The sequence below is a fragment of the Phragmites australis genome, chromosome 6, assembly GCF_958298935.1.
Source record: "Phragmites australis chromosome 6, lpPhrAust1.1, whole genome shotgun sequence".
NCBI lineage: Eukaryota > Viridiplantae > Streptophyta > Magnoliopsida > Poales > Poaceae > Phragmites > Phragmites australis.
In genome coordinates, this window is record NC_084926.1 from 6,708,373 (window position 1) to 6,770,833 (window position 62,461).

At 44.2% G+C, this 62,461-nt stretch overlaps 6 protein-coding genes, 1 non-coding gene and 2 pseudogenes across 7 annotated transcripts; 2 read left to right on the forward strand and 7 right to left on the reverse strand.

The window, feature by feature from the left end:
• Positions 1–4,718: 4,718 nt before the first annotated feature.
• Positions 4,719–5,133, reverse strand: LOC133920820 (outer envelope membrane protein 7-like; annotated as a pseudogene).
• A 2,323-nt stretch (positions 5,134–7,456) lies between these two features.
• Positions 7,457–8,826, reverse strand: LOC133921377 (uncharacterized). The gene has a single exon (XM_062366219.1). The coding sequence runs from the start codon at positions 8,373–8,375 to the stop codon at positions 7,821–7,823; it is 555 nt and encodes a 184-aa protein (XP_062222203.1). The 5' UTR covers positions 8,376–8,826; the 3' UTR covers positions 7,457–7,820.
• A 2,670-nt stretch (positions 8,827–11,496) lies between these two features.
• LOC133921376 (uncharacterized) lies at positions 11,497–15,855 on the reverse strand. The gene is made up of 5 exons (XM_062366218.1): positions 15,532–15,855; positions 14,741–15,083; positions 13,673–13,944; positions 12,879–13,078; positions 11,497–12,141 (listed from the first exon to the last, which is right to left on the reverse strand). Exons 1-5 carry the CDS (start codon positions 15,719–15,721, stop codon positions 11,707–11,709), a joined length of 1,440 nt encoding a protein of 479 aa, XP_062222202.1. The 5' UTR covers positions 15,722–15,855; the 3' UTR covers positions 11,497–11,706.
• An 854-nt stretch (positions 15,856–16,709) lies between these two features.
• On the reverse strand, positions 16,710–16,781 carry TRNAQ-CUG (transfer RNA glutamine (anticodon CUG)). The gene has a single exon. It is a non-coding gene; the product is annotated as a tRNA-Gln (tRNA).
• An 827-nt stretch (positions 16,782–17,608) lies between these two features.
• On the reverse strand, positions 17,609–19,323 carry LOC133921382 (cysteine protease XCP1-like; annotated as a pseudogene).
• An 831-nt stretch (positions 19,324–20,154) lies between these two features.
• On the reverse strand, positions 20,155–27,761 carry LOC133921384 (ribose-phosphate pyrophosphokinase 4). Its single transcript, XM_062366225.1, has 6 exons — positions 27,302–27,761; positions 26,817–27,228; positions 26,660–26,728; positions 26,386–26,514; positions 20,586–20,685; positions 20,155–20,511 (listed from the first exon to the last, which is right to left on the reverse strand). The coding sequence occupies exons 1-6, from the start codon at positions 27,430–27,432 to the stop codon at positions 20,378–20,380; spliced, it is 975 nt and encodes a 324-aa protein (XP_062222209.1). The 5' UTR covers positions 27,433–27,761; the 3' UTR covers positions 20,155–20,377.
• Positions 27,762–28,025: 264 nt separating this feature from the next.
• On the reverse strand, positions 28,026–34,112 carry LOC133921381 (uncharacterized). The gene is made up of 9 exons (XM_062366222.1): positions 33,545–34,112; positions 33,285–33,346; positions 33,033–33,147; positions 32,775–32,898; positions 32,525–32,605; positions 31,965–32,306; positions 31,702–31,868; positions 30,744–31,573; positions 28,026–29,818 (listed from the first exon to the last, which is right to left on the reverse strand). The coding sequence occupies exons 1-9, from the start codon at positions 33,889–33,891 to the stop codon at positions 28,353–28,355; spliced, it is 3,534 nt and encodes a 1,177-aa protein (XP_062222206.1). The 5' UTR covers positions 33,892–34,112; the 3' UTR covers positions 28,026–28,352.
• A 3,272-nt stretch (positions 34,113–37,384) lies between these two features.
• Positions 37,385–41,528, forward strand: LOC133921378 (AT-rich interactive domain-containing protein 6-like). Its single transcript, XM_062366220.1, has 13 exons — positions 37,385–38,105; positions 38,205–38,244; positions 38,453–38,505; positions 38,602–38,647; positions 39,160–39,252; positions 39,681–39,800; positions 39,875–39,926; positions 40,010–40,085; positions 40,332–40,398; positions 40,558–40,608; positions 40,737–40,829; positions 40,908–41,087; positions 41,172–41,528. Exons 1-12 carry the CDS (start codon positions 37,492–37,494, stop codon positions 41,010–41,012), a joined length of 1,410 nt encoding a protein of 469 aa, XP_062222204.1. The 5' UTR covers positions 37,385–37,491; the 3' UTR covers positions 41,013–41,087; positions 41,172–41,528.
• A 6,842-nt stretch (positions 41,529–48,370) lies between these two features.
• LOC133921379 (pyrophosphate--fructose 6-phosphate 1-phosphotransferase subunit alpha-like) lies at positions 48,371–53,799 on the forward strand. Its single transcript, XM_062366221.1, has 18 exons — positions 48,371–48,745; positions 49,426–49,598; positions 49,709–49,821; positions 50,387–50,575; positions 50,657–50,724; positions 50,840–50,923; positions 51,210–51,263; positions 51,466–51,546; positions 51,636–51,729; positions 51,833–51,906; positions 51,975–52,085; positions 52,166–52,210; positions 52,294–52,350; positions 52,477–52,581; positions 52,659–52,775; positions 52,885–52,988; positions 53,162–53,327; positions 53,429–53,799. Exons 1-18 carry the CDS (start codon positions 48,656–48,658, stop codon positions 53,552–53,554), a joined length of 1,851 nt encoding a protein of 616 aa, XP_062222205.1. The 5' UTR covers positions 48,371–48,655; the 3' UTR covers positions 53,555–53,799.
• The last annotated feature ends 8,662 nt before the right edge of the window (positions 53,800–62,461 follow it).

A 62,461-nucleotide genomic window follows, 5' to 3' on the forward strand; every position in this document is an offset into this window, starting at 1 on the left:
TGGAGAAGAAAATATGGAGCAAAGAGTTGTGTTCCTCAAAGCCTGGACGTCTCCAGGATTTATATGGAATTAGCTGCCCTCTTGGAGCCGTTTCCTCTCATAAATTGCCCACTAATTGGCTGCCTCCATAACTGACCAATTACTCTCAGGATTAAGGTATTGATCGTGATTAAAAGGACTGATTATGACATTGATCACAATTAAAAGGGAGAGCGGCAAAAAAGACTTGCTATTTTGTGCTGCCACGCCACGCCACGGTCGCGCGTCCAAGTCACAAGTCACGCGGATATTCACGTGAAAAATACGCGCATGCGCGTGCAAATATAGCAAAGTATACTCTCTCTTTCTCATTTTCTCTATTTCAAAGAGGGAAGAGAACTCTATTATTTAAATTGATCTACATCCACTAGTTTAGGTAATATAGGACTAAACCTTCTTGCTTTACATTCTCATGAATGGCCTTTATATGGGCCACATTCCAACATATAGCAATAGCATTGCTTAACATCATTTACAAGACTAACCATATCATCAGTATTCAGTTCACTTCACTACTTCAACGATTCAACAGCGTGCAAGCTTGTAAACAACAAACAAGCAAACAATGACAACATATACAGTCCTGCATCCAACATCTGATGGCTGGGTGTACCGTTCCATTCTCCAAAGAATCTCACTAATTTGACAGCAGGTGCATAAAATATGAATTATACAAGCTTGAAGAACCAAATAAGTATCTGCAACAATTTGTCCTTGCGATTGCTAACAAGTTTTCTGCTATACTACATGGAAATCACAAGATAAAATGAATCAACAAACTATATTTACGCTTGTAACCGTCTCTTATCCAACACAACTAAAATTAAGAACACATCGGTTATTGTAGGCAAGCAGTAATTAGCCACAAGACCGCTATTCATCTTCTATGAAATTGTATTACCATAACAGCAAGACAACAATGTGAAAATGAACATAGACAAGCACCAACAGTTTTGCTAGAAAACTACTACCCATTTTCTATGGAGCCGTACTACCTTATATGCATGTGCATATGCGTAGAACAGTAATAGCATGCTAGATAGAGGAATCACATATCACAAGCTGTCAATATATAATCAAAAGAATCCATCAGTAATCACAATATTGCAAACAGTCAATGATTAGATTTATAATAGTAATTCTACTTGAGTTTAAAAATGCTAGCATGATCTTGTACTTCATCATGACATGACATGTTTAACTGCTGAATAAATGCCAAAACCATCACCACTTTGTCAGGTCATAATACTACAGGTATTTTGATATAGACCGAATATAAATGAATTAGATATCCTGCAATGCAATCATGCTAGCAACTGACACTGTTGCATTATCATGTCACATGCACAACATTGCTGTGTGACAATTCAAGTGAAATTTCACAATTCAACCATATTGTTCTGCATCTAAAGTTTTGATCTAACTATCCATACAATTTTCTTAGTTAGATCCTTCAAGTCTGCAGTAGTTACGATTCTGAGATCAACATATGTTAACTATTGAGTCAAGAGCAACAGAGACAAGTCAAGTGAAGTAGAAATCACCAATTGCACTAAAACAAAATGCCAGTACTAGAAACTGAAACTGCTGAATGATAGTCCCCATATCAAACTGGGTAAGAGGATACCACCATTGGAATAACTATACTTAGTAGCAAATTTCTGTACCAATTGGAGTCTAAATCTTCTTGCTTAATCAAGTAACAAGATTGAGATTCCTCACTTAGTTTTACCTTACAATGCTACTTTACCTTTGAAAGTAAATATTTAGCATCTAACACAATTTCACCACATGTATAACAGAGTAAATGTAGAAATATTACAATCTCACAAAAATTGAGTAACAAAGTTGATTAATCCTAGAGACAAGGTAACTATGCATAGTGCATGAAGCTTGAAGCTATGAGCCTATGATGTAACCATGTTAATAACATAGGACATAGCCTTCCCTACGTTTCGACACCACAAACAACATAATTAAACGCATTACAGGATGATCTCAGGAGACCAATTATTAGTTTAATAAAATAACACCACTTATGTTTCAAAATTTAACGTCTAGCATCTAGTATCTATTGATTGGATGCAATGCAACTAAAATTCATTGCTTTGTCAAAACAGAAACGGTTGCAACTTTATCAAAATTTAGTGCTTACAGAAAATTTTAGTTCCAGATACGTCATTAATGAACTATGCATTATGCATGAAGTTATAACATAATCATGCAATGCAATGCAATACTAAACATAATCATGCAATGATCTAATATTACCTGTTTGGATGTCATATCAGACACAATTAAATATAGCATAATGGATCACAGGGACAAACTGAAGGTTACTATAATAGCGTTAGTTCCATTTCAAACTTCAACTTCAAGCGTGTGCTGCACCCCGATGACACTTGAAGCTTTGCCCTGGCACATATAATGAGTATGCAATGTTACCATATATGCACGAAACTATGCTCTGTGCACGAAACTATAGTTTAATGGTGCTAAAGTTACCTAGCATTACCCGCACTTCAATGTCACATGTATAACATTGCATTGCTAGCACCTTACATGAAATTTGACCATTCCATCATCTTCTCCATAATATTACCACATCCCTCCTAGCCTCTAGTAGGTGTATTTGCAAGAAAAAAAATTTAAGCCTAAGTCCTGTTACCCGATCAATTGAATTTATATCAAGAGCATCCAGTGATGCAACGAGTCTAGGTCAAAAAAGGATCAGTAACATATATAAACAAGAAGGATCACACTAATGACATGTACCGAACACTAATATAATGAGCAACCACAAGGGTGACCTGAGCTTAGTACTAGATATGGATAATGATATCTGAATTCGAACTTTGCATGATCCATGACACACATCAAAAGCAACAAAGCATAGAAACAGAGCTAGCAAGCAACAAAGTACCATTCAGAATAGAAGCTAGATAGGAGCCATAGGACTTCTGCTCCCGAAAAAGCGTCTATGTCACATAATGGATTTGAGCACAAACAAATGAAAGCTACACATCAGCTATATCCCTAGCATTCTTCTCATCGGATGGACATATCAAATCCGGAATTGTAAATAGCAAGTACTAAACAATCATTTTACACTAGCATGAAAATGATTTGAAATGCTGTTGCAAAAGATATAGCACCACTATTTTACTCCCAACTTTTTTCTGGCAATATCATAAACAAGCAGTCAAAAAAAACAAACCATCACATCAAGGGTATGGTTACTAAATGGTACTAGCAGAAACTAATGCATAGAAATAGAGCTAGCGATCAACAAAGACCTATTCAGAATAGAAGCCAGATAGGACTTCTGCTCCCAGAGGCGGCTATCTCACAGCTTGAATTACAGCACAAATAAATGAATGGCGCACACATACTAAATATCACCGAATGGACATATAAGATTGGGAATTATAAGCAGTAAGCACTAACACAATCATTTTACACTAGCATGAAAATGAGTTAAAATGCTGCTGCAAAAGATATATCACCACTATTTTACTCTCAATTTTTTAAGCAATATCAAAAGCAAGAAGTTACAAATACACAAACCATCTCATCAAGGATATGTGAACTAAGGGTGTGTTTGATTCCTGGGATGGGCATAGATAAAAGATGGCTATTCAAGTTTTTAAGATATTTGGTTGGATGGATAGTATGACCAGCAATAAGGAATATACCTTGAGGTCCTGGATGAGAGGATCTAGCGAAAACAGCCAAACCTAGCCATCCACATTCATGCTCCTCTCTCACGTGACTCACACATGATGTATGCGCTCACTGTTTCCTGACCTACCCACTCCATCGTACATCTCACCCCTCACCCGGTCTCACTCATCCAGTGGTGGTGGCCCTGCGACCCCTCCAACCCAGCTGACCCAGCTGCTTCCTCCGGTGACCCGACGGCCCCTCCGACCTAGCCATTTCCTCCGGCTACCCGGCGGTCCCTCGTACCCGACAGCCCCTCCGATGACCTCTCCGACCCGGCGAGCAGGCAGATCCTTCGACCCGATGAGCAGGTAGTTCCTCTGACCCGGCGAGCAGGCAGCCCCCTCCGGTGAGTAGGCAGATCCTCCATCCCGGCTCCCCCTCCTCCGACCAACGCCGCCACTCTGTCATCCTGCGACCTGGCGACTCCTCCGACCCGACCCTCTCATCCAGTGTGGAAGAGAAGATCCAGCTGCCAACCGAGGTGAACATCAAAGCTTTATTTGATTCAAGGTTTAAGGCTCTTCTTTTGGGTTTGTTGTTGGGTTAATTTTTTTCTCACCTCATCAGCTCTCCTAGGAGGAACAGAGATCCAAAGAAAATTCATTACCTTTAGAGATCTCCCATCATAATATGCCCATAGAGATTTTGACATTGCCGGCAAGCTCCCAATATCGATAATTGTAGGTTGAATTTAACTTAGTGGGTACTATAGTATGTATTTTCATATTTGATTGGTTATGCAAATTCGTAAAATGCCAAATGCATTGTAGTAGCAAAAACTAATGCAACCACGCTGGCAAACCGAGATGAGATGACTAACAGAGATGCAGGTAATGACATAAGAGTTCAAATTTTGCATCATCCATGACAGCGACAAGCTCCGAAATTATAGAACAGATTCACAGAACCAACAACATACTATTATAAGAGGAACCGGACGGTGCGCGCCCTCTTTACTCGACCTTGTCCGCTGCGGCGGCGGTGGCGTCCTCCACCTTCTCCTCCACGACTGGGACCGATGGCGCGGATGGCTCAACGGATGCGGGCGCCTTCTCCTCCTCCTCGGCGGTAGCTGCAGGGGCAGGAGGCGCGGGGACCTCCTCCTGGTCGGGGTCGCGAGCAGGATTGGTGGAGCGGAAGATGGCAGCGCGGAGGTGGTCGAGGAAGGGCCTGAAGGCTGTCTCCACGGTGACCCAGGCAAGCGCGAGCGCCCCCCGGCGACGATCACCGCCGTCTTCAGGACGTTGCCCTTGCGCTGGCCTCCCCCTCCTCCTTCTCCCTTCGCCATGGGCGCGGATTGCTGGTGATGGATGGGGATGGGAGGACGGGGTGGTGCGATGCGCGCGTGTGGATGACCGCGCGCTTGGGGTTTGGGGGGTTTTGTGAGTGTGTGAGCGCAGGGAACGGGAGGGTAGGGATAAAAATGAACAACCGTCGGAAAACCCTTTAATTGTTTTCGCTTTTATATTTTTTCACTGAACAGAAACGAAAATAGAAAAGTCAGAAATAAAAACGAACAAGACACTTCCGGTTATTTAAAAACGAACTAATCTAAATGAAAATATACCGGTAACGGTCGAAAACTGATAATTTATATTGAAAACACCAAAACATAAAAGAGCAAGTTTTGTAACAGTTCAATAATTCAGCACACTTGTAATACACAACTACAAGACACAGAAGAGCAGATTTTACATCCCTCTTTAATCCTGAGCGCATGGGTTTATCACTTCACCAGTAATCACGGATTCTATGGATACATGGGTGCGGATCCAGGATAAACACGGACGAATCCACCTGCGAGGAGCCGAGGAGCACGCAATCGAATCAAAGAGTTGAAGATGTACCTAAAGGCGGCGGCGGCGACAGGAGCATGCGGCCTAAGCCCAAAAATTTTCCGATGTCCTGGATCCCGAAGGGGCTTTTCCGGTGGGCGCTATCAGCATATCATCGTGGGCATGCGATGGCGCAGTCGCGCAGGAGCGGGCGAGCGGTGAACTGGCGACGGCAGGAGTGGGTGGGTGGTGGGCTGGCGATGGCACAAGCGGCGGCAGTGAGAGACTCCTGCAGTTGTGCAGGAGATGGCGACTTACCGAGTGGCGACGATAGACGACAAGAGTGGTGACGGCAGCCGGAAGGAGAGGTGGGCAGTGGCTAGGGTTGGGTTGGGTTGGCTCTTCATGGCCTTGCTTGGGCGTTGGGCCTTGGTAACAGGGTTTGGCACTTCGCCGGATGGGCTATTGTTATTGGGCCTCGGTCCCGAGGGCCAAAAAGGGAACAAAAATCGGAAGTATCTCACCTAAATACAAGATACCGCAAAAACGGTCGAGACGAGGCCAAAATCATTTTCGCTCCCGCTTCCCGACTACCTCATCCTGTTTTTGTCCCGTTCTCATGTGAATCCCATGAAAATGAAAACAGTCGGGAAAATATAGAAAATGATACCGAGACGGGACGGGATTTTCTCAGTTCGTTTCAATCCCTAGGGGAGGGGACCTCGAAAGCTTTTGTCTTGCTTTGTAGCTTGTATCGCACGGAAAGGGAAAGCCGGGGAGGGAAGAGGGCAAGCAGAAGGAGGCGTGACTCGTGCAGGGTTCACAGATTCGTCGAAAAACATTTGAAATTCGTGGTTTTTGACGAATTCAGTTCGCACCGTATTCAGAATGTGACTGCATTGTAGTCCGATTCAAAATTAAAATTGAAAAAATTGAAAATTGATAAAATCCCTCTAGTTTCTACCCTAGCCAGGTCGGCGATGCATTGGTGCCTGGCTGGGTCAGTGACGTTTGCGTGCAAAAGCTTTCTGTGATGGGATGGACCACCGGAAGCCCAAGAGATCGGAGAAATCGGACTATTTATTCATTGGCCCAATAGATAGGAGTGACCCCTCGCCAAAATTCATGTGCGGCACCGAGGAGTGGCAACTCGGTATAAGGTATGGTCACACAGGTTATCTTCGTTTATCTCCCTTAACTCGATATTTATCTATTTATTGATTCATTTATTTATCTTATAATTTATTTCAACTACTTCACTCCAAATCTTAAGGCAAATGAATCATCCTGCTATCCCCGTGCATCCGCGAGGCTAGTAGAATTTTATGTTGCAGACCTCATCGTGACATGCCGGACCATTCATTTCTCGTGGTGCACCGTGCACAAGCTGCAGGTCCATCCAACTCGTAGGTGACGGATTTGACCTTCCACCTGTTCACTCGTGACGCTTCACCTTTATGCTCTGCTTCCTTCTCCCGGTAGACAAGAGAATAGTATGATGTGTCGTTCTAGAAGCTAGAAATCGGAGATGGAAGCCATGTTTTAAAGACTGTGTTTACGCCCAAGTCAATTACTCTTCACGACGAGCAGTATTTTGTGTTTCACCGAGATGCCTAACTCATCGAGGATTGCCGCATGGTAGTAAGGCCAAGAATTTGCGCGTAACATAGAAAAAATGGGCGGTAATTCTCATTTGAATAGTCTCCTGAGCTGACACATTGACGGTTGAACAAATCACCGACATTTTATGAAATCATTGTCAGTTTTTCCAGCTGTTTTTGAGCTGCATTGACCATTTGCATTCATCAAACGTGCGCACCGACACCGGTAGATGGCAGAATGTTACTAGGTTGGTCGTTGGTAGCGAATGAAAAAGAGACATCAGATCTGAGCTGAAACTCTGAAAGGCATCTCAATTCTCAAGAACAGACGAGCACGATTTGCATTAGTTTTATTTACTGCAGGAGGCAAAAACATTACAAAATCAACCAAACATTTTACATTTACATCGTCAAATGAACCAAAAAGAATATAAAGAACGAGCATGCACTTCAACACTAGATCTACACAGAACAGAACAGAACAGTAATCCTACATTTCATTCATCAATTCACCGAGCTAGTTTCCACTTATAATCGTATAGCGGTATCTTCACCATCGATCTCACGCACCTGGAACCTGAATCTTCTTCTTGAGCCACTCATCATCTCCATTTGGATCTCATGGAGATCATCCACCTCCTTGTGATGCGAAAGACATCTGCAACTGCGCGCGATGCTCTTAGTGCGCCATGGCGCGGCCAGTATGGTGAAAGCTTTGCGTGTAGGCGAACGCCGCCGGCTTGCACTGGACCTTCTGCACCGCTGACGGCAGGTACTGCTTCTGCGTGGTAGGCAGCGAGTGCGTCGACATGACGAGCCGCCGGACGCTGGAGCGCACCTTGTAGAGGATGTGGCCCCAGCTGCCCCTGCTCTGGCGACCGAGCGCAGTGGCCTCCTCCTCGTTCATCTCGAGGTCGCCGGCGAAGCTGGGCTTCTTGGACATGAGCCAGCCGACTCCCCACTCCCACCACCCCCTCAGGGAGCCGCCGGCGCCGAACGCAGCGCCGAGCAACGGCGCCGACTTGGACCGCCGGAACGCCCACTCGGCCGACGCGGAGGAGATGGGCTGGATCTTGCCGGAGAAGGAGGACAGCCTCTTCCTCAGGCCCATGAGGTGGCTCTCCTTGCCCCCGCCGCGGCGGCTAACGCCGCCCTGGCAGGTGGGCAGCTCGTCCTCGAGCCGCCTGGTGGGCAGGAACCTCGCCTTCTGGATGTTCTCCAGGATGGTGGCCATGGCCGGCCCCCCTGACAAGAACTCGAGGCAAGCAAAGCAGAGCTAGAAGAGAGAGAGAGAGAGAGAGAGAGAGAGAGAGAGAGAGAGAGAGAGAGAGAGAGAGAGAGAGAGAGAGAGGAGAAGAGGACAGAGAAGTTCAAGCGCAATGGCCGTCTCCTCCTCCTCTCTTCTCCAGATCTCCTCTTGGTGTGGACAGAGGAAGGAGGAGGAAGGTATGTATATGTGATGGCGCGGTGTTTGTCTCGCAGCCACAACAGCTGCCTCCGCCGGGACAGGCGGGCTTTATTCATGCACGAGGGGGACACGAAGTGTGCAGTTGAAAGTCGGGTTAATTACATCGGTGTCATTATACTTTAATTTATCATTATATTTTACTAAATCAGTCTGATACTATTATAATTTTACATACCTCATAAACTTACCATTTTGTACACTCTATCCACTGCAGGCTGCCGTAGTTCTGTATTTTCCCAAAATGCCCCCGCCTTCATCCGTTCCATTTTTGTGCTCGTAGGCACAGAACAAGCCGGCCGAACCCGCTCCATGTTCATCTTCTTCCTTCCGGCGACATGCAGCACCATGGCCGCTCCGTCCCCATCCACCAGGTGCTCCACCTCCTCGACATACTGCGTCACCCCGTGTCCCAAGATCACAGGAGCAAAACCCCTAAAGTAATTTGTGCGTGCACGCAGTGCAGCGCTGCCGCCGAGCCACCTTCTCCTTCGCGGCCGGCAAGGAGCTCCGCCGCGGCTACGTGAGGAACTCCGCCGTCTCTTCACATTTCATCTTCTCCTCTCGCCTTGAGCATCTGCATACCCCCAGTAACCCTTCCCCTCAATCAATTTCAGGGAAGGAAGTCGGAGTACCGCTTCCGTCGTCGCCTCCGTCCGCTGCCGCCGGTCACCGTCGACCTCCCTCCGTGGTGAGGCGTTTCCTCCATAACCTTGCACTTCTAGCACCCCGTAGCCCACTGTAGCTCGTGCGCCCACTAGACCGTCGTCTCCGGCTACGGCCGAGCCCCGCCGCGCCGCCGTTGGAGCCCCCGCAAATGGACAGCCCACTAGGCTAGCTCCCACGCCTCCAAACCTCGACCAATGTGCTCCCCTAGTCTCACTGATGCTCGAGCGCCGCTCGCCTTGGCTTCCCCGGGCCCTGCCCCGCCGCCGCTGCGAGAACCCGAGCGCTGCCGTTGCCATTGGCGCCACCGCACACGTATCCGGTCGCCTCCTTTCAATTCCCTCCGCCCGTTCTGCGCACTGCCGCCGGCGAGCTCGGGGTGAGCCGCCATGGTGACTCCCCTGCTCTTCCCCTGCTCTGAGCCACGGATGAACTGGGGGCATTTTGGGATATACGGAACATATAGGTGGGTGGGCCTTGAGCTATAAAATGTTAAGTTTTGAACGTATGTAAAATTATAATGGTATCAGATCAATTTAGTAAAATATAATGGTAAATTTCTAAATATGAAAAGTGTAATGGTACCAATCTAATTAACCTTAAAAGTAGCTTTGCAAACATGTTAGAGACTTAGCGGTAGGCGACGTGAACTATTATACATTTTGGCTTTTTATTTTTATTTTTCCAAGTCAGGCAGCTCAGATATACTGGAGCCGTGTTGGCAAACGAAAGCTGCCGGTGCGGTGCGCGCAGCGTGCGTCTATACGGCCAGCCGGCCACATGGCACCTGCCTTGACATCCTCCCAAGTGGCGTGCTGTCCAGCCCTCCCTGACTCTGTTCAGCATCTGGCGTGCCAACTCATGTGAACTCGCAACGGCAGCAGTCTGATTAGTTTGGTAAGAAACCATGCTCATTGGGTTAACAGTAAGAAACTTGACACTTTTAGTGTCCTGTGATGAAATGGAATGCTAAGCTATTTTTCTTCTAAAAGAATACTTAGGAGATCTGCGCGTGATACCGTAAGGAATTCTTGGGTGCTGTATCTTTATTCCCCAAGGATGCAGTGTCTCCAGTTTGCAGTTGCTAATCTACTATCACTGAAGCCTCTGATGATTCCAGTTACAGAAAAAAATAAACTGAAGCCTCTGATGATTCCAGTTACAGAAAAAAATAAACTGAAGCCTCTGATGATTAGTTCATGGATGGAAGGATGGAACGCGACTGACCTGTGTATGTTTGATTAGCGTTTACTTAAATGCGTAGCTGCAGCCACACCAAGAGGATCCACATGAGAACATGGGGGGGGAATCATCCAAAGGACAGTCCGGTGGCCCATGAAACCTTGTCTGTCCGACTGTCCCTGCCTCCTACCGAAACATTTTGTCATGTTTTGGCTGCTCAGAGACTTTAAGGTAGAACTTTTCAGCAATGCTTTCCATAGCAACTGCACGCCAATCTACCTTCGCAAACATCATTCATCCAGACACTGAAAACCTGGTTTCACAGGCTTATGCTTCACTACTACCATTTATCTTCTGAAACTGCCTGCTCTGGTTTCAAGCTTTGTTTTTGCAACGCAGGTTTCTGCCATTAAGGAAGGATCTATTGGCTAGAAGTTGGTCGAGAGAGTGATGATAGGATTCACGAAGAAGCGGCTCTTGTACACAGCTGCAGTTCGGAAGTCCAACTCTGAGCCTGACAGAGCACTCGGCCCTCGCCTACTCTCTTCGCTTTCTTTTTCGGTTGCTTCCTCTCGCCAACAACAACTTATATTAAATGAACGGCACGGTGGTTGGGAGGTTGGTGGAAGAATCAGCCGATTGGTGGAACACAACTGCAACTCATTTTTTTTCATGGCTGTATTCTAGCCGTATTTTCAGTTACTCCGTCATCGGTCTGTAACATGCATGTTCCATGATTTCCAATGCAGAGGCAGGTAGCGGTATAGTCCAATTGTCCGCAGATACAGAAAAGACTCTTGCAGATGTAGTGGCAGGCAGGGAAAACGAGCTGTATCGTCTTTAGCTTCGTAATAGTATTATACAGTCCAGACTTCAGAGCATATACCGCGCTGAATGTGCGACAGCCACCAACTTTCTGCTGGAAGAACGGTCGCATTTGGCTCGAACAATGACTTGTTACAAGTTTATAATGTCACCTAATAGCAAATCCCATCCAGTGTTTGAAGCTACCACAACAACTCGACCATGCGTTGCACACTGATTTGCTTTCATGCCAAACTCGTGTAAAACTTCAATTATAGAAGTGGCTGGGCTCTGCCCGATCCTATCACGGATATTACACAAACCTCATAATGGGCAATTTTTACAGCAGTAAGGAACCATTTGGTGGGTACAACTACTCAATAATAGGAATCGCACTGGAAATCACTATTACAAAACTTCACATGAGTATATGAAGTACAACAAAAATCTACCCTCTCGCTCTCTTGAGCAAATACCGGAGGGAGAAGATCCCTAGAGCAAAGGTTTGCCAAAACCACCCTGTAGCATTCCTTGGATCAACCTTCTTCGCCAAAAACCAGGCATACACGGCTTCACCAAAATGCAATGCAACAGCTCCCGCAAAGACTAGCCGAATCACCAACATCGAGCGAAAAACAAACAAATGGATGTCAAGGATCCACTTCAACAGGCCGACTGGTGGAAGACAAGCAGCAGAAAACACAGCCAACATCCCAAGCGTTACAGCCAACCAAGTAAATATGGTCGGGCCATCTAGTTCTCTTCTCTTCCGCTCCTGCCAATAGGAGATAGTTGCAGCCAAGCCTTCCCGAGGGCTCACCATACATACATAGCCGAGTTCCTCTCTAGCTTTCAAGAATGAAAAGTAGTGTGTGACACCCACCTGTCGCAATGAACAAGCAACATCAGATGTATGATGTACATATCTTTGGACAATGGAACTGGTATCTTATTTATTCCCACTCATCAAATAGAATTATTATTGCAAGTCCACTAGCCTAGTCAAGAGTAGTTCAGTAGAGATTATTGAGTTGCATGCATCAACCAGTTCACCCAAAAGCTAAGCTGATAGGGAAATGTGAGCAATTCACTTATACTTCAACACTCCTCCTCACACAGAGGCTCCCTCAGGCCTCAGATATGGAAATAGGAGTCGACTGCAATTTTTTTATTTAATTGCGCTCGCCAGGACTCAAACTTGAGATCTCTAACCCTGATACCATATTGAGCTACATGCACTAACCAATTCACCCAAAAGCCTAAGCTAATAGGGAAATGTGGGCAATTCACTTATATACTTCAATAGAGATGTCCTTTAAAAAGGACCGATTAAAAACAAAGATGAATAGACATAACTAATATACTTTGTACGCATTGTTGAACTTGCCTCTTGGCATTCTATTCATATTTCATACTCAGACTGAAGAAATTACGTCTAGTCATAACATAGTTGCCATTATGTGAGAGGATAGTAACAGAATCAAGGCATATAAGCCCAACAAGAACATAAATATATCTAATTTTGCCAGAGGAGCTGTGTTAGGTAAACTGGTAACACACTAGAAAAGCATCAAGAATTGAAACACAGAAAACTCATAAGAACATGACAAAGAGGCAGACCTTATATACTTCAGCAGGAAGAATAAGAGGCGGAGGGATCCATTTACTATCTAGCCATGGATAGAATAGTGTAGACATGAATAAACATATCCTTGAAATGGCAAGGGCGACTGAGGTATCCAACGTAACTTGAGGAACTGTATAATCCAAACTCTGGAACAGAGGGTTGATGATAAATTCAAAAGTATTGACAGGTGATCCTGCAAAACAATTATAGATCCATGAGGCAATGCAATTTCAAATACATAATCACTGTCTCTATATCCCAACCATTTCAAGCCAACAAAGGGGACACTTCTCTTACGGAAGAAAAGTCTACAGACTAGACTTGTTCTTAAGGTTGAGTATTTACTGGATGCACACAACTAATAGAACACTGAGTACATGTATCGTTTATAATTCCGTTATTCGGGTAATGGAATCTGGGCCTCTGGGGATATCCTATTATGGAAAAAATGAATCGTGTACTATCTATGTAAATCATTAAACCTCAAACTTTCAAAGTTCAGAACAAGTGAGAGGTGAAGTAGCTAAATAATTACTTTTGCGGTTCTGTGGTATTAGTGTACAACAATTGAATAGATATTGTCAGCAATGACTTTACTGTAAAAATAAAGACAGCAAACACCTCTGTTGTCTCCTCTACCTAGAAAAGGCTCTCATTTGTTCAGATTAAATTAACCAATTATATCTTCAGAATGGCAGTATGACTAGAAAAAAAAAACCCTCAGAGCATAGTACCATGAGTATCATTTAGTAACAATATAGTACTCACGAAGGCTAACAGCGATTACCATCGCAGATGAAATACGCCTGACCAGCTGCTACAGGAGTACCCTTTCTGTCAGGAATGTCATCTAAAAGTCCCATGCTTGCCAATATCAGAGCAAGAACAAGATTATCTATATAGACCCAATCTGTTTTCACATCTGAGCCCCCAATCTTGAAGAATGCTAATCCCAACTTTGCAAGGGACAGGATCCTTGGAAGATGTCGCTCTTCGCCTGGCCCGTAGATGGCAGCGGGGCGAATGGCACATGTATAAAGACAGGTACTTTTATTACCCCTGTAAGATTTCACCAAATCAGTATGAAAGGCTGCATGGTATCAAACTATCAAATGCCACTCTGAGTTACAAGACAAAACAAAATTATTATTGTGGTTTTGGATCCTTAAGGAGCATGACATTGCTAAGGTTTTCAATAGAAGGTAGCGCAATATAAGGAATAGTGCAAAGAGTAGTATTAGCGTAGACTACTTCTTTCTAATTGTCATTTTGGACATCAGCATGGTCACCAATAAAATAAACACCTTTGCCATTACTTGTTCCTAATTGTGCTTTAGCAAAAAAAAAAACTGAAAGTATAATGAAATGGAAGTACTTTGATGGAGGATCCATTAATATAAATTATCTTATTTCCATGCAACAAATCTATAAACTCTTTATTGTGGTCAAAGTTATAAAAGCTTAGCTGCATCTATTCTACGGTGATATCTATTTTGGAAAGGACATAGATGTCTGAGATGACACAAAAATAGTCGACGCCTCTTAGTTAGGTTATTGTGTACTCCCTCTGAACCCAAATATAAGTCCATAGGACATCGACACAATCTCCAATATAGCACTTTGACTAATAATATCTATAAAAGTATATCATTTCAAATAGAAAGAGTTATATATTATGAATGTATTTTTCATGATGAATCTAATAACATCAAGCTTATGTTGTCAATCTATATGATTGTTGAGCAATTCATGGTCAAAGATAAAAAAAAGTTTGACTTAGGAAAAACCTCAATGGACTTATAATTGGGATCGGAGGGATTACATGGCATTGAAGCCTGGCAAAGGGTAAACTTACTTAGATGGCCGCCCATTACTCCTCAGGACCAATTGTTCAGCAACTGATTTGCTGCGACCATAAGCATCAACATGGTCTTCAATGGGAAAATAAGGCAATGCCTCGTTTCCATTTACAATTGGCTCTCCTCCAAACACCACATTGTATGTGCTTACATACACAAGCCTCCTGACGCCATGCTCATGGCAAGCATCCAGTACATTGCAGGTCCCGTTTATATTGACCTCATCCGCTCTCCCAGCCTGCACCATTTCCTTCCCTGACATGCCATAAGAAGCAAGGTGGAAAACACAGTCTACGCCGTGGAAAGCCCTTCCGACATCATCCTTCTTTCTAACGTCTCCTGCAGCACAAAGCCACCAGTAAAATAATTGACAGTTCATTCCACGCATCAGAACGGGTAACCAATACCCATGGCATTGAATTTGAGGAGTGAACTGGGCAATCGTTTATTCGTACGCAAGACATGATGGATAACGTTAGTTCTGCTGTAACTTTGTCCAGAAAAAATTACGCAAGACCCACTGGTGGCGATAGTACGGGCACAGTAATCTCCTTCGAGTTGACAACATTTTGCAGCTTGATTCAGAGGCAGAACTACAACCTAACAAGGAAGGGTAGCGCTCTAACGCGTCTTACTTCTGATAGCAATTCAGCAACTTGCGTGCAGTAAATCAGATGGAGTCTATGTGGATTTTACTGCACTTGAGGAGTGCAGCCACAGTGAAGTAAAGCCGCGGTAACTGGTGATGCAGCAATCCGAGCCGAGGAAGACGAAGAGGGGGAGGGACCTTGGAAGAGGCGGGCCCCGGCGTTGAGGAGCTGCTGGGACCAGGGGGAGGCGGCGCGGAGGTCGAGGGATCGGACCTCGCGGGCGCCGCGGCGGAGCAGCTCGAGGCAGAGGGCGGCGCCGACGAAGCCCTGCCCGCCCGTCACCGCGAACCGCACGCCCTCGATCCCCTCGTTCGCGCTCAGATGCATCTCCACTCCACGCGCTCTCCTTCCTGACGGCGAGCGCGATTGGGGGCGGAGAAAACAAGGGTGGAGTACAAGTCGTCGCCGACGACCACCTGGTCGGGCGCGCTCGGCCGCTCGTTGTACTGTCAATACTGTGCTGCCTGAGTTTGTACTTTGTACTTTTTATTATTTTTTAAAAAAACTTTAATTTTTTAACTGTTTCGGGCTTTATTAAAGACTATATAAAAACTGGTTGTATCTTTAAACACAGTCGGCAAAGGTGCTAAAGCCACCGTTGGTTTGTTAACACATCAAAAGGTTTTTATGATTTTGTTCTTGTGAAATAAGTCTACTTCGGCCATCACGTCACGGCGAGATTTGTCTATTTATTCTTCTCTGAAACTATTAAAAATATCTAAATAAATCATTAGGATGGTTTTAGAAGCAGTTTTTTTACGTGGTTACACATGGATGATGACGTGGCTAGGCTCTGTAATGGCAAAAAGAGATTGCCCCCAATAAGAGGAGTGTGATGGTGGTTGTGCTACAGCAAGATGACCTCGTTTGGAGTTAGGAATAGGCTATTGGATTAAGAAAAAAATTATCAGGCATGTAGTGAGAAGAACTGAGCGATTTTGCAGAGAACATCGAGATTTGTCACTCAGTGAGAGGAATTGCTTAATTGTGACTAAAAAGAGAGCAAAGAGATGATTGGTGGTGTCCAGTGTAAGAGAGAGGGGGAAAGAGACAAAAGAAGTGAGAGGGAAATGACATAGCTCTAGGTAGGCAAAATTGCCTCTAAAATTGCTTCAGAGGATTATTTAGATGGTTTTAAACCGTTCGAAAGTAAAATATCTAGGGTTAAATAGACGGACCTTATATGAGTAAAATAGATTTATTTCTTCAAAAAAATCGGAGAAAAAAAAAGTACGGCTCATAAGTTTTGGGCTAGTCTGGACCCGTCGGCAGTTCTGGTTAGAAAGAAAATCTCACACATGCGAAATGAAAAAAGAGGTCCCACCGAGATTTGAACTCGGGTTACTGGATTCAGAGTCCAATGTCCTGACCACTAGACCATGGGACCTTTGTTGTGATCAGCACCAAATAAATATTAAATTCAAGTGATTAAGCGACAAAACTCACAAAGTCCTTGCCCACGGACCATAGGCTTCGGTTTGTCGTTCCGTGTTCCAGAAAGGCTGCATTTGAATAGCGGGGCAACAGGACGGCATCGGCCTGCTCAGTGTCTACCCACCGGATGCTCACTTATTCATGGCGGCTTCCCTGTTGGCTGTTCGGGCGGTTTGGCACGATGCCACGGCCGCGTGTTAGGCTGTTAGCGTGTACCGTGTCGCGTGTACGGTGTGCGCGACCTTTTCCTACGCCTACACCTCGGCTCCGACCACGACGGCATCTATTCCGTTCCCGCCGGACGAGCCAGCTCAGGCGCGTTTGCACTTTGCAGTCGACGCGGGGCAGTCGGCTTCCCGTGTGCGTCTGGGCCGCGGGGCGGCAGCGCTGGCCGTCTGGGGCAGAGCGGAGCGTGCCGTGTAGAGTGTACGACTACGAGTCTACGGCACGAGTCCAGCACTGGTCCGCCATCAGCCATGGCAGGTCTGCGGGTGCGCCCGGGATTCGTGGAGGCCGCGACCAAGTCTGCTCTCGGCTGAGGTTCGGGCGCACGGCCGTCGTGCCCAGTCTAGTTATAGGCCCATTGATCTAACTTGAGCCACGCCCTCAGCCGTTGCCCGGTGGCCTGCTCCGGCCTCCGGCGACCCTCGCCAAGGAGGTACTGGTTCCTCCATAGCCGCCTGATTGAAATTATCGCCTTACTGTGAACCGATTTCGTTCCTGTAAGCTTTGCAGCGTTGTTTTCTCTACACGATGAAGATGCAGAGCATTGCTTCAGGAGCCAAAGAAAATGTCCGCTTCTCACTCAACATGACTGCATCGCACAGTAGTGTAATACTGGGCAAGTCGTTCCTCGTCAGGGCCAAATGATTCAGTCACACGTTGGGCAGCTTAGCGTTCATCATTTGCTGACACTTAATTGGATTACAAGATCGGGTACAGAATTAGGCCCCCCAGCCTGTGATGTTCTTGATAGGGTAAGAAGCCATCGTGTAGATGCCACAAACACCCTCCGGCTTCCCAGTGCCCCTCTTTATCCTGACGTACCCTTGCTCTCCCCAGTTCCTGCCCCATGAGTTCTTCATGGTGATGTAATCCTGGCCGTACGACGAGCCGTATCCGACGGCCGTCAATGCATGATCAAGCTCGACGCCGCAGGCCCCGTCAAACACCCCCTGCAGTCGGACATTGCCAAGTTAATTTCCGTTTCATGTCATCTGTGACATCATGATAAAACACAGGTAACAAATCATTTCCTTTACCCCTTTGTAGAACTGGAAGTCTCTGCTCCCTGCTGCTACACCAACACTGACAGGCTGATGAGCTAACGCTTTCAGCAGGCTTATCTCGCTGTTCTCCGGGACATCCTCGTAGCCATTTATAGTAACCACTCTGGAATGAGGCTGAAACACCACATCAAAAGAAGACCCCTTTGTTAGAACTGCATGCATTTTACATCTGAACATTTGAAGGATTAGTTTCCTGTGCGAACCTGCTTTTCTTTACAGTAGCCCTCTTCCATGAGGTACGGGTAATTTTCCTCGGTGTGGATACCCTGGTTCCCCATTATGTAAGCGAATGCGAAGTCCATGATGCCCCCTCCGCATCCATGATTGAACGTGGTGTCGCAATCCATCAGCTCCTGCTCCGATAATGATACCAGCTTGCCCGTCACAATTTGGTTTATGCCTTCAACGGCTGCCACCGTCGAGAAGGCCCAGCAACTTCCTGCAAGCAATTTAGTTCTTTTTATTGCATTATCTTTGCGCAGAATGCGTAATGGTTCAGTGGAAATGGTACTGATAATATGCTGAAAAGGATAGTGTGCACTGTTCAGAGATTGGACTCACCACATTCTCCTTGGTTCTTGACCGGCGTCACTGCTCCCTTGTATCTCCAGTCCACTGCCCAGGGCAGGTTGACGGCATTCGAGTACATGAATGTTGTCGGAGTATGTGGCTGTGCACCCATTTTTGACAATCCTGGCTTCATTCCCAGATAATTGGCCTTGAACTCTTCGTGGGCGATGTCGGAAAACTGATTCAAGCCTAACCAGTAGCTTCCGTTCTTCCTGTTTGTCTCTGCGATGTGCATCAGATTATGCTTGAATATCTCATACCTCTTCACCTTCTCCTTTGGGCTGGCGTAGATCTTGCTGTGCTTAATCGACCAGGATGTGAAGAGATCAAGAAGCCTGCTTGGCAATGCGAAATCCTCCTGCGAGTATCCGACAACGGAGGGGTCTTGGTGGCTGGCAGAACAGGCTACAAAAGGTATGAACAAGAGGAACATTGGGAGCTTGGAATCCATGGCAAAAATGGCTGCTGTTATTTCTTGTCATGGCATGTCCAGGATCCATGAACACCTTTATATTCACCACCAGCTATGTTTCTTGCAAGTAACTCACTGCACCTGATGGGGCTCTTCTGGTTGAAGCTTTGGAAGAGCAATGCCTTGCTTTACCAGGAAGCTGTTGTTGCAGGTATGCTTTGTTCCATAACTTTATATGAAAATGCTTGCGGTGCTTCTCCAATGCCTCTTATGATGCTTAAATCTTGGTTTTAGGTAGCATGATGCATTATAATAACAGTTTCTTATGCTTGCAGCTCTACACACCTGCAGTGGTTTTTTAGAAGGATTGCCAAAGTATACTTTGCTCATTTGCTCAAGTCATCACCACACAGAAGTACCTCAGACTATTCTATTTTCTCAGATAACCAAAACTTGCATTTTCCAGTTCGAGTTTGGTGCACGTGTCCATTGGCCGGCAATGACAAGTCAGATGTACTCACAGTACAGGAGAATTTCAAATTTCTGGAAGCTTATTAGAAGTTTACTCGCAAAACAATCCAAGCTGCCAAATTTCTGCGGTGAAATTTCAGTGAGAACATGAACTGTAGAAAACTGGTGTTTCATACGCCATCGTAGTCCCCTGTGCCACATTTGACGCCGACAGTCCAAATCAAGGATCAAAGAATCAGCATTTTGACCAGACTAAAATTTAGCATCCGATCAAATCAACCCGAAAAATAGCTTATTATACAATAAATTGGATCCAGAAAAAAAAAACTCTACTCAAGTAGTTTTTATTAGGAGAACCACCAAAAAAATAATCAGCCAGCAGGTTTTGATTGCCATAAGTCGTATCACCATCCATCCAATGTGATGGAAACTCAATAATTAGGTTGAAACTTAGTTCCATGGAACCAGAAGTTTATGTTGTTGTCAACCAAATCCAGTAAATAAAGTCTCAGGCTATCAATACTCAATAACTCAGGAAATTAAAGCATTGGCTCCAGAAGAAAATGCTGAGAACTGCGCCGACAAAGAGAACACTGAATGCCTGATTTTATTATCACATCCTCGGGCTGTTTGTGGAAACTCCAAGTTCCACAGTAATTAGATAACTCACTTACTCCACATTATTTGTTTTGCTGGAGCTGGAAATGAACTCTTACATTTAGGCAAAACAGGAGCAGCCCATCACCTAGTACAAGTTCATCATATCTGATGGGCATCTGTAATTGATGCCCGTCTCCTAGTACAAGTTCATATCTGAAGGGCATCCGCAATGGAGCCAGCAAGGCTCAGCACCTCAAATGGAGGTTGTTGACCAATGGCTTTTACCGTGTGCGGGCACGAGTCTGTGATCCAGAAGTAAGCAAACTGGTCACCTGGCCCAGCTGCGAGGAACAGATGATAAGCTACTAAAAGTCTGAATGGCTGCAAAATTGGAAATGGATAAACTGACAAATACCAGAATTAGAAATCATGAAGCGTTCATATGACTGCTTAGGGAACACAGCATGAGTCACATAGGCACTGACTTTTGAAGCGCCATGAGCAGCCAGAACTTTCTGCAAAAGACAAGATAGAATTGAAAATTCAGTGTTCAGTAATAGAAAAGCATATTTGGTTCTAGAAAAAAAAACAGGAAAGCAGCACATGCCACTAAAGTCTATAATTGCATCATCATTAACACTCAACATTTGCTGATTGAACTGTGTGATAACTTGCAAAAGTAAAACCGGTACACCAAGTCAGGGGCGGGCCCACTCAGGGTCATGGGTGTACAGATGTACATCCAAATTTTTGTGCAAAAATGTTAGTATATATACTAGTATGTATCAGGTATTAGGTAATGAGCAAACAAGCTAAGCCCATGCGGCCAGATGTGGCCAGCTGCCCGCATGTAACGCCCCACCCGGTCACCCCACCGTCCTACGATCTGATTTGACGGCCAAAAGCCCATGCCAGCTCCCATTCCCCACACCCAGACACAAACACGGCAGCGACACCCAGTCCTGGCGGCTCCACATCTCGCTCTCCACTTCCACACCTCTACCAAACCTAGAAGCGGCTCGACCAGCTCGACATCCATATGGAGGGTGGGACCATCGGGCATGGTGGCGACAGCAGCTGTGCGGGTACCAGCGGCACTGGCGGCAACTGTACGACCGGCAACGGCGTGGGCGGCGGAGCGGGCGCCAGCAGCAGGGCGGTGGTGGGCCTAGGCGCTGCCAGCGCCAGGGCCGCCGAGCACAGGTGCGGGCACGGGAGCTCTATCTCCATTGGTGAGTGCGAGTGGCTCACCTCACCTTATTTACACAATTGCACAGCCGTTTTGCAATAAACTACCAACTAACTTGTCATGGAGTTAACACATCCAGATGCAATCCAACTAATCTGAACAAACAATTCTCCTCTCTAGTAAAATTATCCGTACCCATGTGATAACCAGCTGGTTGCAACTAATTGTTTTGAAGCATGCTCTTGGTGGAGTTGTGAACGTAGAGTCTAACACGAACCATAACTGATTCTGTTCGATCACATATCTGTGTATTAACATGAATGAGAATCAAGTGGATTTCTATGAGATGTGTTGTTTCCATCTAATACCTGCTAACAACTGGTAATGTTTGAGGCGTCATGTTGGCAATTTGGAAAAAGAAGATGATATTACTCCATCAGGTTAGACTGTAATAGGAAGGCACCCCACTAATCTGGGAGGAATACATTTTACCATTGATTGTATGGGTGTTGTATTTATGTATTTCCTCTCCAGGCAAACTAACCATGATTGTTCCGACCATATCTACAATCACATGCTAATTTTACTCTATTTATTACCATAGATCATACATGCTTTTGTAACCTAAAAGGCAGTAAATAATCGCAGGCAGGGATAGAAAAAGGGCAGTAACCTAAACATTGCAACAGGAAAAAAAAACAGATTTCTTTTGTGATGCTTACAACATTTTTCATGATGCCATGTATTCCACATATGTATTCTTTAGTTGATTAGGTGAGAAGAAGGTTGTTTTTGTCCATCATTTATCATGAATTCAATTGCTCATATGCTCACCCTTTTTTCCTCTAGAGGGGACTATGAAGCAACGCGGGCAGCCTATCAAGAGAAAGACAATTGATTTGAAAACTATGTGGAGTAAAGCTGCAAAGTCAAAAAAGACATCAGCTGAAATCAATTCATCTTCTCCTTCCATTCAATTGCCTGTGCCTGACAATGAGATTGAGATTACTGCTCGCACGGAACCTGATCTCCCAATTCCATTGTCCACGATCATTGAAAATGATGACAATGATGATGCAATTCATGAAGAGGCTGAAGAGAACGAAGCGGCTCAAGTGGATGACAGTGATGATGGAATTTATGATATTGACTTGCTTCCGCGTGATCCTGGGAAGAGGATTCTAATTGCATATTATGATATCAATGATCAAGATAGGGTGAGGAGGGGATTCATTGCATTGGGGCCTTATCAACCACGGGACCATAATTTTGAAAGAAGAATGATTGGAGGTATGCGTCAATTTGTGCCTGCTTGGTTTGATACTTATAATTGGATTGAATGTAGTGTGGACAGAGAGGCTACATTTTGCTTGGTTTGTTATTTGTTCAAGGATAATAGTTGTGCTGGTGGAGATGCTTTTGTGAATAGGGGCTTTAAAAATTGGAACCATAACAAGGTGTTTAGGAGACATGTTGGTGAGAGTACCCACAATCAAGCTCAAGAGAAATATGATTTATTTGTGAAACCTAAAAGATCAATTCAACAGTTATTTGCTTCGACAACCAAACAGTACACGGTTCTTTACATAGCCCGCTTAACATGGTCACTTAGGTGCATAAGGTTTCTCTTGAGACAAGGATGGCTTTTCGTGGGCTTTATGAAAGTGAAACTTCTAAAAATAAAGGAAAAATCCTTAAGCTTTTAAATTTTCTAGCAAATAATTTTCAAGAAGTTAATAAGGTGGTTCTAAAGAACACTAAAAAAAAGTAAAATGATAGCCCACAAGATACAAAAGGATCTCATAAGCTCTTATGCCAAGGAAACTACTAAAGGCATGTTTGTTTCAGCTGGGAATTCTGAAAAACAGCTTGTAGATTGTGGATTGTAAAAAGTTGGATTGTAAAAAACTGAATTGTGAAAAGCTTTTATATTGTATATTCTCAAAACTTTGATAGACAGTTCAGTAAAATGGACTTTCACAATCTGTGAAAAGCTGAGGGAAACCAGCTTCTTGGATTCCCACAATTCAACAAGCAGATTGTAAAAAGCTATCTGTTTGTTTCAGCTTCGGATTGTAAAAGCTGAAAGCCACAATCTGAAACCGAAACAAACTGGCCCTAGGCTTATTATGGAGGATCTTGGTAATGAACATTTTTCAATACTTGCAGATGAATCTAGTGATGTGTCCCTAAATGAACAATTGGCTTTTTGCTTCTGTTATGTTGATAAAAAGGGAAAGCCAGTTGAGAGGTTTCTTGGTGTTGTCAATGTTGAAGACACTACATCTTCAACACTAAAAACTGTAATTGGAGATTTGCTTATGGATCATCAATTGAGCTTTTCTATGGCCCGTGGGCAAGGATAGGATGAAACTAGTAATATGAAGAGTCACATTAATGGTTTAAAGAAACTTATTATGGATGAGTCTTCTTCTACTTATTATATTCACTATTTTGCTCATCAATTGCAATCAACTCTTGTTGCTGTTGCTAAGGAGAGTGGTGATTGTCAATGGTTTTTTCAACAACTTTCATATTTATTGAATGTTCTTGGGAATTTTTGTAGGAAGATAAGAATACTTTGAGTGTCTCAAGTCGAGTTTATCATTAAATCATTGGAATTGGGTGAACTTGAAACCGGTCAAGGTTTGAATCAAAAGATGGGCTTGGGAAGGCCAGGTGATACAAGGTGGGGATCTCACTATAAAACTATATTACATATTATTGCTTTGTACCAATCAATTCGGAAAGTTCTCATCAAGATTAGGAAAGACTATAGTGGGACAGAGACTATATTGGCTTAAACTATGTTGACATCATTTGAGTTACATTTGATAGAAGAAATATTTGGGTACACAGATGACTTATTGTCAATGCTATTTCTCTTGTTTATATCACAAAGGAACAATTGCAGTTATTGCGGGAAGATGGTGGATGGGATACTTTCCTTCAAGGTGTCATTTCTTTATGTGTGAAGCATAAGATCAAAATTGTCGATATGAATGGTCGCTACAAGCCGGTTGGAAGATCTCCAAGGTTCTATGGTGAAGTCACAAATAAACACCGCTTTCATGTTGATATATTTTTGGGTGTTATTGATAGGCAATTTCAGGAGCTTAATGACCGGTTTGATGAGGTGAACACATAATTACTTATTGGCATGGTATCATTCAATCCTATTGATTCATTTGCTGCATTTGATAAGAAAATTTTGGTTAAGCTTGCTCAATTTTATCCTAAGGATTTCACAAATGATGAAATGTTGAAACTTCCCAATCAACTAAAAAATTATATCGTAGATGTGCGAAGGGATGAGAGGTTTAAAGATGTGAAAAATCTTGCCGATCTTTCTATTAAGCTTGTTGAAACAAAGAAGAGATGCATTTTTGAAGTTGTTCACAAGCTTCTCAAATTGGTGCTAATTCTTCTTATAGCGACAACTAGTGTTGAGAGGGTGTTTTCTTCAATGACTTATATGAAGAATAAGCTAAGGAATAAAATGAGGAGCAAATACATGAATGATTATTTGGTCACATTTATTGAGCGGGACTTCTTTTTGCAAGTTGAGGATGATGCCATCATACATGCATTTCAAAAGATGAGGAACCGTAAAGTTGAATTGTAATTTCGATTTTTTTAGCTCTTTTATATTACCTTAGATGATGTCATTATTATGAACAATTTTTGCTTTGTATCTTAACATTGTTTAATATTTATGGTTGTCGAAAAAATCAGCTATATATAATATCGTTTGTACACCCAAATTCAAAAACCTGGGCCCGCTACTGCACCAAGTCCACCAACAAAGTGAGAGTTCAAGAGGAGCCCTAAAATTGACTATTGCTAGGAATAGGTTTCACAACAGAAGACACTAATGTTTCGCTTTAATAATGTATTGGTAGTAGTGTCCAATAAGGAGAGCAATGTTCACATAGACGATCGTCTACCGCGTTTAGAAGATGACTAGTCACTAGCCGAAGCCTCGACGTCCAGTCTAGGGCCTAGACGCGACTCTAGACAGCTAGACTGTCTAGACGATCAACTCTGATCAAATGCGGACTAGTTAGTGAATCTAGACGGTGTTGGACAAGACTAGGCGGTCGTCTTGGCGATGCAAAGTTTGGCGACTGGCGGGTCCACTCAGGAGGGTTGTTTTGGCCACACGTGGGACCAAATTTTGACCCCGAAACCATTCCCCGCACCACACAAAACCTAAATCAATCCATCCATTCCCCATTCGCCTCTCGACTCTTTCCTCTCATCTTTGGCGGCACCGCCGGTTGCAGCCCCACGCGCCTGCGCCTACACCGTCGCCCGCGACCTCGTCCGATCCGTCGTCGACAGCCGCAACTGAGTCGTCACATGCTGACGCACCCATGCCATCACCCGCGCCCACACTATCACCCCTTCGCTCCGCAAATCCCATGCAGTGGACAAGTATTAGCTCTAATCCCTGAATCTATGTATACTCCTCCTACACCGGATCTATGCTCTAGCTCTACTCCCCTCAGACGGCGCGTTGCGGCCGCCACGGCTGGCTCAGGCAATGGTCCAGCACCTACAGCCCGGGTGTCGTCTCCTTGTGTTTGTGGTGTGTGATATGCTATGCTTCTTCTGTGTTATGATGATTATTGATTGATGAATGAAGTTGCATTTCTTTGGAAGGTATGCCTCAAATCTCACTTGAAAACATATTTTTTGCATTTTTACTACTACATTATAAAATCGTCTAAACCGTCTAGTTGCCGTCTAAATAGCCTAGTCGCTAGTCATGGGGTGACTGACTGTCTACGTCTAGCGTCTAGGTGAACATTGAAGGAGCGTGTTACTTTCTTTCCCAGATGACTAGGGAAAGAAAGAATGGAGCGGCAGTGTGCCCCTCAGCCATCTTAACTGAATAGCAGATATCTCAACTGAATGGTGGAGGATCTGCTTCCATCGTTTTGGAATTAAGAAAAATCCAAATTGAGTAAATAGTATGTAGTTATGTCACAACAAAGCGATCGAATAGTACAATTCATCATACCTGGCATTCTCTAAGAGTTCCCCCAGATTGCACTAAATCATCAACAATAACAACATGGCGCCCTTCGGGATTCCCTTCCTTGATTCGAACTATCCTCTTGTCGCCTTCGCGAACCTTAGCACAGACTACCTATATAACCAAACAGCTCAACATGAAACCCATGAAAGAGAACGCTGAAATTGGGCAATTTCACAACATGCATATCCTTGGTTACAATACAAGCTAAGCAGAATTTGAGCTAGACATATCCAAGCGTGAAAAGGAACCCACTGACCATTGGGAAGTGTTGCAATTGCTTGTGGAACCGCTTCCACGCCCCGTCATCTGGGAAGGCAATGGTGATCTGCGTGCAAAATGCCAACGGTCATGAGTACATTTGGAATTCAGCACAAAAGAAAGTTCGAAACGCAATAATGGATGCCACTACACACATTGTCGGCGTCGGGGAGCTGGCGGAGGCGCTGCAGCAGGAGCGGGATCCCGGTCTCGAAGCATGGCAGGACGTCGTCTCCGAAGTAGAACCTCTCCTGGAGCGCGTGGATGTCGTAGATGACGACGCTGGTGGGCCCGCCGCGGGACTTGGGGATCATGGAGAGGATGCGCGCGAGGGTGAAGGCGGTGGCGACGTCCCCCTCCTCCTCGACGCGCTCGAAGGAGCCCGTGGGGAAGAAGGGCAGCACGAGCGTGAAGGAGGAGATGAAGAGCTTGGGCAGCGCGAAGATGACGGAGATCTGCTCGAAGATGACCGCCGGCGAGCTGAAGGACGCCAGGAAAGCCACGTGCTGCCCCCGGATGTCGTGCGCCTTGTTGATGAACAGGTTCGGGAACCCATCGTCGAAGCTCCTGGCGGCAGGCACACACAGAGTCGGCGAGGCGGGAGGAGAAGGAGGAGGAAGATGAGGGGAGGGTGGCGTACCGCCAGTTGATGGACTGGAGCTCGATGGCGTCGGAGGCGGCGGCGACCTTGAGGGCGAGGTCCTCGCACTCGGAGCAGTAGAAGAGGTGTATGTGCTTCTTCGCCTTCTGCTTCGCGGCGGCCGCCTCCATCTCGTACCGACAGGTGGGTCGCGGTGACGGCGGCGGGGACAGTGGAGCGCCCGGGTCAGGCCGAGGTTGGGAACCAGAAAAAGAACGGCGCGGAGAGGCGGACAAGGGCTGCGAATATTTTTCCTCGATTTTTATGCAAGCCTAAACCCTAGACCCCAGCCGCACTACGAAGCGGCCCGTGAATGTGAACACGGCGAGGCGAGTGAATTGGGGAAGAAGATAATGCGATGTACAGATGGACGCGGATGCACGAGGATATGCTATGCCTGAAGGATTTCAGCATGGAGCGCGCCGCCGCCTGACCGCGACGGCTACCTGCTCGCGGCGGCGTTTTGACGGGCATTTGTATCTCCTCGGCGGCGACTATCATGAAGCACGCAGCCATCGTCATATCTTACGTCGTCACGTCTCAATCTCGTTCGAAGTCAAGCATAAGGAGTTTCCAGCGAATGACAAAAGGGTACTGATAAGATATTGGTCAATCTAGTTTGAACAACACAAGTCAAAAGGGTACTGATAAGATATGGTCAATCTAGTTTGAACAACACAAGTTTACAGAGGCAATGGAATCATGAGAAGCGTAGAAAAACATGAACAAAGAACTAGAGTCTACTGAAGATATGGGATAAGATATAGTAATTTACACTGGCCCATCCTGTGTATGTATTATCCTTAGAGCCAAAAGCAATGGTGTAATCATAAGTTACAGACATGTGGTTAATCCAAAAGGACTACAATATCAACTCAAAAGAATGCCAAAACTTTTGTGCGTGCCAATCGTTTCGCCAACGACAATCTGATTCAAGTCTCTTCAACATCAACATGAAGGTAAAACTGATGGTCTATCCAGTAGTATGCCTCGCTTACGGCTGGGGGCCAAGCTGAGAGAATCAAGAGAATGGAGTGAATTTGTGCAAGTCTTAACTCACGCACTCGTCGGATGTCGAACAGCTCCTTTCCAAGTTGAATTTAGGCTCACTGGGATATACAAAGACAGTTGCTGCTGAGGTTGACGGAGTCAATGCAGCAGAATACCTCACCAGAGTTACTGTGATCCTAGGCAACTGCTGAAAGCCGGAACTAAGTGGCACAAGCTTATGACTAATAATATGCTCCGATTTCGGCAGAATGGATGCAGCATGGTTGTGAGCCCCAGAGAAAACAAAGTTCTGGGAATCAACAAGGGAGTACTTCATTTCCTGAAGTAAGGACGTCGAATTGTGGATCTTCACATAGAAAGTGAAAGGGATTCCAAGGATAGCATAGGGAGGGCACTCCATGCTCACGACAAGCGGCGGCTCCTCAATATTGACCTCAGGTAACCTTTGCTTCATAACTACACGGCTCTCTTGACCCTCTCCAAGGCTTGAATCTCTTGACCAGTTCAGGCAAATTTCACCTAGGTTGAAGTTTGAATTGCTAGCCCGTGGATTGACTGAAAATATTCCTTTGTATTCTGCGCTAGGAGCAATAACTGCATGTCCACTGGAAATTCCGCTAATCTGTTGCACTGAGCAGAGCTGCTTTCCATCATCATCAGGTTCGATGGTCATAGAGTGCAAACGCAAAGGCACCTCAGTGCAATTTCTAGCATTCAAAATAAGCATATTAGACTCATTCATAGCAAGAGAACATTTTTTGTCATCGCCACTTGAGGATCTTATGCCGGATAGCAACAAGGGTTCTCGCCTAAATGGTCTCAAAAACTGGTGACTAACTATCATGGGGATCTGCCCTTCAATTTGCAAGCTTCTATGCACGTTAAGCCTGTGCAGTGCTGCTTCTTCACTTGAGCCTAGGGAGTAGCCAAGTGAAACATAGAGCATGACTGACTTTGCTCGATGCCATTTGATTTCCAATTTGCACGACCAGGAATCACCCACACTCAATGTGGGAACAGATACAACCCCAAATGAGTACTGAATCTTTCTTATGCTATCAACCTCTTCCTTTGACTCTTTGTCCTCGGCCACAGTTGAGACACCAAGAAGTTCGACATGATGACTTTCAGACTCTTCTGCTTCCCTAGGACTCATCAACAGACCACCACCTCTGGCATCAACAAGGTTAATTTTCAGCTCACCACAATGAACTGCATGCCCTTTTGACAATATGGTCACAGGTACGATAAATAACTCTCCAATTAATGCAGGACCAGCAGAATTTAAGATAAGGTCAACTTGAGCATCTGGCTCTTCAACTTGGATCAGTTTCTGCCCGGAAATGGCAAGAACATTGTCCTTTGTAGGCAGTGTCTCCACTTGGTCCTCAAATTTCCATAATGGGAATTCTTCCAAGGAAGCAGGACTTTCAGCTTGGCAGCAAATCACAAGGTGTTTGTTTATTGTCGCCTTCACCGACAAACATTCTAGCTTTCCACTCTGTCCTGCATAACGCACTCACAATGTTAGTTCCATTATGGAACTAGTGGTAGGAAAAGGTATCACCAACATATGTAGAGGAAAGCTTCAGCTCAAATATTCGAGTATCAAGGAGAAAATCGGGAAACCCCAAAATCACGGAAATTGAACAAAGTCAAAAATAAATGAGCCATAACTGTGGTTTCAGTTTTCAAGATGGAACATAACATGACAATTCTTTTTATGCTGAATATTTCTGAAAATGGATGTGCCTCATATTTTTCCACAACTAGATAACTAGCCGATATATTGCATATGGCTAGTTCCACCATAGCTAACAATTTGATTCTGTTTCCTCCATAATTTCCTATTCTTATACAATTAACGCTAAGTGTTTGGTATTACCTGATTTCTTATCCAACTTAGGTATAGCTAAGGCATATCAGTATATGCAGACATTGTACAGCATGCTAAGAGTACATGAAATACCTTTACAGTTTACATTGTGTTTCTCATAATATGCCATGGGGATGGGGCGTGTTATTTTAGTTGTAAGAGAAATTTTCAATTGACAATACCGTATGGATTAGATTTTCTTTTTCTTCAGTTAACATGATAATTTTTATTTTCCTGACTAGTGGGGGTATTTATAAGATTTTTCCTCTTCACTTGACGAGGAGTGTAACATCCCAAAAATAATAATTTCGGCTATAAATAAATCAATATAATATTTGTGGATTTTCTGATTTTCGTGGATTAATGCTGAAATACACAAAGAATCTGGCTTTTGCTAATCCAGGTGCCCGCATGGAGTCTTTAGTCTCACCAGTTATTTTCGTACATTAAGATAGTGGGCCAGGCAGCCAACAAGATTTAATTTATGACATATGCTAACACAGCAAGTGGATGAACACTTAATGAAACGAAGCAAATATACTGATATAAGAGTACCTGATTTAACTTCATGTGTCAACCGAATCCATTTATTGGTGAGTAGTGTAAGAGAAGTAGCTTGAACAACTTGGTCATTCAAATTTGAATTCAAAGGAGGAGAATCTTCCTGTGTGCTACGTATCACAAAGTTACAGTCAGATTGATTGAATTGAACCTCCAACTGATCAATCACAACTGGAGAAGGAAGATGAGATAACAGTGACACACTGACAAGCAGAGGTGAACCAGGTTTTACAGATTGATCATGAAAAGCAACAGATGCGGTAAGCACCATTCTTAGCGGACTTATTTGATCAATATCAAGGTGAGTAAATTCTTCCATCACATTATTAAATCCATCACCAATTCCTTCTAGTGACTGTTTTCTTTCCAAAACATTAGTAACTTCCCGCTGTATATTCTCTCTCCTGGAAATGGTAGGAGTACCTGCAGGCCCAATCTTAATTTTATTTTCTCGATGTTCCTCTCGACTAGCAGAAAATAATGGTAATGCAGCCATCTCTAGGGAATAACTGATAAAATCCTTCAGATAAATAAGTTTCCTTGAGCACTCTCTCAAGTACCCTAGGTTTTCCCAAAGTAAAGTGGTCCAACCCTCTTGGCGATATAGACCAGCAACACCATCAAAAAGTTGTTTTGCATTGCTAAAATCCCCAGCTGCATAATATTCTATGGCCATTCCACCACTACAAGCAGAAGCCATTCTTGTAGCACCTAGGCTCTGAAATGATTCATAAGCTTTTCTGAACAACGCAATTATCTCATAAGAATCTTGAAACCTCTCAGCTTCTGACAAAGCGTAGCTTGTGTATTCAGTATCCGAAAGGCTGCAACCACAGTTTGAGGTATAAGTGCAATGACAGCAATAACAAGGCCTTTTAGCCCCAAGCAAATTTGTGGTATAAGTATTCATTAAAAAATTATGTTATCAAAGAACAAGCATGAAGGAACTTACGGTACCACACTAACTGTATCCCCTTGCTCAAACAAGCGCACATATTGGCCAACATATACAGAAGACATTACTGACTCAGGTATTCCGTTTACTTCTGTGGTAAGGTTTGCCATTGACGAAGAGCATTCTATGGCATACCTCTTCTCTCTCAAGTAAGTTGCCGCTAACTGTCAGAAGGGAATGCACGATAAATCAATTATTAGTGCAATCAAGTAAATGGAGTGTCTCTCTGTTGCAGCGCTGCACAAAGATGAAGGTTGAACCTGATAGTAGTAAGCTGGCTGAAATTCCCACTCAGTCAATGCATTGTCAGCAGTACCAAATCGAGGAGATAGTGTATCTGGAACAGTTGCAGATGTTGTTTCTATAAGCTCACCGAACACAAGGAACTGCCTGCTAAACCATTCCCAGTGAAGAAAGGCAACTTCTGGTGTTCCGACAACCCGTTCATAGCTTCGGATATGCTTGCGGAACCATGTGATTGCTTCAACTACTTTCCCGGCATGAAGTAGCAAAGTTGATATCTTAAAGTGAAAGTGCTCAGCAACTGCTTTTATCTCAACTAGGCGTTGGGTTGGAGGCAACCTTGTTGAAGTTCCAATCATCTAAAAATGAGCACATTATCAATGGATGGTGCAAAGCCAATAGAAACTGATAAAGAAATGGTGGCAGATCAACCAACAGTTAAAGTTTTTGGATGTATGATAGCCCTAGTTTTTTTAAGAAACTTCTGAGAGAATCCATTCAGTATGCCAGTTGTTGATTCAATTAATTATCAATCTTTAAAAGGCTACAAAGTTATGGAATAGGGATGTGATCGCACCTCACGCAAAACACGAATGCCTTCCTCATAGAACTTTAATGCTTCTGGCCAATCCCTTCTAAACTCCGCATAAACAGCAACCTGGTGCATCAGAGTAATGCAGCAAATGGAAAGATCAGAACAATGTAGAAAAGTCAATGATTAAATTATCAAGTAAGTGTAAATGAAAGGTTCTCTTTGTTTCCAGTACTTCTAAACTTGCACCTTGAATGATTAACAGCACTAGATTCTTGGAGATAGAGGTTCTTACCTTAAAGCAGTAGCGGATGCTCAGCTCAACAGAAGCAAAGTTCCTCTTCTCAATGCGAGCCTTTATCCTTCGCCCTTCCTCTTTATAGAATGCTGAACACAACTCCGCAAAAACATTCTTCAATCTGCAAATGTGGGATACTATACTGATTATCATGCATACCTCCAAGGAAATTGCCACAAACAAAATGATAAAGATTGCTCTACAAAGTGGAATAGTATATCACAGGGGAAAAAAAGGTTTCAAAAATGCACAGACTTGTTGAGAGATTTGTTCCGTTCTATTTCGTCGTGCTCAACCAACACAACCAGGTGCTTAGAATCAATTTCCGCGCGTTTTCTCAGGGCAACTATGACGTCCTCGCTCAGCTCATCTGCAAAACATTATTGGGTTTCGACTTTAACCTTCACCGTAATTGGCATTCCACTAGCCTCAAGTAATGCACACAGTCTGCCAATTATTGCATAGAGAGAAGATAAATCATTCCAAATGCTTGAAGAGGGCACTTACCACCAGCTTGAGCCTGTAAAAGGACCACCACTAATTTAGTGTTCTTTCCCTGAATTACAGACCTGTCCAACAAACCAAAATTACTTCGCGTCAACTTCTGTTATACTAGCTGATGCCATTATTGTGTGATGCTTCCCCAAATTCCCAAAAGATTGAGAAACTACCCATTTACATCCTAAGTTCCTAACACTCTCAATTAAACCTCTGATAGTGCACACATCAATTTGGGATCAACAATGAAAAAGATCCAGACGACGTACTTGAGGTTCTCGAGATCGGAGCAGGCCTGGAGCCACTGGGCAGGATCGCCGGAGACCTGATCGGCCCGGAACAGCGCGGCCACGGCGGCCGGGACGCGGGTGCGGTGCTTAAGGAGCCAGTCCTTCTTGAGGATCCCCGCGGGGGGCGGCGGCGGGGCGAGCGGGTCGCGGGTCTTACCGCTGTGGGCGAGGATGGAGGCCTTGGCGAAGTCCGGGAGCGCCAGGGTGTTCATGGGCGGCTGCTGGGAGCTGAGCGCCGCCGAGATCGAGGGGTGCAGCTCCGGGCACCCCACAATGGACACGAGGGATAGCGGCGGCGTCCGCAGCTCCTCCGGGTAGTCCTCCATGGCCGCCCCACCCTCGGCCGCGACGAGGCTACCGGGCGAGTGGCTTGGGTGTGGTTATGGGCGGCGCCGCGGCGGTGGTGATCGCCGTGGCCCGGGAGGACGGAGGGGAGCTCGGATCTGTGGTGGCTGTTTGGCTCGTTTCGGAGGAACGGGGACGACGGGGACGCGGAAGTGAGAGCAGAACGCGTTTAGGCGTGGAGATGTAATAACGAGTACAATAATGGTGTTTCTGTAAAGTATGGAAGATATTCGTGTGATTTCAGCAAACTACTTGGGTTTAATAGCCAAAGTTGTCAAGTTGAAAAATGTTCGCCAAGTACTCGCATGAATTCAAACTGATTTTTTTTTTAATCGTGAATTCGACGTGATTTGATCGGACAAGAGCACTTTGAGATATAAACAGAAATTTACCTTTTGAAACTCAAACATAATCTATTTGGTTGGACGATGCACGAAGAGTTCGTTCTATTGTTCACGAAAGGTTGTGTTTGCTTGCAGTAAAATATGATGGGGTTACTCAAGTGATCATTTCTAACATGATAGGATCACGCAAATCTGGATGCTTCTAAGCTTGGCCCTTGATGTCCTCTGTGCTTGCCAACAAACCAAATATGATGGCATCGCTTGTTAGAAAAGGGCGCAACCAACCAAACTTCATTAGAATTGGACAATTGGTGGAAGCTGAGCATGTATATGAGAAGTGTTAATTTCGGGGCTATTTGGTTTGTTCCATTTGTTAGCCATACCAAAATTTGAGGTTACCAAAACTCGGGCAATGTTAAAACATGGGCGAAAATGGTTGTTTGGTTTGCTACCATACCGATTTTGCGTGCAATGCTAAATTACAAGAAGGAAAAATAGTGTTTGGATTACAACCATATTAAACCCTGTCAAAGTTATAAGCATGACATGTGGGGCTCATATATTATTTTTTCCACCGAAATATAACCAAGTGTAATCTTGTTTCGAAAATAATTGCAAAGAATATTTTAATGCGAATGGATTGCTAATCCGATACACAGTTTAAGATATATTGTCATTCTAAGGCCATCTTCAACAGACTCAGCATCCCACTCCCGAGCGGCATCCACGTCGGATGCCGCTTGGCATCACCCCGCAGACGTCTCCAACGGAGTCAGTATCCAGGTCTACAGGGAAGCGGCATCCATTTTTTAGCAACTAGAACACCCCAAATTTGTGGTGTCGACGAGCGTCCGTAACACTGTACCTGGTCGCGTGGCACCCAACGGTCACAGCTCCCGCCAACTGGAGGAAGGTCGGAGTCGCGCGGGCGAAGCGAGTCGAGCGGGGGCGACCACCTCGGTGGACGCGGAGGATCTGGTCCTCATTCCAATTAGCCGCCACGGTGACTCTGGACGCTGCACGGCGGGCAGTGGATCGGCGCCCGATGCGCTCCTCTTCGCCCTCCGTGAGATCCGCTCTCGTGCCATCACCGCTATCCGGCTTCTTCTCGTCCAGCACCGGGGGGAGGGGAGCGGCAGGCGGGGGGGGGGGGGGCGATGGCCTGGAGGAGGAGGCGGCGCGGCCCGACGAGGGAGAGGGAGGCGCAAGGGGGGTGCTGAAAGGGGAGGCGACGGGGCTGGATGAGGGAGGGGGAGGCACGACGGGAGGACCAGCGCTGGACGAAGAGGGAAGAGAGGGGGGCGAAGAATGAAGAGGACGGTTGAAGGAAAAGATCATAATATAAGAGAGAGAAGATATGGAGTGGATTTATAGAATACCTGTCGGAGATGGTTGGAAAAGGAAGTGCTGTAATAGTGATAGTGGATACTGTAATAATATTATAGAGTATGAAATTTTGAGATAGCTGTTGAAGATGATCTAACATACTCAGTCTCAAAACCTTGGACTGCGTGCTGCAATTAAGCTGCAGCAACATCAGCTCTTCCCATCTTCAATGCTGCTTCAGTGCCACACCATCGGGTCGCCATGCTTACCTTCTTTCCCTACAGTGTCAATGCCCTTTTTTTGGGGGGGGGGGGGGGGCATGCCAAATTTGAAATGAACCAAATTGCGGCCAAATCTGGTAAGCATGCCAAACTTTGGTAAGATATTCATAGGCTTCAAACCAAACACGGCCTTCATGTTTGTGTCGTCCGATATCATCTAATTAGCAAATGGTGGACACAGCAGTAAATTTACATATTCATCTACTATTAAAGACGCGGATGCCAGCTCAAAACCCTTGTGCACACACACCACCTTTTACTCAGGCACCTGATAATTCCCCTTTGAGCATAAGCTCAAGACAAAAAGTGTTTTTATATTAGGGCATGTTTGGTTGTTACAGTTTTTTAAAACAACAATATTTGAATGCCATGATTTTTCGGATGTAGGTATGAAATACCACGATTTTTGAAAAGTGCAGTTTTGGTAAAAAAAAAACATGACATGTTTGGTACGCGTGGTATTTGATATTGTATTTTGCTAGAAATGGCTATTTTGTGAACTAGACATTATTAATTAAATTCAAATTAGATGGCATACACATGAGAAGCTCTAAGCCTCTAACCTGCATATAGCTGGCCCAGATTATAGAACAATCGTGTATATAGTATTGAGAAACTACCGTCATATCTGCATACACATGAGAAGCTCTAAGCCTCTAACCTGCATATAGGTGACTTACAGTAGGTCCCTAGCTAAATCACTTAACATCATTTTCAACCATATTCTCTTTATTTCGTTCTCTTTCCGATTTTTTTCCCGTTCTCATTCTCTTTATTTTCTCTCATCTCCAACAACTTTCTTTCGAAGGAAGCCGCGAAGTAAAATGAGAGAGAATCCCGTCTTGAAGTGAATGATTTTAGGAATCTCTTCGTGACAAGAACCGTGAAGGGAAACCGTTGGAGCGCTGAAGGGAACGAAAATCTCTTCACGACAGGAATCTGGGCCGTGAAGTGAAACCCTTGACCATGATCTAACTTGTGGCGCCTTTGAATGTCGTAGTTTTTAAAAAGTATAGTATTAAGAAACTTCTGTCTTAGAAATCATAGTCATGCAATACCACATTTTAGAAAAATGAGGTACTAAGGTGGAGTTTCTAAAACTTCAAAAAGAGTACACTTTTAACAATACTTTGGTTTTCAAAACTTCAAGATTTGTTATCTCCAAACACCTCGTTTTTCCAAACTAAAATATTTTTTAAAACTTTCAATAAAAAAGTATATTTTATAATCGTAGTATTTTTTAAATTTTCAAAAAATACTTTGTATCCAAACAAGGTCTTACTCTTTTCAATATGATCAAATAATTAGCGCAGATATTTACAAGACCGGAAATAATCAGCCCAGAAAGGACCAAGGCACAGATGGCCCACTCACACGTGCGCGAGGCAGGCCCATGGCTTGAGCCGTCAGAGGTGGCAGCGTAGGCGGGTAGGTCAGGCCCTATAGGCCCAGGAGAGGCGGCCCGCGGGCGCGAAAGCGGCGAGCGAGTCGCGAGCCGTGGAGATCCATCCAACTGCAGCCTCCAAGTCCATGCCATCCTCCTCCTCCGTCTCTCTTCTCGCCTGTCGCCTCACGCCTCGGTGCAAACCTGCCGCGAAAATAGCAGCCGTCCGTTCCCCTTCCGCCCCCGATGAGCGACGCGCGGGGCGGCACCGCCAGTCTCGACCGCGACGGGGACGACCCGAACGACCTCCCGCACGCCGAGAAAGAGGCGGTGCCCGTGGCGGAAGTGGAGGCTGCGCCTGCGCGGGGCAGGGACAGCCCCCCGGACACCGACCCGGAGAGCGACGAAGGCGAGGGAGAGGGCTCCCCGGATCGGGCGGAGCCCAATGTGGGCACGGGTGGGGGTGGGCAGCGCGCGCCGGTAGCCGAGGGCTGCGGGGAGCGGGAGGGGATTGTGGGCGGCGCGTGGGTGGAGACGAACGGCGAGGACGCCATCAGACACGACGGCGATGGGGAGGAAGAGGATGACGAAGGTGACGAGGAGGAGGATGACGACGACGACCACTCCACCCCTGATGCGTCGCCTAGGGCGGAGGTGAAGGTGGAGGGCGAGAGCTCCACCGGGATGGCCCAGAGCGGCGCCAGCCACCGCGTGGAGTCGGACCCCTTCCTCGACGGCGACGACTCCGGGACGGAGGAGGAACAGGCGGCGTTCATGGTGGAGCTGGAGCGCTTCCACAGGGAGCACAGCCTCGAGTTCAAGCCGCCCAAGTTCTACGGCAAGGGCCTCAACTGCCTCAAGTGCGCATCTTTCTTTACCTCTCGTTTCTCCGAGCTACTCCAGTACCATCTCTTGTCGTCTAAACGTACTTACCGTGTGTTTGCTCTGTTGGAATCCAGGTTGTGGAGGCAGGTCGCGCACTTGGGAGGCCACGAGCAGGTACATGATACTGTAGATACTGCAGAGATATTCGTTCGTCCAACGACTGAAATCACGAGCAAGTAAAATACTGATGACACATGATGAATGGTGTTCAGTTATATTTATGACTGCACCGCACAACACATTGTTTTCCTTCCTGTCGTAAACAATGCAACTTTTTTCTTGAATGTGGCAGTTATTCCAGTTGAATGCTTTGCTTATTCAGGTAACTGTTTGTAAACTATGGCGTCAAGTTGGAGAGACTTTCAGGCCACCAAAGTAAGCGTCTCTTTTCACAGTACATGTTAAACGTGAGTTTGCGGAGGATCCTTCTTATGCCGAGTGATTATTGGTTTGGGTCATATTCTTTTGCAGGACCTGCACTACTGTTTCTTGGTCATTTCGAATTTTCTATGAGAAGGTTATCCACTTTTGCTGCAGGATTTTGTTTGATTTCCTACTTGCTCTAGGAAGGCCTATGTTTACTTTGTTTCTTGTAGTGTCGCTGCTGCATGCTCTACTTACATCAGTTTACGTGCAGAACAAACAAGTTACACCACTTGACCTCAGTTTAGCTCTTATAAATATAAATCTTTTATGGAGGGGCCTAACAAATATAAATATGGAGCTAGAGTGAAGGCGCTACAATTATTGGTGTATAAGTTTTAACCGTTTTAAGTGCTAGAGATTTTTTATTCATTTTGTGTAAGGCTGATACTTAATGCCCTGAATAGTTTAGAGCCAAACAAATATAACTGTTGCACATGCTTTAGATGCTAGTGCTACTTCATTTAATGCTTTAAATAGTTCATATCCTTAATGTTTTACCATATTTTATATTGAATATAGTAAAAGTCATTGCTCTAAGCTTACTGATTTCTGTTTTATATTGATTCATTGGTTTCTTTCCCTTATGTTAACCAAATAACTTAGGCACTTCTTGAGTATGAAAAACACAAAGTCCGGACTGGTCAGCTTCAAATACCACCTCCTGCTTTACCACAGCCTGGTGGTACTGACCATGAGGTAACCCTTATTGTAATTTTTTATGATGCAGTTTTAACTTCTATAATAATTTTATTTACTTTCCTGTTTAGCATATATCTGCATTGTTTATTGGGGTTAATCTTATCAATTTAAATGTAATGTAAAAGAACTTTATCTGCTTATTAATTCATTTTCATTAGAGTCATGTAGAATTAATACTTCATAGTAAGGGCAGGATCAGTCTATATTCAGAAACGCCAAGGGGATTTGTGCACTGTTTCTTTCTGGAAAACTAGTGTCAGTTATGAATACAGATTTTATTGAAATGGACGTGCTAATTTAAGATGAAGGCTGACTTTTAAGTTTTGATGTTCCCATCAATATAACACTGCCGAAAGTGTTCTGTTGTTGAAAGGTGCAAGCTGCTAATTTTAGTTACTTTGACAAGTTTGTTGACGGTTTTGTAGATGGTTGTGAATCCATCATCTTCCGCCAGAGTTAGAAGAGATGCTGCAGTGCGTGCTATGCAGGGTTGGCATGCTCACCGCCTCCTCGCCAACGACACATATGGAGATCACATTTCAAAGGTAAAAAAATCTTTTACTGGCGTTCACTTTTATTTACTTACTATTTTTATATAAAATTGTTTACCTTTCTACAGGACAAAGATTCAGTCCCACTTTCAAGTCGTGATAAAAAACTAAAAGGCTTCGGTATGCTTCACCACTTTTCTCTTGCTAATGCATTCTGACATTCTGTGCAGTTTTTTCTCATGTATTCGTCATGACATGTTTAGGGGTACTCAAGAGAAAGAAAGCATCTAGTCCAGAGTACGCTCACAAGCCATCCCGTACAAAAATAAATAAGTCACAGTTAAGGCTTCCTATCCAGTCATTTGGTTATCTTTAAGTATTGATTGACAATATGTAAGATGAAAAGGACATGACCACCAAACATGCTACTATGCAATTAATAGGAGAAATCCTAAATATCGTAGTACCTTTTAGTGTAATTGAGCTCATCAGGAAGAAGTTTATTCCATATATTCAGATGTTGTATGCCTGTAACAATGGTGTGATGGTTTGTATTCCTGTACGTAACATAATGCTTGATTCCAGGGAAGATTCTATGGTCATTGACGTTGGAGAACCTGCCGATTGGGTGAAGATCAATGTTCGACAGACTGTAAGTTCAACTAGGATTGCTTTGTTTAATCACATGGTGCACAAATATTACATATGTTTTGGAGTCTCAAATGTGAAATAATTGCATATGAGCTAGTTTTGCTAGTGAACTTCAACTTGTTTTTGAACTAAAGTTACATTGGTTATTGCTTTCCTGCAGAAAGATTGCTTTGAAGTCTATGCGCTAGTTCCAGGACTTCTACGAGAGGAGGTGAGAATCCTTTCATTGACGTAAAAATTAATCCTTTCAGAGACCCATGCCAAATAAGCTAGGAGTTTGCCATATATAATGAGGCTATGCTGGAGAGGAAAATGTAAATTTTTGTTCTGGTGGTGCAGGTGCATGTTCAGTCAGACCCTGCTGGGCGTCTGGTTATCACTGGGGATCCGGAGCAGGCTGATAATCCTTGGGGGATCACTCCATTCAAGAAGGTGATAGCTGCCCTTTGAATAACACGAGCACATTTGGGAGCTCTCTAAGGTTAACAGGAAATGAAATTTCTGTCTCAGGTGGTTAACTTGCCATCGAGGATTGATCCTCACCAAACATCCGCTGTTGTCACACTTCATGGCCAGCTATTTGTGCGCGCACCATTTGGGCATGCTGATATGTAGATATGGCGTCCTGTTCACCTCAGTTTCCTTTGACTGCTGTACCACTTCACCAGTGGTATTTCTGGATATTTCTAGGTTCGTGTTTGTGTTCTCTCAGCCTTTCCTTGCTTCAAAACTTTTGTTTTTCCTTTAATTTTAAGTCTTCTGTTTATTATGCAGGCTTCAGTGCAGTTTTGTTGAGGAAGTAGGATTTCATGTGAGCAGATGCATGATGCTAAGCTGACATAGCAGAACCTTTCTGCAGTTCAAGGCCGGTGTTGGGATCTGTTAGTATCTTGTTTATTATTATAGTAGTAGGCATAAACTAGCTGGTTCATGCATGGATTTCAGTTTTATCGGTACATTTTTTTAGAGAGGAGACAACGGTGGCAGTAGGGCTAAATTAAGATTAGTTACTTGATACTCTGGGTATTATTATATTTCTGTTATTATTTATAGAGAAACGAGACGATCTGTTATTATTTCTCTTTTATATTATAAATGACTTTCCGGGTCACCCCAGTGCGTCCTGAAGCAGCATTTCTGTGCATACGTCGATTCCTCAAATCATTTCAGAACTGGGTTATGAAGCTTTTGGCTCTCTGTTGGTTGTGGAAGTCCCAAAAATGCTTCACTGCCTGGATCGTACTGCGTTTAACTTGGGCTCTGTTTACCATATCATTGCAGTGGCTCTTTAAAAGCATTTTTTTTTTAGTTTTCGATCCAACTCTTATTGGGAAGTACATTTTGTGGAGCTGTAACAGCAAAATCAAGCTATAATAAGTTAAGATTCCCCCAACTAACTAGATTTGCAGCACGGCATAGTAATCGCGAGCTGACGCATGCCCATGTTAATTGAGGGAACAGAGCAGCTCTCCTTGGTGCCTTGCAACTATCCATTTTGTTTGTTCATCTCTACTTTCTAACGTAGCTCTGATTTTGAATGTCATCATGTTTGATGATTACCTCAATTTTTGATAAGCTTTATTGCTTCCTCGTAAAACCAAGCGTATACGATAAAAGACATCGAGTTGAACAATATTTCGCATGGATATGTATGACAATCAACCTTATGGTTTGCTCTAAGTAACAGCCGGTTTTTGCACAGTTTGATTGATGTTTGTGTTTCAACCTGCGCTCCCCCTGCGTCTTCTACTTCCGCGCAGGGGCGGATACTCAGGGGGCTAAGGGAGATGAAGCCCCCTTATTGGCTACAACGCCATTGAAACAAAGAGACAGAGGAGGAGCAGGCAAAAGGAAGAAAAAGGGAAGGAGATATAGAGAAGGAGGAGGAAAAGGAGAGCCTTTACATTTCGCTCCTATATCGGGCCATTGCTTTCGCATATCTGCCATTAGCAACTACCACATCCACCACTCATGGGTGCGGGCTTGCCTCCGACACTACCTACCTAACAATTGCAGATGTCGATGAAAGAAAATTCTTCAACAAATAAGGTGCGGCGAGAGCTTAACTCACTTGAGTGGATAAGCTTAGATAAATAGTGGGGATGGAGGGATTGCCTATAATGATCACAAAATTGGTTGTCCCCGGCACCGTATGCTCATGATCAGTATTTATATTAACTTTCAAAGTGTAAGGGTACAAATAAGCCTCTACAGGGGTAGAGATACAAACTACCACCGTACAACTAGGATATAAAACCAGTTTGTTAAAACATTGTGCAGGCCCGAGGCCAAAATATGAGCCTCTCTGATGGCATCACATAACCTAGGCAGTAATCATGGCGACAAGTGGTCACATTGTTTGGTCGGTCGCTGACTGCGGCACCGGCCTAGTCCAGCGTGTCAGGTCAGCCCCCGATCTGGTCACATCGTGGCAGAGACCATGTGGTCGGTGTGCCCTCTTGCCGCTTATCTTCCTGGGGGCCCTCACCCACCCAAGGCTCTGGGGATCTGCGGCCTCCAGGGGTCCGCGACCTTGAAGGCTTGGATCTCCGCGGTGGCTCCGGAGGGTGAGCCTAATGACCTTCATACTTGGTCCAGCGGAGCCAAGGGTGTCAGGGGTCTTTAATGGCAACCCCCAACACATCGTCTTTGTCCACAACCGCCCTGTCACCCAATCCCTTCTTTCATGTCTCCACTGGTCCATAGCCTAGTCTCTTCTTTCATGTCTTCTTAGATGTGCCAACGTCGATTACTATCTTGCATCTAACTTGTCGCTCATGGTCATCAGTGCCATTACCTTTCTCTCTGCATTGCCATCCTCCATTCCCGTGGTTGGCAGCACCACTCATGCCTTTATGCACTACCATCGGTCGTACATCAATTGCGTTCATACGTGTTTTAAAACCCCGGCGGGTATGATTTAGGTCTTCCTCCTCTAGTGGAGCGAACAAGACCCTCTTGAATGTACGTGATGTCACCTAGAGAGGTATTTTCTAAAATTTAAAACTTCATAGCGGATTATATATTCTGGATACTTCGGGTCAATCTGGAGACTCCAGGGTCCAGAGGTTTCGAGCTCAACCCGGATAGTCCGGATGGAATAGAAAATCAAAAACTAAGAACACCTAAGCAAATCTAATTGAATCTAAGGGTTACCACATGTTTCTAAGAAAGCTTTAAAACATTTTCACCAACCACCTATAGCTACAAACTTGCAAACAAATAGATCAGACAAATTACCCTAAATATCAACTAGAATGAGAAAGTATGCAAGAAAGTAAAGGAGGCACTCCTTACCATTTATCACCACATGCTCACTTGGCTTGCTTGTATGCATATCAAATCCAAGACCTCTCTTTTGCTTGTTTCCTTAGCCTCAATGGTCTTGTATAGTTCATCCTTGATTTGTATGTCTTGATACACCCATACTTAACCAAGTCATTTAGCCTCTTATTCTCCTTTTGTAATGCTTGCAAGGATTGAACATTAGTAGTACAAGCATTTATATCAATATTGTAACAACGAGAGCAACCTTGACTAGTGAAAGCACTAGATAGTAAGGTTGTTTCATTATAGGGAGAAGAGCTATTCCTAATTGCATCAATTTGGACTTCAAGAGTTTTATGAGTTTCATCCAAACACTTAAATTTTTCTTGAAGTGTAGAATTGCTATCATCTAGACTGGCAATTGAGACATTGACCAGATTAAGAACTTTGATCAATTTCTTAACTTTCTGCTTCTCTTTAGCAAGGAGCTCCTTGAGTTCAAGGTTTCTCTCCTTTTCAAGGATAAGTAAGTTCTCTTGCTTCTCAAGAATCTCCTTTTGACTCTCTATTATTTCCATTAGCTCCTTTATCTCAGATATGGTATTTTTACTTAAACCTTTAAGCAAAGATTCACAATCACTATCACTATCTAAGAGCTTGGATTATGATTTTACCTTGCACCCTTTTGCCATGAGATATTTGATAGTGTCATCGTCATCGCTCATGCTACCAAAAAGTGATTTTGTCGGTATAGGGGAGTGGATGGCGATAGTGGTAACTCCTTTATCATCAGAGTCGGAGTTGGAGTCTTACTCATCGCCAATGTGAGTTTGACCCGAATATTTCTTCTTATGAGTCTTTTACTTGTTCTTCTTGAAAGACTTGTTCTTTTCCTTGTTGTCCTTGTTCTTCTTTTTGTTTGGACATTCGGCGATGAAGTGGCCAACTTCACCACACTAATAGCAAGCTCTCTTGAATGTTTTCTTTTAGGCATATCTCTCTTCTATTTGCTATAGCCACCATTCTTCATGAATTTCTTAAATTTTCTTATAAAGCAAGCAATCTCTTTATCATCAGAGCTCTCATCTTCACTTGAGCTTGATTTTTCAACTTGCTTGCTCTTGAATGCCTTAAATGCTACTTCTTTATTATTAGAGGTTGAGCTTTGCTTGAATGGGTTCTTGACTTCATTGGCTTCCTCCTTAATGAGCTCATGAGCGAGAATTCTACCGAACACATCACTTAGTGTGAGCCTCTTATAGTCTCTTCTTTCTCAAATGAGGGTGATCAAGGTGGGATTTCTTGGTACAAAAGTTCTTAGCAATCTTCATACCACCTTGTGATCATCTAGCTCTTCTCTTTCAAGCCCTCTAATTTTGTTCACTAGCACCATCATGCAGCCATACATTGCTTGAGGGGTTTCATCATCTTCCATAACAAATCTTCCCAATTTTTCTTCAAGCAATTCTATCTTGGACTCTCTCACGCTTTTGATTTCTTCATGTGCGACTTGAAGTGTATCCCATATCACTTTAGCTTCCTCAATCCCATCCACCTTGTTAAATTCTTTGGTGCTTAAAACGCCAAGCAATACACTTGCGTCTTGTGCATTATGGTGAAGATTTTGTTCTTACTCATAAGTAAGCTATTTGTTCTCATCTGGTAACTCAAGACCTATACAAACAATCTTTCAAATACTTGGATGAAGAGAGATTAGATGATATTTTATTTTGTGTCTCCAAGCGGTATAGTGTGCACCATCAAAATATGGCGCAGGTCCGAACGGCACAGAAATGTAAGAGTTAGATGCATTCAATTTATCATAATTGAATTCGATTGTAACTCCCTTGCTTTTACCATCGTCCGACTTCAAAGCATTATCTTTTGGACTCTTCGGGCTTCCTAGACCTTTTAAACTCTTCTCTCTAGATGTTGACATCTTCAACTCTCTAAGCAGTGAAGTTTTATAGGAGATTAGACTATGATACCAATTGAATGTATGTTGTATCGCTTAAATGAGAGATGAATATGCATTTTTTGAAAATTAAAACTTCACAGCGGATTACAGATTCCAAGTACTCCGGGTCAATCTAGAGACTCCAGAGTCCAGAGGTTTCGAGCTCAACCTGGATAGTCCAGATAGAACAAAAAATAAAAAACTAAGAATACATAAGCAAGTCTAATTAAATCTAAGGTTTACCACAAGTTTCTAAGGAAGCTTAAAGATATTTCCACCAACCATCTGTAGCTACAAATTCGCAAACAAATAGATTGGACAAATTACCCCAAAGATCAACTAGAATGAGAAAGTATGCAAGAAAGTAAATGAGAAAATAATTTATTTCTCAAAGTTCGGACCAAACGTTCATATGTCTCTGTTTAGTGCTCACCAAAAGCATGGTCTCTTTCAACCTTTATCATCACCAAGCGACCACGAAGACCGAGCTTGAGCTTACTCAAAGCTTTCTCTTTACTTGTGGAGGCGAGGATGACCTTCACAAACTTCTTGGGGCACTCCACAAGTTTGAACGCTCTCCGGGTGATGTCTAGCCGTCTAGGAGCTCTAAGCTCCAAGAGTAATGAACACGAATCAACGGCTTGATGGCAAACTCAAGTGCTCAAAGGATGAATTTATGCTCACTAGCACTCAATCTCACTTTCCCAACCCAACTCTCAAAATCTTGTAAGATTTAATGCACTAGACGAGTTAGAAGGGCTATTGAATGGCTATGAATATGTTTGTCTCAAGTTGGTTCAGCAACAACAACATGTTAAAGAAGAGGGTGAGGGGTATATATACTCACCCCTTAAAAAACTAGCTGTTATATTTATTTTTGTACTGACCCGAAGTATCCGGATTATATCCGGAGACTCCAGGTTGGCACTTAAATGCGTAACCGAGAGTCCTGTTCGGAACCCAACTTAGAGGGTCCGGATGACTAATAGAAACTGAAGTATCCGGGCCAACCCAGAGACTCTAGGTAAAAACTAATAGAGCACCCCTACCGGAGCTGAACTCGGAGACTTCGGCTGACACACCAGATTCCGGAGTATCCGATCAGCTTGGAGACTTCAGGTCCAAACTAAGACATTTAACTTTCTAGTGTTTGTGTGGTGATTTGTGTCCATCTTCTTTGGTTTATATGGATATTTTAAGCACTAAGACATCTTCAAATCAATCTATATGTATCCTTCTTGATAGAACGACATACATATACTTCGGGCTCACCATACCAAGTCCATAGATTTTCAAAAGCTTCGGGCTCGTTTTTGTTAGCCATGTAGTCCCAATCAATCTATTGTATTGGAGTGACTGGCTTCTTATTTTTGAGGATCATAGTTTGTTTAGCGTGGTTAAACACCCGTTGGAGTATTTTGCACAGAGAGAAGTTATACGAGTTGGCTCGAATATATGCACCAGATGGTTCGACGATGAAGCTAGTGTTCATAATGGTTTTTTGTGGGGTTTCAACGGCTAGTGTGTGGAGGACGAGTACAATCTATTTATATCCGATCATTCGGCGTATGCAGAAAAGTTGAGTTGTAGGGGCAACGGCTAGTTTACGGGGTTGAGGCTATAAATACCCCTCAACTCGGTCATTTGAAGGTGTTAGAGTCCAGAGAAGCTCATAGACACTTGAGAAGATATCCAAACTATCAAAGTGTTAAAAGTAATCATCAAAGGCATTTAAGCACATGATTAGTAAGTGATTAGTGCTAATAAGTATAGAGAGAGTTGTTGCTAGGTGTTGTTGCCTACAGAGGGGGTCAAAGAGTGATCCTAGTTTGTACCGAGAGGTACGCCAGTGCCTTGAAGTCTTGGTGACTCGTCGGCACCTTGGGTCTTGATGGCTTAAGCTTGTTTACCCTTCGACTTGGTGTAAAGTTGTGGCAATACTCTTGTATGGGGACGCTGAGGCACTTACCTCGGTGGCTCAAACTCCGAAGTGAAGACGATGATAAGTGACCGAAAGAGAGACTTGTGGCGAGATCTTATCTTGATGGTTTGATAGCTCTACCCACTCGAGACCTTGGTGGCTCAAATGTTATGACCGGATGTCGTTCGGGAGCTATAGCCTAGGTGGCTGCTCCAACATAGGCTAAGGGTGGTGTTTATGCCATCAATACCACATGATAAAAATCTCTTATGCCGAATTTACTCTCTACCTTATTTACGTTTCCGTATTTACATACTTGCAATCTATCTTTATATATTTACCTTCCTAGAGTTTGTTAGGATTGACTATATGTTATAAATATTTTTGAACGGTATAGTAGACACACTAGATAAACTTAAAATATATTTAGATATAAATTGATATATATTTATCTTGTAAAGCTTTTAGAGTCGATTAGTTTTGGATGTCTTAATTCATCATCTCTTAGAACGTCATCGATCCCTACATCTAGCCATAAATAAGCAATATCTTAAATAGTTAAATTGTATGTAGTCAACTTTCTGAAATTTTAGCTACCATTCCTTCTTTGTATATTGAGATTTAACAATATTTAAAAATATGATTACATTTTTTTCTTAAAAATAGTTTTAAAAAATTAACATTTTTCCATGACTTCTAGAAATATTAGAATAGAAATTCGTGAACGGAGGGGTGGTTTAACTTGAATGAAATCATAAAAAATTTAGAGCAAACCTCTGGTTTAATGTGCGATCCCATCGGCCAAAGCCCAATACGACTGAATGCCGTGGTACGTGAAACCCGGTCGGCCCGATCCAGGGGTACGGACGCGATAGCATCAAACGCCGGGGAGGCAGCTCGGGGGGGAGGCCACCGGACGCGAGGGCGAGGCGAGAGCGCATCGCATATTCGCATTGGCGTGGGCGAGGGGTCGCCTCCGGTATAAAATCTCCCGCACCGCACCTGCATCTCCCCATCACAGTGCGCCACCCGCCCCCATCACCACAACCACCACCAAGGCCAATCGGAAGCTAGACAGGACGCGCCTTCGACGAGGAGCGGCGCCGGCCAGCAATGGATTCCGACTACGGCGTGCCGCGCGAGCTCTCGGAGGTGCAGAAGAAGCGCGCGCTTTACCAGCCCCAGCTGCCCCCCTGCCTCCAGGTTCGCACCCCCCCCCCCCCAACCATTACCGCTGTCACCTTCCATGCGTGCGCCATTGCCTTCCCTCCTGGCCTAGATCTGCGGCACGGCAGGTCGCGCGGCGCCAGATCCCTCGCTGTTCTCCGGCCGGATTGACCTCGTCTCATTGTTCGCCTGCTCCCGATTTGTTTTCTCGGGGTCAGGTCATAGTGTGTGTCACCTGTCAATGATTGACGCGCCCGTCGCTTTCCTGGGCGGGACTGGATCTGAGTCGTGGTGGACGTCGCCTGCGAAGTGCGGCTTCTGTCCCGTACTCTCGTTGTGTAGATCGGTCGGCGTGTCTGACTCGCGGGGGACTTCACGCACGGGGACTTATAAAATCGCTCGATTTGCTGTTTTGCTGTCGTCGTCTTGTTGTAGTATCATGGGTTGTAGTGGAGGTTTGCAACTGGGAGTAAAATGATGGATTCTTCTGTAGCAATCATGGACCTATCTGCCTAGTTTTCACGGGTCCTATTGTTTACGTTTAGGTTGACTCGGTAATCGCTATCAAATACACCTTTCTCATGTTTAGGGGCACTCTTTAACTTCGCCTAGATGCGCTGAATTCGCAGTAGTTTTCCGGACGAATTTATCGTGTGTGTTCTATTGATGATTAGCTCAAATCACTCTCTGAGGCATGAATTTATTCACTAAATTAGGGCACTACGGTGAGGGTGGAGTATGGTGATGCGGCAATTGCTGCTGATCCTGCAGGGGCTCATGTGATCAGCCACGCGTTCCCTCACACCTACGGGCAGCCCCTTGCTCATTTTCTCCGGAAGACGGCTGTTGTCCCTGATGCTACCGTCATATCAGAGCACCCTGCAGTCAGGTATTACTATATCATCTTTCATGTTTCCCTGCATGCAAATTTTTTCCTTGCTCAAGTTATCTCTCTCCCCATATGCACACAAAAATTGAATCCTTTTGTTCTGCATGAAGGGTTGGCGTTGTCTTCTGTGGAAGGCAGTCACCAGGAGGCCACAATGTTGTTTGGGGACTCTATGAGGCTATCAAGGCTCACAACCAAAACAGCAAACTCATTGGTTTTCTTGGTGAGTAATTTGGTATTTTGCAGGAACCACCTAGGAACATCCAATCATCTGTCTTCTCTTGTTATTTCCAACTAGGATTTCTGCTGATTAGCATGTGATTTAACATGAGTACCATGAGCAACTTAGCGTATTAGGTTATAGTTGAATTTTCCAGGTAATTGCTGATGTTTTGGCTCATATTAATAACTTTGTACTTTTGTTACATTCTCATTGTTTGCACTAGATTCGCTGATGATCAACTGCACAGCATTAATGCATCATTATGCGATTTAGTCATAAATGTAATGACATTTGGAGGTCTTCAACCAAACTTTACCGGGTTCGTTTCACCCAAATTAGCAACATGCAGGTATTTCTTAGGTCTTTAATCCAAAACCAAAGAAATTACTGATATACAGCAAAATTTCGGGACACTCTGTGCCCTGCCCCCTGAGTTCCTCATACCTCACTGTTTGTGGCCCTTGCTGCCTCTTTCCTGCCAGATCTGACATTTAGATGCTTGCTTAACACATGACTGTAATTCCTTATATGTTTTCTTAACATACTTGTTTTTATGTTGAAACAGGTGGATCTGATGGCCTGCTTGCACAGAAAACCTTGGAGATCACCGATGAAGTTCTTTCTTCATATAAAAACCAAGGTGGTTATGATATGCTTGGTCGGACAAAGGATCAGATTAGAACAACAGAGCAAGTCAATGGTGCAATGGCCAGTTGCCAGGCTTTGAAGTTGGATGCTCTGGTGATCATTGGAGGTATGCTATGTTTCATAAATCTACTAAGATTTGAGTATGCTGTACATTTGTCTCAATAACATCGGTTTTCAACTTATGAAGGTGTCACATCCAATACTGATGCTGCTCAACTTGCCGAGACTTTTGCTGAGGCGAAGTGTGCAACGAAGGTACGTTGAAGTTTTTTTTTTTAATATATTGGCACCTTTTCTGGATCCCTTCTGTCCAGTGTGAGTGATTAAGTTTCCTTGCGTAGATGAACTGACACCATCTATTGTTGAACAGGTTGTAGGTGTTCCTGTAACTTTGAATGGGGACCTTAAGAACCAGTATGTTGAGACTACTGTTGGCTTCGACACCATATGCAAGGTAGGGATTGCTGAAATCACATTACTATGCTTGGGCTTCCCTTACCATGCCTGTAGTTTATGTCTTTGTGGTGCTTCCATTATCTCTATAGTCTATATAGTGCATTGTCATGTTATGGATAGTTATTGAGGTTTTGCATATCTTGAATTTCACCTTTTGATCTATGTAACTTTGTTTGACACTCGTAAGGATAAATTCCAGTTTATTTTCATGTTTTTGCTTGTAGTATTTAAAATTTTGTTTCTAATTTGTAATGATCCCTTGAACTTATTTGTTGTTCTAACAGGTGAACTCACAACTTATAAGCAATGTCTGCACTGATGCTCTGTCTGCCGAGAAGGTAATTATAACACATGATGGAAAGCGTTGCAGGCTCCTATCTGACACATAGTTCATTCTGATATACTTTATTTGCTGAATGCTAAGATTTATGTATGGCCCATTCATTTTTGCTCCAGATGCAATACAATGTTTTTATTTTACACATTCAAATTACTGCATTCAATTTCTTATCTGCCTTGTGACTGTATTCCAAATGACAGTATTACTACTTTATTCGTCTGATGGGGCGGAAGGCTTCTCATGTGGCGTTGGAGTGCGCTCTTCAATCGCATCCGAACATGGTTCATACTTCTTGCTTTCTGCCTGTACCTTCATGTTGACCTTTGTCACGAAATTCACTTATTCTTTTGAACTTGTATCATATGCTCAGGTTATCCTAGGTGAGGAGGTGGCTGCATCCAAACTTACAATTTTTGATATTACAAAGCAAATATGTGATGCAGTTCAGGCAAGGGCTGCAAAAGGTAGGTCTCCATGTCTTTTGTCTATGACATGGTGAGATCCTCATGTAACATTAAATTATCTTTAAATGACAATTTATCGATGTTCCCCTCATATCTTTCACAGACAAGAATCATGGGGTCGTGCTTATTCCTGAGGGCCTTGTGGAGAGCATTCCTGAACTATATGCCCTGCTTCAGGTAGGTTTGCACATGTCTTATGGCTACGCATATTTACCATTTTAGTGACTGGAGCTACTTGCTTATAGGAAATTAATGGCCTCCATGGTAAAGGTGTTTCCATTGAGAAAATCTCTTCTCAGCTTTCACCTTGGGCATCTGCACTATTTGAGTTTTTGCCCCCGTTTATCAGGAAACAGGTATGCATGGTTTCATTTGTTGATTATATCCATAGCTCACATCAGATTTCAGTTGCTTCAACATTGTTGTTTCTCTGCAGCTACTTCTCCATCCTGAATCTGACGACTCAGCTCAACTTTCTCAGGTACAGTAGCATGTGGAATCTGTAAATTGTTGGTCTGTTTTAATATATTGCTTCTGATTGATGCCTATTTGTTTTCTGTGCAGATTGAGACTGAAAAGCTTCTAGCACAATTAGTTGAGACGGAAATGAACAGACGTTTGGTATGTTTTCTTTGGATTTTGTAGATTCTAGTTTAATTGAGAGGCATATATGGATGTCTACTTGTGGAGCAAGCAATAGTGCTCTATCAGTAATTTAGTTCATAATGTTCTTGGTCACTTTTGCAGAAGGAAGGCACTTACAAAGGAAAGAAGTTCAATGCAATATGTCACTTTTTTGGCTACCAAGCTAGGGGTGCATTGCCTTCAAAGTTCGACTGTGATTATGCCTATGCAAGTCCCTGATCAGCTTAATTTTTAATAAAACATATTGCTTGCTGTTGATTTATCATGTAGATTGTTGGTTTCAGGTTTTGGGGCATGTGTGCTACCACATCTTAGCTGCTGGTTTGAACGGTTACATGGCTACTGTGACAAATCTTAAGAGTCCAGTGAACAAATGGCGATGCGGTGCAGCTCCTATTTCGGTAAGATTGGTATTACTATGCCTATAAATAATCTGTTGCGTATATGTGAACCAGTCCAGTTTAGGACAAGTATGAAGGTTACACCTAACCCTTGTCTGTTTCCTTGCAGTCTATGATGACTGTGAAGCGATGGTCGCGTGGCCCTGCAGCCACTCAAATTGGGAAGCCTGCTGTTCACATGGCTAGCATCGACTTGAAAGGAAAAGCATATGAGTAAGTTTGAGAAATGTTTTGTTATTTTTATGTCAATGGATAAAATGCGCCATGCTATTTAAACGTTTACTCCTTTCTCCTCCGGACTTTGAGGCACATGCCTTAGTTCCTTATCTGAAAGTATCTTTCTGGTACTGATGACCTCTGATCTCATTAGCACTTGTATTTTCTAGGCTGTTGAGACAGAATTCTTCCAGCTTTTTGTTGGAAGACATCTACAGAAACCCAGGGCCGCTCCAATTTGAAGGACCAGGTGCTGATTCAAAGCCTATTTCATTGTGCGTCGAGGATCAAGACTACATGGGCAGGATAAAGAAATTGCAGGAATACCTAGAGAAGGTACTTTTCATGTACCCAATATATTTTTGCTCCAAACCCACATAATGCCTTGGCCTGGTGGCAGTCGCAGAATGTCTAATTCTTTTTGTTATGTCGTGCAGGTGAAAAGCATGGTAAAGCCTGGGTGCTCGCAGGATGTGCTTAAAGCGGCGTTGAGTGCCATGTCTTCTGTGACGGAAACACTGAATATCATGACTTCGTCTTCCACTGGCCAGACACCACTCTGAGTCAAACGGAACCATTTTATGGCGTGGATCATAGTCCACGCGTTCCCCTGGTGGCCTTTTCCTGCGATTGTTGGGGTTAGAAACAGTGGCCTTGCTATACCACGGGTTATTCTTTCGTTGTTTTTGAAGAGTTTTGTCAGTTTTGACTCCGGTAGTTTACGAGGATTTGTTGTTGATGAGTTTGAACTGGAATAATTGTTCAAACAGCCGACTGTGACCTCTTAATAAACCAAAATTTTCTACTACATTTGAAGTTCTGTGCTGTTATGCGAATGAGAAATGTTGATTTATGCGACATCAAGCAGCTCGATGGTTGGTCATGATGTTATTTATGTTAATGAATGTATGAGGGCAGTGCCGGAAGGTGGTTAGCTGATGATAGGGAAGCCGGCGACTGAAGCCCGGTGAACGGCGGTCGTAAGCCTGCAACTGCAGCGGTGCTATTAGTGTGCCTAGTCCATCACTCCGTCTTAGCAGCCTGCCATGTTTTTTTACTTCTGGCATGAAATAGACACGGCATGCAATCTCCCTTTGATTCTCACCCTGTAGGAAGAACACTACAGCAGTCCTCCAGCCTGCAATTCTGCATCCACTGGCGAGTGGCTTCTGCTCCTGACGGAGAAAATCTGATACCGTGCTGGTCTGCTGGACGCAAGGCGGTAGCGTGCTATCTCTTCTCTGAACATTGTTGGCGAAGGGTCTCGCCTTTCCCTCGTCCTTTGTAGATGAAGCTTTCTAGGTGGAGGGTCCTTTCTTTCTTGACACAAGCTTTCTGAGAGTTTGGTTTGCAATTGGCAGCCTGGAGGCCTTTACGAAATAGCAACGCTTATACACAATTACCACTGCCTTGATACCCCACTGGCCACTGGAAGGAACTATGGAGGATATTTGGCGAGAGATCGTTTTCTGTGGGACTCAAATGAGTAATGATCGAGTCGCGGTGCTGGAGAACAGGGTGACAAATGCCCAACAACCCGTGGTAATAGGTTTCCTCTCTACGACATCTTAACCTGTTGACATTCTAAAATGTGCGTCTATCTAATAAACTAGCGCCGCTTGTTGCTTGTGCAGTTGTGCCGGTCGTTCACTGCAACACTCATTCCTGGCTCCTGGCACGTAAAATTCTACGCGTTCCTATCGCGTGCGGGAGCAGTGCACCCGAGCTCAACTTACCGCCGAGTATTTGCCCACAGGCGCCGGGTTGCGGACGGCCGCGTTGCTACAGCGTCTCCTAGCGGCTCCCACTTGCTCCTTAAGTATTTGTCTCTCGTGCTCGTGGCAGACTGGCAGTGGACAGCTCATAGACTCCTGCGCAACTGGAGCTGATCAAGCTATCTTGAGCTCGATCAGAACATCTAAAATTCATTCTTCATAATATTATTATGATATTTTCTAATATTATTATAATACTTTATTTTTTCTGATCACTATTTTATTTCTTATATTCTATTACTTTTTATCTTTTCGAATTCATATTTTTTTCATCTTCTAAACACTATGTCGTACAGTGATGTGGCCTCCTCTTACTGATAGTGACGGAGCTTAAGCAAACAAGTGGAGGAGGCTTGTCTAAGTAATTGAGCTCTAAATATTAATAAACAATAGCTAATTTAGCTCTTAATCAATAGAGTTTAAGTTTGACAGGAAGTCATGCCCTTCCTAATCACAACTGAGCTCCGCCACTGCTTGCTGGTCGTAAGTGGGAGCATTGATCCGGATACGGTACCTGTTGGAGTTGCTCTCAGTCACTTTCCGCTGTGGTTCGATCGGCCAGCCAACCGCAAGACTTTCCCAGCTAACCTGCTAGAGGACGTACGATCCTCATGGTAAGCCTACCGTGCGAGTGCGATAGGCTATAAACCATACTGTCCGACCGACGGCTAACCGTGACCAACCACCAAGCTGTCGTGCAGAAATTGATCGCTCCCTCTAGGCTCCACGATGAAATCGAGCAGCGAGTGATTTGCACGAACCAACTCACACATTCGCGCGTACCCGGGAACTCCGAGATGCCACGTTTTAAATTATTTTAAGTCATATTTCCTTATCAGCTCTTTTGTTGAACGGTTCGTTGCATGTATTTTAATATGATATCAGATTTAGATGGTTAGAGTTCAAGTTTTGATAGATATAATTAAATAAAAATTTGTAGTTGATATCTATTTTATGTCATAAGTCTGATACAGTCTCTATGTAAGAGAGAGTGTTGGATTATAAGTGGTTTTTCTCGGTGTACCACTCGTGCTCTTTTTAAGGTATGTTTGGTTGAAGGGTAAGATTGAAGAAGTTATGATCATCTCTGTTTTTAGGAATAAGGTTATTGAGGGTTAATTCATGACAAAATGTCGGGGTATATCGATTGATGGAAGCATGATAAACGTTTCTTACGGGTGTGTGTATGGATGATGAACTTAAGAACATAATAGCTTATCCAGTTTCAGGTATTCCGAGGGATAGCAATCATACATATGTGCATTTTCTTATGATGGGGATCAACTTAGTTATAGAAAGAGTTATGTTCGTTACAAGGCTGGTCCTCTCTTCTTTATATAGTAGAAGGAGAGACGTATATATAAACATTATATGTCAAAACTATGGCAGTCTCATTTCTACCGAAAACCCCTACCGCGAGGCTATCATTACGGAGAGTGAGCATGGCCGGTCTGTCTGGTTGTCTTGTGCGTCCTGTCCCATCAACCGCACGCCATCACGCCTACTTGCAAGACCGTCGCACCCGCCCGCGGGATCGTCTCGTAGCATTAATTGCTACGGGACGGGTCACTACACCACTACGTCGGATACGACTTTGCTCACTGAAAGGAGGTGCATGGGGAAGAAAAATATTTAAGTGAGTAGCATTAAATGAGATTAGACTAGTTAGATGAATATCTGCCGCACAATTAGTGGGTTTCCTTTCGCGATCAAAGGACTGGTCACGCAAGTTCTACTAGATGTGTGCGTTGAAGTCAGCTTTTGATAATATCTACTGCCAGCAGGCCTTTGCTAGTGTGGGCCCACAGAACAGGGGGCCAACATTGATAGTAGCCCTCAAGCAATTGACAGTACCACTTGGGCCCTAAGTGAACATAAGTTTCAGTCTAGGGATGGTCGTTGACGCCACCCCCTCACGCGGTTGGTTCAACAAACCGCTTCCTAAGGGGAGGTTAAACGTCTAGAGAGAGAGAAAGATGTAAGTGGGAAAGAACAGTGAGAGAGAGATGCATTAATTGCCACCATATTCGAGAGAATTTTGGTTTCACACGCGCGACCCTTCAAATTTTGAAACAGGTAGACTACACGATAGTTCGGATATCGCGTCGGCCCTATAAATTGGAAAACCAAAGGTTCCTCACGACCTTTCGCCAATCTCTCCCAATCTCCATGCCTTCACACCCAGAACTCCTTGTTTCCGCCGCTGTTTGTGCTTCTGTTGCCCCCTCTGCCGCATTTCAATGGCCCTGCGCATGGGCAAAGAGCTACACTTTCATAAGTCCAAGTGTAACGCGATGAGGACCTCAGAGGACGTGACGACAACGGCAAAAGCTGCGGTGGTGTACGTTCTCAAGTGTTACCGCAGTTGTGACCCCAACTTCAACCTCGAGATCATCTGGGAAGGGATCATGCCTGGCGGTCTCGTATCCATGGAGAGGCTTGAGGTGAAGTGTCAAGGGCCGGTGGATTTCGTAAGGTCTATCTTTCAGGCGGAGACCATCGAGGATGTCGTAGAAGAAGAGTAAACCTCAAACTATAATTTAGGCTTGTATTTTGAAAGAAGCTTTTAATTTCTCTGATAAGCTTGTGTCGTTGCTATAGTCGTAGAGTCCCAGAATTGATCACCCCTCCCACTCGCTCTGAGCCCCTAACCACACCTACTGACAATGCCGACGACTAGTGCAATCTGGAAGTGGTGGCCAAGTGCGAGCTCAGGTTCACAGTCAAGCAAGAGATTCTGCAAAATGATCTTCAAGGTGTGTTGGCCCTTCCACAATCAAGCCACGTGTATTCCTAGACTAGTTAAGTGGGACTTGACCAGCTGACTCCTACGTGGTTTGCGACCTGTTTCCGTGATTAGCTTGTCAGGAGGAGCTATTGGCGGTGAAGGTAGACTTGGAGCGAGTGATGAGAGAGGACGACCAACGGTGGGCGTGTTTCTATGACCGCCTCAGTCAGGCGTTCACCCCTTTCGACTCATTGCTCTAAGCCACCAACATTCAGATTCGCCTCACTCCTGAAGACACCGTAACTGGTCATATTGACTAGTTTTTAGCTGCCTCTGAGGAGGCAGGTGCGCTCGGGTAGAGGCTGTGTGGGAACATCAACGACCATTTGTTTGCGACCAAACTCCACGGCACCTGCCTTGACTATGTTAGCGAACGCGTCCCTGACATGGACCTTGTTCCGGTAATCTCTGAAGGTTTCGCTGACGTCCAGAAGACCACAGAGGAGCTTCACGACCTTATGGGGTCATTTCTTTCTATAGCTTAGACTTTGCTTTGGTCCGTCCGGTTTGATCCGTAGAGAGGCATCTTCGGATCCTAGAGATACTGAATAAAAACCATTAAAAATAGTCCCCAAGCATTACCTGAGCGGTTATTTTGTGAACTAGGGATATGCTTTTATGTTCATGTGGCGAGTAGGTTTTGAGTGTTTGTTATATTTAAGGAGGGGACAAAGGCTTTTTGTACTACTTGCCAGTTAGGTTCGTGGCGCCTAGAACAACCCTTGGCATCACAAGCCCTTCGGTGGCGACTAGTGCTCTACCCGAGTTAAGGCTTGTAGCTTTACGGTCGTTACCCCCTAGCCGTCCATATCCTTGAAACTGTGTGAGTGGCATTTTGTATCCCCAGTCAAACAGTTTGGTAGTCACCAAATGAGTGAACATGCAAAAAAGCTAGTAGTATGGAAAAATAGGAAAAAAGACTATAATTGCTCTAGCCCCGATCGCCTGGTCGGCAAAAAGGTTGCTAACCAGATGGTCAAGCCTTAGAATAAAAAAAACTAAGTTGTTGGGAGATTGTCCTTTCCGAAAAATCCTACAAAAGAGAGTTTGGTTTTTGAATTTAAAAACTTACAAGCTATGTTTCACGCTCGTCCGAAAGACCCTGCAAAATAGGAAACATACCAGTTTTTGAGCAACCATAGACATAGAACTTACACAGCTAGACTATGTTCCAAGAATTGTGCAATTTACGGCCATCCTACATGGCTAACTTGACCGCACCAGGTCGGGTGATATCGACCAACTTGTAGGGTTCCTCCCACCCGGGGGAAAGCTTATTCTGACTTGTCTTATTGTGGACTTACCTAAGGACGAGGTCTCCTATAACCAGTGTCCATTCCCGCACCTTATAGTCGTGGTAGTGTCTGAGGCTTTGGTGATATTGGGCTGCTTGAATTAGAGCACGATCGTATAACTCTTCGATCATGTTTATGTTGTCCTCTCGTCGCGCCACCTGGACATCGTCCAAGTAGTTGGTCACTTGAGGATACTGAAGGGTGATTTCTAAGGGGAGCATTACCTCTGTGCCAAAGATCAAGAAGAAAGGAGTTTCAAAGGGGAGCATTGCCTCTGCGACTAGAGTACTGTGGGTAGTTCGCCCATCCAACGTCTTGAATAGCCCTTAAACCGATCAAAGACCCAGATCTTGATCCCCTGCAGTATCATCTCAATTGCACTTTTGACCTGTTCATTGCTTTAGGGGTGTGCCACTGATGCATAACAAATTTTGGTCCCGATCTCTTCACAATAATCTCAGAAAGAACTATTGGTCAACTGAGTCCTGTAGTATGTAATTATACAGCTTATTGCCAAACCACACTACCAACCCTCGTATGAACTTGATCGCAGCTATGGCGGTGATCTTCTTGATAGGCTCAGTCTCGATCCACTTAGTGAATTTGCCGCCACGAACAGGAATTCAAAACCTCTTGGGACTTTAGGGAATAGTCTCAAGATATCGAGCTCCTAGACAGTGAAAGACCTAGAGAGTGGTATGATTTGCAGTGCTTAGGCTAGTAGGTTGGTATGCCGGCCATGGTATTCACATGACTCGCACCGTTTCACTAGCTCGCGAGCATCCTAGAGGGCAGTAGGCTAATAGAATCCTTGCTATAACGATTTTCTGACCAGAGTACGATATGAAGCATTGCTGCCACATATACCTCTATGGATATTAGAGAGCACTATGTTCCCCTATACCTGAGTGATGCATTTTAGTAAAAGGATGTTGCTCCCTCAGCGGTAAATGCATTCCTCTACATGGCTTATAGCATGACCCTTTTCGCTGACATATCATCTTCAGGGACTGCTCGATTATGAAGGTAGTCCAAGATTTGATCCATCCAGATTGTTCCCGAATCAAGCAAGGTGACCACATGATGGCCACCTGAGGTCGTCATCATCAAAGAAGGCATTGCCTCCAATGGTGTTGCCTCTAGTGCTCCATTTCAAGCGGAGCATCCCCTTCACACGCAACCTATAGGGTAGTGGTGGATGGTTGTATGAGTTTTTCTTCAAAGACTCAGACCGGAATAGGTTCACGAGAAGAAGCTAGACATGACAGCTCGTCGACTAGGAAGTTATCCTTGCGAGGGACATGCTTGATCTCAAAACCGATAAAGCATCGCTCTAGTCTTCTCACTTCCATGAGGTATGACAACATTGTCGGCTCAAAGCACTGAAATTCCTTTTGCACTTGGTTTACGATCAGTAGCGAGTCCCCTATCGCTAACAGGTGTTTTATATCAAGTGTGGATGTTGCTCGCATACCGGACAAGAGGCCCTCAAATTCTGTAATAATATTAGTGGTCGAAAAATATAATTGAATTACGTACCTGAGGATGTCACCAGTTGGTGAGGTCAAGACTACTCCAGACCCTGCTCCCTTCAACGTGAATGATCCATCGAAGTACATGGTCCAATACTCATCTGTATCTGGTTGTTGTTCCTGTTCAGGCTCAAAGGATGACCACTCAGCCATAAAATCGGCCAGCGTTTGGGACTTGATAGTCATTCAGGGAATGAATTGAATATCAAACACCCCAAGCTCAACTATCCACTTTCTTGTTCTTCCTGCAACATCCCTATTGTGGAGAATTTCTCTAATGGGAAGCGAGGAGATTATCTTAATTTTGTGGGTCTAGATGTAGTGTCTGAGATTATGAGAGGCCACGAATATAGCGTATAGCAGCTTCTAAGCCTATGGGTATTAAGCTTTCGTGTCATGTAGGATTTTACTAATATAGTACACTGGTCACTGAAATCCTTCTCATTTGATGACCAGGACTGCGCTCGCAACCTGTGGGGTAGTTACAATATAGAGCAAGAGCTCATCGTCTAGTTGAGGAGCGGTCAGTACAGGATGGGAATATAGGTACCTTTTGAGTTCCTAGAAGGACGTCTCTGATTTCAGCGTCTATAAGAAGTGGTTGCTTTTCTTCAGGAGCTTGAAAAGCGGCAACCACTTCTCTCCCAGCCTCGAGATGAACCTGCTCAAAACTGTCACACATCGTGTTAGTTTCTAGAATTTTTTTAACCTGGTTGGGGATTTAATCTGGTCGATAGCTTTGATCTTGTTAGGGTTTGCCTCTATTCCTCGATCGGATATGAGGAATCTGAGCAATTTCCCTTATGGGACTCCAAACATGCACTTCTCTGCGTTTAATTTTATGCGGTACTTCCGAATGTTGTCGAACATTTCCTGGAGGTCCTCGACCAGGTCATCCTTGGTTCTACTTTTCACGACCACATCATCAACGTATGCCTTGACATTTCTACCTAGTTGTGGTTGGAGAACGAGTTGAATGCAGCGTTGGTAAGTGGTACCAACACTTTTCAGACTAAAAGTTATTTTTACATAACAAAAAACCCCAAAGGGTGTTACAAAAGCAGCCTCCTCCTCATCTACACTACACATGCTAATCAGATGGCACCCTGAGCAGGCATCTAAGAAGCTTAGCAGATCGCTGTCGGCCATTGAGTCAAGAAGCTGATCAATCCATGGCAGAGGGAAGAGATCTTTCGGATATACCTTGTTGAGGTCGGTGAAGTTAACGTACATCCTCCACTTACCGTTGTGTTTCTGGACCATGATTAGGTTAGCTATCCATTTCGGATATTGTACCTCATGGATGAAGCCTGCTTCAAGGAGCTTGTCGACCTCCTCTCGAAGCGTTTCCTTTCGGCTAGCGGAGAACCGACGTGCCTTTTATTTTACTGGCCACACGTACGTTTGTACATATCGCAATTAATATGTTGGTTAATTGCTATGATGCTTCTATGATAGTGTGCTGCTTTACTTTATGCATCATTGATGATATCTATTATTGCTTTCGTTTTATCATGTTTTAGAGGAGGTGATGTCGAAATTTTATAGTTTTAGCAAGTTCGTGGAATAGTTGTAGTAACATTTTAGGCTTTTACTGTGTCTAAGGTGTTACACGCCCTGTGTATTGTCGTATGAATTGGATAAACTTGTTACAGAATGTCATCTCTGCAAGCAAAGTCTTCACCCCTTTATATACCAAGGGCAAATATGCACAAACAAATGAACCATGTCAAACCATGTGGTAGACCTAACTTTGATAGAGCCAACTACCCCTAGACCATCATGACATTAGATAGACATGTCTGCTTTGCTCTGGTCGTTCTGCGCGTCTTGTACCATCACCGAATACCGTCACACTCATCCGTCAGATCATCTCGTGACATTAAATGCTATAAGATGGGTCATGCAACTCCATACTACCCCACAACTATACCTCATCTAAAGTGTCTAGAGAAGAGAAAAACACTCGAGTAGACAACATTAAATGAGACTTAACTGATTATATGAGGATCTACTTCACGACCACTAGGATCTTTGCGATTAGAGACTGGTCGCACAAGCTTCACCCTGGTCGCACGAT

Coding starts and splice junctions, on each gene's coding strand:
- LOC133921379 (XM_062366221.1), top strand. CDS start 48,656: ATGGATTCCGACTACGGCGTGCCGCGCGAGCTCTCGGAGGTGCAGAAG. Junction 48,746..49,425: donor AGCTGCCCCCCTGCCTCCAG/GTTCGCACCCCC, acceptor TCACTAAATTAG/GGCACTACGGTGAGGGTGGA. Junction 52,776..52,884: donor GCGGTGCAGCTCCTATTTCG/GTAAGATTGGTA, acceptor GTTTCCTTGCAG/TCTATGATGACTGTGAAGCG.
- LOC133921381 (XM_062366222.1), bottom strand. CDS start 33,891: ATGGAGGACTACCCGGAGGAGCTGCGGACGCCGCCGCTATCCCTCGTG. Junction 32,606..32,774: donor GCATCCGCTACTGCTTTAAG/GTAAGAACCTCT, acceptor CTGATGCACCAG/GTTGCTGTTTATGCGGAGTT. Junction 31,869..31,964: donor AGCCAGCTTACTACTATCAG/GTTCAACCTTCA, acceptor CCCTTCTGACAG/TTAGCGGCAACTTACTTGAG.
- LOC133921377 (XM_062366219.1), bottom strand. CDS start 8,375: ATGGCCACCATCCTGGAGAACATCCAGAAGGCGAGGTTCCTGCCCACC.
- LOC133921376 (XM_062366218.1), bottom strand. CDS start 15,721: ATGCATCTGAGCGCGAACGAGGGGATCGAGGGCGTGCGGTTCGCGGTG. Junction 15,084..15,531: donor CGGGGCCCGCCTCTTCCAAG/GTCCCTCCCCCT, acceptor TTTGTGCTGCAG/GAGACGTTAGAAAGAAGGAT. Junction 13,079..13,672: donor GGCGTATTTCATCTGCGATG/GTAATCGCTGTT, acceptor ATTGTTTTGCAG/GATCACCTGTCAATACTTTT.
- LOC133921384 (XM_062366225.1), bottom strand. CDS start 27,432: ATGGAGGCGGCCGCCGCGAAGCAGAAGGCGAAGAAGCACATACACCTC. Junction 27,229..27,301: donor CTCCAGTCCATCAACTGGCG/GTACGCCACCCT, acceptor GCCTGCCGCCAG/GAGCTTCGACGATGGGTTCC. Junction 26,515..26,659: donor AATTGCAACACTTCCCAATG/GTCAGTGGGTTC, acceptor TTGGTTATATAG/GTAGTCTGTGCTAAGGTTCG.
- LOC133921378 (XM_062366220.1), top strand. CDS start 37,492: ATGAGCGACGCGCGGGGCGGCACCGCCAGTCTCGACCGCGACGGGGAC. Junction 39,927..40,009: donor TAAAAAACTAAAAGGCTTCG/GTATGCTTCACC, acceptor TGACATGTTTAG/GGGTACTCAAGAGAAAGAAA. Junction 40,086..40,331: donor ACAAAAATAAATAAGTCACA/GTTAAGGCTTCC, acceptor GCTTGATTCCAG/GGAAGATTCTATGGTCATTG.